General features: G+C 49.1%; 1 pseudogene; it reads left to right on the top strand.

The window, feature by feature from the left end:
• Positions 1–19,893: 19,893 nt before the first annotated feature.
• LOC149356188 (uncharacterized) lies at positions 19,894–52,544 on the top strand (annotated as a pseudogene).
• The last annotated feature ends 19,545 nt before the right edge of the window (positions 52,545–72,089 follow it).

Below are 72,089 nucleotides of genomic sequence, written 5' to 3'. Positions count from 1 at the left end.
GCAGATCCCATCTGATGGTGCGAAGACTTCATCAGCGCTGACTTCAAGCACAGGACAAGATTTTGACCTCGGATGGCAGGCCCAGCAAACAGCTGCAAACACAGCTGCTTCGGCTCTCTGGCTGCTGATTTCATTATTTGCTGCTTGCTTTTTGCAACACTACGCTAGTCGCCGAGCCATTTCGCGGAGCCGAGGAAAGGCCATACTGCGCATGCGCGAGCAGCAGTGACGTCGCACAGCGCAAAGTTGGCGCACTGCCACCTTCGCTGCGCGGGTGACTCAGAGGTGCCGCCGCCACGCTCGCCAGTTGCGCATGCGCAGAGCGGCGCATAGCTAGCGTGCCAGGACCGCTGCCGCTGCCGAGCGCTCTGCATCGCCTCTCTCTCCTCTCCGACGCGCAGTAGCGGTGCCAGCTATAGCGTGCCGGGGCCGCCGGCACGCCATGTGTGCGTAGTGACCTCACTTGCTCCTCGCGCATGCGCAGTATGGTCGTGCAAGAGTACGCGAAACGGCGAGACTGTGGGCAATGTAGCTCACGCAACATATATGGCTGGTGTTGCTTTCACAATCTTCCAGGTTTAACCAGAGCTAAACGACAGCCAATTTTTTTTCTGTTGCTTGTTTAGCCAATAGCTAAATGGTAATGATGGGGGTAATACCACGTTTCCACAAGCAGCCACTAGGCGGCTGCTACGATGCACGGGCGTAGACACCAGCGGGAGTCGGTCGGGACTCGATGAACCGCTGCGAGAAGAGGTCCGGGACATAGGATCTTGAATGCACCTCCACCAGTATTGCGTAGCCGTTGGGGCTCGTAACCGAAATGCTTTAATGAGGGGCTGGACGGCACCGGAGGACAAGCCAAGAGCACCCAGAGGAGGCCGGAACCGATCTTCTTCTTCTTTCACTCGCCGGTGCAGGCGACTGGCGAAGAGCAGCCGCCTAGTGGCTGCTTGTGGAAACGTGGCAATACAGTCGCGGACAGCTTTCTATGGCGCTGCAGTCAAAGCTGGAGGACGGAAGCGCAAGTATCATTCCTCAATAGAACATAGTCCTAAAGACGATGGTGACGAAGCCAACACACTTGCGCAAATGAATTCCACTCCTCTGTCGCGCTCAAGTAGAGAAGGACCCTGTGAGTAGCCCGTCGCAATTATGATTATGGGGCAGGGGAGAAAGCGGTGGTCAAAGCACCTGTCGTCGACCAAGGCTTTGTTACAGACGGAAAAGGAGGCAGGGGGAAACAACAACAGTTTACTTGCCGGACTACTTGGCGCAGTGACACTACCATAGTGACATGGAACGAGAACAAAGGCCTGTCTTCTTCCCTTTCCTACCTATTTTAGCCTCAGTGCCCGAAAAAGTTGCAAGGGGGATTTAAAATGTCGGAGGCCGCTTACGCTTCATCATTAAGAGTAGAGTGCGGCAGTGTAATCGGGTCCAGTTCGCGAGCTGCTATCGCTCTGCTAATCGGTAGGCGCTATCGGATGCAGTCACTATTGGCCCGCCGCTAACGGCCGCGGGCACTCATCGGCCCGCGTCCGCAGACGAACGGGATCCCAGCGCCCTTCGACGGACTTCGCTACGGATGGACGAGACCCAGGGTCAAAGCAGCATCGCATCACCACGTGGCGGCACACTCGTAGCGGGTTTATGCCTCTTTCCCACATTAGTGACGCCCGAATGATACCTTGCGCATTGATACATCACACATACATACGCATGAAACCGCTTGAGTACAATGAGCCATCTCAGAAATTGAATTAATTTGGTTGAGTTACCTAATCAATAATTAGCACACTCGCAATTAACTATGCATGCATCAGTGCACGTCATTACGACGACAACGCATTCACCAACCAGGTACACCTCCATCCCGCTTAAACCAACGAGCGTTTGTGGCCTATGGGTAGCGTGCCCGTCTCGGAATCTAAGGTCGTGGGTTCCAATTCCCCACGATTTACTTTTCACCGCAATTGATTACCTCGGCATATAATAATGTCCTAAAGGCATCTGCGACTAAAGCAAGCAGGCTAGCAACAATTTATACCCTCGACCGCGCCGGTTCTTCGTGTTGACGGCGATGCATATATATACAGAAGCAGGAGTGTGATCGCACGGAGGTGTTTGAATTACCCGAGCGAGGTCATTTGTTTATGACGTCACAAACCGGCAGGTTATGTTTAAATACTCGGCCACACCGCCGGAAAACGCCGACCACGGCTTTTCCGCGACACAGGGCCACTAAAGCGTTAATACGCACCTGCGCGCAGAGCAGGAGCGGGTAGCCGACGCCCAGGAACGCGACGGAGGCGGAGCAGAGCGCGTCAGCCGACCACTGCTTCGCGCTGTCATGGCGCCGAGGGCTGAAATCCCTGCGCAGAGGTAACTAGCAGTGCGGATGCCTGCACAGAGGATTTCCCACACTCCGAAGCCATTGGACACTTTGCTCTTACCCAATGTAGCGAGCAGTGTGGAGAGCGATCCGGAGCTTCCAGTGGGTCATCCTTCTGGGACGTACTTCCCAGCACGTACGTCTTGCATTAGTGTTGCAGCACTGTGCGAGCACGTACGTCCCAGAAGGATGACCCACTGGAAGCTTGTTCCTTGAAATAAGAAAAAGTTAGGTATTTTTTTTTTCATTTCTTCTGCTGCCTGTTACTTCACAACAGGTCAGGGACGCGTAAAAAGATGACGAATGTACTAAAATTCTCTTAAGACAATATAAACCGACCAAAAGCACCAAAATTCATAATTTTGCGCACCGAGTGCAGTGAAAGATTGAGAGAGAGAAAAACAAAGCATAGATTTTTTGGGTAGGCCCTGATTCCAGGAGCCTATTGGCTTTTTCCGCCGCTTTTGCCCGGTTCACCAGCGAAATCTGATCTTCCGAATGGGATCTGGTCAGCGCCGCCTCAGAGTCTTCAGCTTGGTTATTGATTCGTGGAATAGCTTTTATTTTCTGGCATGCCCATACCATATGGTATAAGTTAACCCCTTCACTGCAGAAGGCGCAAGAAAGTATTGAGCATTTTAAAAACGAAAGCATTAGTTGTGAACTTCATCATATCTTGTTCAACCCTTAAATTAGAGATTTCGAATATACGGAAAAAGATGTTACAGCATGAAGCAGATTCAAAAAGCTGTTAGGAATTACACACAGTCCAAGAAACAGAATTTTTAACCAATGCACGAAGTGCTTCAAAACTAGGAGTGTATACATTTAAAGTTTTAAAGAACACTCAAAGCACGTTCAACTTGGTCTGTACCGACTGATTAAAGAGTCCTGATGAGAAAGATGGTGTTTTCAATGAAAAATCAGGCTTTGAAAGCTAGAAAAGGCAAAGTAATGAAATACAGGTATTCCTGCCACAGTTTTCGACGGTACACTGTGATCACGTCAGGGCAGTAACTTTAGCAAGGTTCTCTGAGCTTTGCCTACACAATCATTCACTTCTAAGCACTGATCACGGAGTCTTTTTGGCGCTGAGGCGACGAGTTTGAATCGGAAGGCGGGTTAAAAATTACATTTTACTTTCAGATGTCCCAGCAGAAACTTTTTCCAGATTAAAAAAAAAAACGCTCAACCAGAGACAGCTGTGCAGATTTTACCAAGAACTAAAAATTGAATTCATTTGTCTTTACAGTTCCTTAAGGGAGACAAAGAAACAGCCGTTTCAATTTATTAAACGAAAGAAAAAATGGCAATTCAGTCTGCTAACTCGTCCAATTCCTGAAATGTGGTAGATAAAACTATGTATTAAAAGCTGTGGTATATCCGTGCAAGCGTCGTATACAAATTGAAACAGGTGCTGCATATATTAAACATTGCTGGCGAGAGATTCTTCCGACCACCGCCTGGAGAGGTGCTTGGTCTTATACCTCAAAAACTGCCTGTACAAGGCAGTCCTCCAAATAAAGCCCTTCTCTCTCTCTGCCATCAAGAATAAACGTATTGTCCCCAACGGAAAATTCGCATAGCAGTTTCTTCACTCCAGCGGACATGTCCAAGTCGACGTACAGAAGCAAAGTGGGTGCAGGCCAAAAGCCCGCTACACACGCGGCCCTAAAACCATGGGTTCAGAACGATCCCATGAGAAAACGATACGGCGAAGTAATATACATTTCAATAAGACCCTATGTCACACACGCTTGTGGGCTGGTTAGTTGCGGTTGTGAATGGTTACGCTTGGGTATGGGCTGGATTCGTATCACGGGTTTGACTGTTCCCCGCAGCGGATCTCTGAGAAACACAGGTCTACACTGGCGCTGCAGGAAGTTGCTTCACGCTCTAATTCCGCAATTTTTCTTGTCTAAGACTCACTCACGGGATAGATCGCGTTTTTAGGGCAAATAAAATATTCAGGACACATTTTTTTCCACGCCTGAAATTTCTACAACTACAAAGCAAGTGAGGTAAATACGTATGTGATAACAATGAAATGCGCGATCTTGCAAATCTGCATTTTGAGGACGCCACGTTATGGTTCACAGCAGCTAAGTGCTTCGAGCACCCTTTGAGGTGTATACAGTCAACGTCTTCTAACCGATGGCCAACATCAGAGAAGAGGGAATGGAAACACTTCCAGGCATCAAGAAGATTGCGACTTGAATATTTGCGCTGTGCTCACCCGACACAGCAGCTGATGTGATGAGGGAGACTCGTGAGGAAAGAAATGACACGACCACAAGCTTGGCATTAAAAGCCAAATCAAAAGCGGTCTTATTAGGCAAACTAACCATATAACAGTGATGTCGATATGAAGTTCGACAGTGATAAAATGCGTCTTGTAGACATGATGAGCACGCCTAGGCGACGTGCATGCCATTCCGGCGCACCACAGCCGCTCCGTCCCCGAAAAGCTGGAAAGAATCAAGGATTGAAGACAAATATGAAGCAAAAGCACAGCGATTTCGGCCTCGGAGTAGTACTATTAAAATAAAAACAAGATAGCTCAGTTTAACTTGGTAAGCAATACAGCAAAATCAACACTCAGCGCGACTGGCAACGCACTTTTGAGGCCTGACTTGACCTTGAATACTACGCAGGGTATAATAAACGAAGGTGCCTTCGTACGTATCGCCTTATACATTCATTGAGACTGCTCTGAGAGCACGTTCAAATGAAACCCATTTTCGTGTCAGGTGGAATTCTTAAGCCGTTTCATTATCACACCTTAAAAAGAACTATGTTGAATGGGTTGTCAAATACCCTTAAAGTCTATAGCTTTCTTCCTGCCGCTCGTATCTCTTGATATCGCCTGCGGAATACTGTAGATAGCAAAAACATCAAAATTGGTTTCGGTATGTCCCTCAATCTCTCATGTTCCGGATAAGGCATTGGAGAAGAGTAATATCACTTCAAGCACAGTAGGCCTGCCTCAACGTCAGGCACTCGGCCGATCCAAACGCAAGCAACACCAAATAATAATTTAAGCCCAGAATGCTCAAGCTCAGCAGTTTGGGAGATGCGCCGAGCCTCCACTGGAGGCGCTAAGGCCGCCGCATCGTCGGATGGTTGATAACACAGAAGAGCACAGATTGCTCCTACGGCACTGCGCTTCTCCTCGGCTTCTTTTTTATCTCTTGAATCAATGGCCACGAGCTGAAAGCCTCGCCACGGTTACTGATACAACAGAAACGCATGTTCGTTGTCCACGAACTGCAGCTATCTTTATTCTGAGGGTTCCAAACCAACCTCGAAAGAAATGCCGGCTTGACGCCGCCGCATTATTCGCATTCGCATCATTTGTTACCTGCCCTGAAACCTGCGTGAGTGTTCGTGGTACACCCCACACGACGCGGCCAAGGCAGCACTTACAGAGCACCCGATGTTCGCGACAGCCATACACCTATAGGACAAAACGATCGCAGTCTGCATCGCAAGCAGTTTCATCCCCCCATTGTCACTGCACCACTCAGAGGCGGCTACTGAATGCGCTTCCATCCGCTGAGTTCATGCCTCCTTCAGGCCCGACCCTGCTGTCTCCGCTGCGAGAAAAATTCTGTGCGATGTTGAGTGATATTCGGCAAGGGCTAATAATTTATATTTTCAAGTAACAAGAGTCAATTCTAAAAGCCACAGTTATACTGATTTTCGAATACAAGAACGCAGACCACTGTCCTCATTTTCAAAGACGAGAGAGCAGACTATTCAGTGGTTTAAACTCGCCAGAGACCACATTATGTTTTTGAGATGCGTAAACTGCGGACAGCCGCCCACTCCCTTCACACTGTCTCGTTGAGGCGAGCTTTCGAAATGTTTGTTGTTCTTCCTCCGTGTTCTGAGTCACAAGCACCTCTCTGTACTTTAAATTCAGCAAAGGGAAAAAATGTATACCAGATAAGGAGCTCACGCGTTTTCGAAGTCCGGAAGCGGAGGAAATTGAGGAATATCCGGAGTCCACCTCTTCTCCCTGTTCTCTTGACAACATCGAATGCGAGACAAGAATTCGTTCAGTGAACGAGTATTTTTTTTATTTGGATCGGATGTTAGAAGAATGGTCAAGTCACAGTGTTTTGCGAATTGGCCATCTTCTCGAGCTGACCGCAGCACACAGAACGATAATGCGGTGTGTGCTGCCACCTTCGCTAAAATGTGTTAAGCTTGCAAATAAATGCACCTGCCATTCAGGAAACTAAATTCATTTAAGAATCTCAATATTGCGTCCTTTTACAAAGCTTATTTTCGCAGAGCTTCCAATTCCTTCCATGATTCTCCGACCAGAAAAGGCCCGTCGCCCACTGCATTATTTCACTATCGAAGAAGAATTAAGGCAAAATGAGTGCGTTCTTCCACCTCTGTGAACCTGACGAAATTCATTACAGCGACATCTCCCACACGAAGAGCTCTGCCACGGTGCGAGTATTAGTTTTATTTTCCTAATGAAGGAGAGGGTGGAAAAAGCTATGCCGCTTTTTGGCTGCGGCCATGGTAGGTAGTACCTAACGTCTGAATGAATGTACTCTCGGCTGGTGTATGGAGGAGCTGTGCGACGGAGGTGGGTGTGAGGATGAAAAAGCCGCCGGAAAGGGCTCCCATATTTCGCACGTTATTCTGGGTTCTCTGCCGCGTGTAAGAATTGCTCACGTTTTCATGACAGCGCAATGCAATGATTGAGCGAGTTCATGTGCTCTCCTCGGGAGCTCTTTCGGAGCCGTGTTAATCACCAGCCGACGGCCACTACGCTTTCTGAGCCCCACGCCACAACAATGGCAGCGTCCGCTCCTTTTGCGTACGAAGCGCAATCCTGACACTCGCGGTAACAACTGCAACAGCCGCGCCCTCCATACGAGAACGAGAAACATTTGTGAGATTAGAGTGACAAAATACAGGCGGTGGCCGCTGGCAGACACAGCAGTCTTGGCTGTAGGCGGAAGACAATTGCCCCTTTTCACGACGAATACTGCGATAATTATGCGGCTACAAGTTGAAGACACTCTCGGTGTACCAGCACATAACCATGAACATTTAGTGCTCTCTCCGCGATGATTTCTCAGCGACACTCACAGAAGTTGTTTTTGAACAAGTCACCCGAGAGACTCAATGCCCAGTGATTTGTACCTTTTCGGTACAGTTTCACAGCTGAGAAATATTACTAACGTGGCATTGCTCACAAAAGAGAGGATGTTTCGCCATTGGTGACGAAACGGCTGGTGCCCCCACGACTTGCAATTACCTGAAGATTGCTGATGTTAACCTCCTCCGTCATTCATGGCCAGTTGCTGCTGCGCATTGACGGTGATGCCTGGGGCGGCCTCTTTGGGAGCGCCACGCGATGGTGGCTGGCGACGGATGGGAACCCATCCTGAGCCCCGACAATCTGCAGCGCGAAGTCTGTCTGCGCCCTTCCACGGGGCGCCGCTTGGGAAGAGGCTGGCGCCAAGACAGCGGCTGTCGAGACACGAGACCCGGGCGCAGGACGGTTGACGGACAGCAGCAGTCCAGGGGCTGCAGCCGCAGCTGCAGCGGAACCGGAGGCAATGACGAGCTGCAGAAAATAAGCCATCAGTGTCTTTACGAAGCAGCATGGAGGCGGACATTCTTATCGGGACAGGCGAAGTGCCATAAAGGCGGCACATAGTTCAAGCGCAAGACACGGTTTATAAGGCATTGCTGTTTTCAATGCAGCAAAAACATCGTTGCCCTGATCGCAGTCTTCAGTATCGGAAGGAGTGATGATGTAGCGCGTGGCTGAACCCGAGGCAGCCGTCAAGACGTCGTTTAGATTGGCACAGTATTCTGATACAGTATTGTGCACGGTGTTGTGGTACACTATTGTGATATGTCATTCTGAGAAAAAAATTTTTCCTGCCTAATTATCAAAATCCTCTCCCACGTTACGCCACAATATTTAGGGATTCTGAATTGATTTTCGTCGGCCTTCGGTTCCTTTCAAGCTTTACTAATCCTAGCTTACATTCACAGATGACCATTATCCATTCTGGCCACTGCTTTGCGCAATGTTTGCTACAATACCGGTGACTGGCAATATTTAACAAATCCACGTTTTCTCGTCTCTGTTTGTGAAGAGTTATACACATCGTTTACAGCAAAATTGGACGTCTCGCAGCCCTGTGCGACATGAAACTTCTTGGGAGCGCCCATACATGAGAACCAGCTGGAAGTATACCCCGGTGGTATATTTGCGCCTCAAATGACGAAGGTAAAGTGTTGATGAGAAATTATAGAGTGCCTGCCACATGAACTCTATCGTATTCGTATTGTCATGCATTCAATGTGTCATCACTAACTCGTCACGACAGGCACACTTCTGCTCCCCTTGGGCTGCCTATTGCAAACTGGTGATCCTTTACAAAACTAGTTAAAATTAATTCAGTTCATGTCATTCCTAATCCAAAATTACAGTTCTGCCACTCAGGCCATGAAAAATTCTTAGCAGCCTACAGTTTGACTCTGCCAATGGTAAATCAGAAGGGTTTGATTATTACGCGTGGACCTTTGTGCCTAATGGTTCCCTCGTTCTTCACATGCAGGCAGGCACTCCTTAACAGTAAGATCCTTGCTCCCTGTCAGACAGTCTTAAGTAGTATTGAATTTTCATCGCTAATATGGACAACTAGATTAACTGCGGAGCCTCTTTTGATAATTAAAAAACCTTATTTATGTGCGCTTCGTCCACAATTATATAACCTTGGGACATCAAAAACGCACTAAAAGACACGGTTCGGAGAGGCATTGGCATAAGGAAAGCAAACTCGTAAGCCTTATTCGGCGATTACGCACATAATCTGGTAACCTGGGGATAACATGACATGAACGGCGGACGAAGCAATGCGATTAAATCATTTAATCCCTAAACGGTGCCACCAATGCCAGCAATTAAATTTCCTTCTCTGGTAGCGCTAATGACCCCGTGCTACCGCAAGGCGAAGCAACATGCGCAATCTGGGACGCTTCTATAAATAACATCAACCCCACTGACGATTCTGAATAATTCTGAATGTTCGGCGCTTGTTTTCACGTATGTGAAGAAAGAGTGCTTCTTCCCGCTGCATATGATAATAGCTTATTTTCGTAGCGCATAAAACCTTCTACAGCCCTGCTATGGGGACTGCGCTTCATGAAACTTCTTTCAAAAACTCTCCAGGCGCCTAGTTCCGGTAACGCTCTTTTGGCGTCATAAGTTGCTATGTACACGTTTTAATTACGCACTGACGGCGGGAAAAATTCTAGAACGATTCGGGGTGGGGCACGTCTTACTGGCGCCTAGAAGACTTCTGTTACGGCTAGGAACTCATATGCTTCGCCTTATTTGAGAAACTGTATTGGAAGGCAGCGATGTACTATCCGAAGATGGCAAAGTTCTGTTCTATAATGGGGTTGGGGAGAGTGGTTTCTTATTTTGTAATCATTTCCGTTTTTTTCCCCTATACTTACAACTATAGTGGTGCTCGTTCTTTCTAGCTCCTAATTTTTACAGGAAGAATTCAGGAAGTAGCCCTATGTCAGTGGCCACTACAACTCATTGATATTTTTAGATTCCTGTTCGCATTCATACATAAACACCCTTGCTATGCAGCTGGCTGCAATTGAAGCTTGGCAAGAGGAAGCTTCTTCAAGCAGACATTGACGCCCTACGTAGATGCATGATGGAAAAAACGCGAATCATATTGGAAGCAAAAGGACCAACATCAAGACGAAATTTTACTCTACTAACATTTAGAATCACATTTTTTTTTGTGCCAGCAGTTTTGTAGTTGCAATCTCGGAGGCATAACGTTGTGGTTGTCGGTTATTTTGGAATAATATCGGCATTTTCTCGTATGCACGAGACATAGAGATACTGTCACAACGGTAGCAATGTCCTATAGAAGGAATACCTCTTGTACAATCTAACGATCGAAGCAAGTTCGTTAGGCCCGTGTTGAATGGTAAAGAAAAAATTTAAGTGAATTACGAAATAAAAAAATCGCACGGGAGCTTACTCCAGCGCAGAGGTTCACCGCAGGGCTTCGATGATCAACACCGGTGGTGTTGTCGCTGGGCTCGTCGTTCCCGTGATGTTCGGCGTCGTGTAGCTGCGGGTCGAGCACTCCCGCCACTGCGGCAACGTCGGCGGACTCAACCTGCGCTGTTCGCAAAACGAAATTGAGTCTGGGACGTTTCGTCTCTAGTCGGGGTGAAAAAATGACTTCACATGCATAACAGCGTTTGCCAGGCGGGCTTCCAATTGCGACGCATCGTCACCCTTCTATATGCAACTCCTGCAACAGCATGTGAACGCCCCAGTGTCGGATTCCGCTGTGCAGAACGACCAACGAAGGATATCGCGATAAGCTGAGCAGGAAGCCTCTCGGGCAGCTACACCGAAGAAATCGGAGTGTTCCATGACAATATGGCTACAGCTGCACGAGGTGCGGCCATAGGCCCCACTGTGTGGTCACTGCTGGCATCCAGCTCCAGCGGTATTGCGATCCTGTCCAAGCTCCAGCATCCTTTAGTACCAGGCGATTCTTGCAATGTGCCATAATCCTTTCCTCCGCGCACACATATATGGGAATTTGTCGTGTCGCTCACCTCGGAGCACTACGCCAGGCTCCTATATCTCGGCCGTGATTAGGTATCAGCTTTAATACTTATTCTAATATAAATATTGTAGGTTTGTACATCTGAAGCCCCATGCATTGTATGTGCCTTTTCTTGCTACATTTCCTGTAGTAACTCCGTTTAGCTTGCAGCACCTATGCATACAAATAACTCTAGGAAGGAACTAAATTATTTCAATCGGGAAGGCGTGCTCGTTCGAAAGATAGATCCGAAAGGAAGCATGCTTGGTGCCGAATTCTGTGAATGCTGATCTGATTGTTTTCTTACCGGACGAGTGCAAATCAGTTTTTTCAAGACTTATCGATAACCTAAACAAGATTGGTGCAATGTTGAGGGAGAGCATAGAACATCCTCGTGGTACCTTTGTAATTATAAATTATCGACGTGACATGGAAATACGGTGAACTGAATGCCACTAAACGAATGCTTCTCTATTTCTGCGAGATCCTCGCCTAGCACGGTGTTAGCGTTTTGCAAAGCCATCAGCGCTTGGTTATTGATTTCGCAAAGCACAGCGTGTGCAGCACGTGTTGCGCGCCCTCAATGTTACGTAACCACAAGACGCAGGGCTTCTTCCTCAACTGCGTTACATTCAGCATCGTGAACCCAATCTGTTTTCCGCTCGAGCAGTAACATCCTCTGTTCATGGTGGACATATGCAGCATTCCGGGAAGAACATTTTGAATATCGGAACACTGTGAAGTATTGTTATGCAAATACTGAAGGTAATGGTTCATTCTTTCGATGCGTAGCCAGATCTTTTAAAATTTCTCCATCGCTCGAATTGAGCAGTTGACTCCCGTATAAATCCAATGGAGAAATTGTTGTCGGTAGCAAGGATGTTAATATAAAAAAATTCAAGCCTGCCGATAGAAGATCGGCGGCTATATTGATTGTTTTAGTGAAATCTTACAATATATGCAAGAAATTATGTTCATAAACTCTTTCCCGTAGAAAAATGGTTGTGTCCAGAATTGCTAGGCTTTTTGCGGCGGCAATACTCCGAAACTATCCCGGCATAAAGCAATGCTGAGCGTGTAAACCACGCCGTGGTCACAAAGAGCCCAACCAGGGGCTTCCTAAGAGGCCCTACAAATCACGGCATGGGTAAAACTTCTCACCTTGAAAACGACGCCTTCGGTATCGCAGGAACGTCGTCTCGGCTTCGTCTGGGCCACCCAGCGACGCGGCTCGTGACGGGTCCTCGCGGAAGCCAAGGAGGGTGGAACTCATTCGTGGAATGCACAGTAAAAGGCAGACCAGCTGGAGCGGGGTGGGCGTCTTCACCGGATCTGGTCGTCGCCCTGAAGGCACGAACGCAGAGCTTTTCAGGGCGCAGCTGCTGGCTGGTCTTGACATCCTGAACAAGTCCTCATGGCTAAGCGCAGATATTTCTGCCCATGTCAGTGTAGCGCCGTGTCCTTTTTCTCTCGAGCGCAGCACACGTAGCACGCAGTGGCTCTACGTCCTTCTCTTTTCTTTATACGAAGCTTGTTTGATTGCATCCTTGATTTGAGGCCGGACTCGTCGGCGAAGCAGAACAATTCCTCATTATCGCCGACGAGCGTTCTCTTTTGAGGTATTTGTAATTTTGTAAATAAATAAATAAATAAATATCACATCCAGTTGCAGCACCGACGGTTCTCATCCTCGCCGTCTTCAGCGCGGACTTTCAAAGAAAACGACATTTCTCAGAAGCAATGGTAATTACGATGAATTCAATTTTGTTCTTTTATTCGAGAGGTGTGCCATGAGGCATACATTGAGAAAGGGGGATGTAATGCAGGAGATAGAAAGTTAAAAGAAAGTAGGGAAGACCTGTTTCGCTGAGGTTGTCGGAGTTCTCCGGAGAACTGACTGTCCATTGTCCATGTCACATAATCGCACTCGCTGTTCCACCGCAGGCCCACCTCCCTGAGGAGCCGTTTTCTAATAGGAACCGTCGCTGGGCACGTCCACAACAATTGCCGCACATCACGAATGCCCGGTGCAGCGCCACAGTGAGGGCGCCTGTCGGATGCTGGCAGATCTTTTTTGACGCCCCATATGACAGATGGATGGAGTCAGAGCCGCCCCTGCCCGAATCCGGGGCACGGAAACACTACGCCTTCCGAGTAAGACTGCGAGGGAGAGGACGCGAACACGGAGGAATAAAGCCCGTGTTCACTGGCGCAGAACTTGTGAATGGTAGACATGGGACAGGAACGGATCTGGGAGAAGAGGGGAAGGTTGCGGGTGGTCTGATGTGTCAAGGTGTGTCATAACATCCACTTGAATTTTATGTGGATCATGTGTATGGCCGCGAATCCAGTATATGCGCACATGACATGGGTACTATGCGCAGAGCAGATGAATTGATAGAGTAATCTGGAATGTGTGTCCAACAGCCTTAAGCTATCTAAGGGCGGCCAGCGAGTCGGTGTAAAGATGAACTCCATTGAATATGTGAACGAGCGAAAGGGAAGCAATGGCATTGTAAATGGCTTGAAGTTCCAATGCCAGGGGGCGCACGTATCCGCTGTATAAGTCGCGCGAGTGTTGAGATGTGGATGGGAGGGACTGTAGACAGCAATAGCTCCCCGCTCTGCAGTATGTGATGCGTCGGTGTACAATATGCACCCTTCAGGCAGATAGGCCGGTGATACTGACGGGGAAGCAGTGGGGCGATTGTCTGTGGGCTGAGAGCACGACCACGGAGGGAGTGTCTTTAAACGATGAAGTTATAGAGACTGTTTGCGAGCTATGTTTGTCACCCGTCGGTCGATGTGTTCACTTAGTGTAGTAATTTGGGCGTACTCCTGAAGCTTGGATATAGACGGGGGTGGTATATATGGTATAGCGAGCATAGCCTCACGATTCATAGCTTCAAGGGAGTTCCACTGTCTGCAGGTGAAGCGTTGAAATTGTGCCTGATATATTATCCGTGGCTGGAGGATAGAGCGCACAAGCTGGCGGTCCGTGTCAGCACGCGCGCCGAAGGAGCGCATATAGCTATGCGACGAATCAGACAGAGTGGCGTCAGCCGGCTTAGGCGTGGCTGTCAGCCACGGGGTGCCAGTCCCAGATATATGAAGGAAAAGGCCAAGAATACAAACAATTTCTACTTGAAGAATCAGAGAATTATCTATCGAAAAATTCAAAGAGGGCGCTTTCCGTTAGCCGGCTTTATTTGCAATGCGAATGAAACATGACTAATTAGGCGAAAGGGTTAGACACAGAGGTGGGAGGTGAGATTTCAAGACATCCAGCGCGTGATGGAGGACCGTGCTTCTTGTCAAGTTGTTGCAGCGCATGCACTAGCTGTCCACTTTTGAAGTAATCAGTGTGTGTAGTGAGTTTAATAAATATTATCACGTGCCGCCGCGGTGGCTCAGTGGCTATGGTGCTCGGCTGCTGACCCGAAAGACGTGGGTTCGATCCCGGCCGCGGCGGCTAGAATTTCTTTGGAGGAGAAATTCTAGAGGCCCGTGTGCTGTGCGATGTCAGTGCACGTTAAAGAACCCCAGGTGGTCCAAATTTCCGGAGCCCTCCACTACGGCGTCTCTCATAGCCTCAGTCGCTTTGGGACGTTAAACCCCATAAACCAACCAAACCAACCAAATATTATCACGTCCAATAATGTCGATTCAAATAACAACCGTGCAATGAATACCGTATGAAAAAATAAGCGTTTTAGTGTTGGGTTAAGGTCTTCGTCTCCCGCTCAACGGTCTGTGGTTCGGTTGATGATGATAATGATGATGTCCTCAGGCTTAATGGCACATACTCACTGCGGGGGATTGGCCAGAGTGCATGCTGATTTCACGTACTTCTTCGTCGTTATCTGCTGCCTTCTTTTTTTCTGTGCTGCTATTCATTTTACAAAGCTAGAAAAAGCGACCATTCAATCCTTTTTCTTGGCGTCGTGCAGTTAGGGTTAGGCTAATCATGTACTGCCACCGTAAACGCAGTTGTGCCGCATTCCCCACCATCCACGAAATAGTGGTCCCTGGTTGCTGATGGTGATGATGATTATGATGGTTGCTGCTCGGATTCCTGGTACTACGGTACCTAAATGCGGTGTGATAAAGGTATCTTCGAGAGCATTTTTACGGTAAGCGGCGGCGCATGAGCGCTCAGGCTACAGGTACTGAGGCAACACTAACGAGGTACACCGTAAGCTAAAGGTATCTAATATCACCAAGAACGCCGCGGAAGCCCCATGTAGCATGCGTGTGCATGGCTGCGCCATGTTAAGTGGCGAAGTCGAGATCACATGACGAAGAAGGCAGCGCGTCAAGTGCGCGTATCTCATGATTAAGAATACGGGCGCCCTTTTTTAATGGCAAAGAGTCAACCGACTTTAAGTGGTGTGTTATAGACAAACGTCATGTTTGTAAAAAAAAGGCAGCGCCGCGGTCGGCAGCGACGCGGGGCGTAAGGCAAAAACGCAGCATGCCTATACTGCGCCAAGCGACGTTGCCACGTTGCCTTCGAAATCATCTCGCGCATGCAAATATTGCAAAGCGTGCGCGTTGCCTTTTTTTTTAAAAGCATTCCTTTTGGTACCCGGACAGTGATTGCGCAATTTTTCAACCAGTTCGCTAGACGGAATTACCAGGCGGTGCGGTGCATAGGCTTCCTTTCCCGCTGGCAGTTGGCAGCAAGCAAAATTGCGGGCACGGCGGGTGACTACGTTGACTAATTAAAATAAACCGAGAAAGCGCGAGGCAGAGAGAAACTATCGTCTGCAGTTCTATACCCGTGCGTGCTACAAGCAGGACGACACCATGCATGACGTAATCGAAGCAGCTTTCCACATGATGAACCTTGTGATGTGGGTTCTCTTTTCTCCGAGCCACTTCACTGCGGAGAACGTGAAATTATAATAAACACTTAAGTCGTAGCAACTGTCAAGTTACTTTTATTCAGGCAAATGCGATCTCTCTGTTCTTGGGAGCTTTGTTAAGCACGCAGCCAACTTAAACGATTTATTCTGCTTGATAAAACAGACGATTGTGGCATTTATGAGTCCAAGTCTCTCTGCACAGGTAACGTCCGAACAAATTCCCCTATTTATTCTCTTAATATCGCTTCCTTTCTTCTACCTTGCGCCTCAGACTACCATAGCATAATTTATTGGCATGCCGCCAATTATGTTAAAAAAAAAAAAAAACTGGCAAGAGTGGCACACCGAATGCGGAGGGTCCCGCGTTTAGGCTAGACAAATAAAGTCACTGCTGCCGCCAGCGCCGCCGCATCGCGGTGACGTCACGGCTTGAGGTTTGTCTATACTACTTCCGCAGCATTTCCCGCGTCTGTTTTGGCCTCAGTTCGTTTTGCGCACATAATTCCACGTTTGATATCTACAGCCACAATGCCGATTCACATATCTTAAAAACTGTATTCCCCGGTGATATATTGGAGACTACCGGTACCGTGATATAATATAGCCACGCGCCTAACGCGCCGCGCGGCCTCCGCGCGGAGCCGAAAACGACGACGAAGCGGCGGTGGGCTCTCGAGGCGCGCTGGCTCTTTTCTGTGTCCTGGGACCTGGCTCTCTAATTAAAAGAAGGCTCCCAGTCTTGGGTTCCTCCCGACGCCTACCTTCGCGGCTCCTCTGGTCATGACAATATTGTGCCTTAATACCGAAATTTGAAAACATAAGAAGGTATTCTTTCAAATACATACCATAGACATTCTGTCCATCATGTCATGCAATCCACATTCACAGACAGCATTTTCGTATCCATCACACATTAATAAAATATAATCTGTACGGATTAACAAAAAGCACGCGGAATCGCTTTGCCTATGAATGATGCAATACTTTACGCATTTTTCGCCGTTCGTCGCAGCCTTGACTGCAAATAACACTCGTTTTCTTTTTTTAACTGACAGCGCCCTGCATGAGCTGTCACGAACATTAATGCAGCGATATCGAAAATTCCATCCTAAGGCACTTATCCCCCTTTGATGGGGGTAATCGAGAGACACATGCAACGCTTCAGTTGTTACAGCAGTAACAACGAATACTTGCTGGCCAGAGAGGACGAAGAAGCGCAACAATTTCTTGTGCGCCGAGCCACGATGGCAGCAGTCAAGTGCGGCATCCTGGACCAAGGATCGACCACGGCGCCCAGTGACCCGTAAGGGTCAAGAACACTTTAAATTCATCTGGAATAAAGCTTTTTTTCGTCGGTCCATTCTCTTCTACGAAAGACGAGTGTTCGATCCCGGCCGCGGTGTTCTCACTTCGATGGAGGCGAAATGCTAGACTCGTGCGACGTCAGTGCACGTTAAAGAGCACCCCGGTGGTCTAAATTATCCTGAGTTCTTCACAGCGGCGTCCCTCATAGCCAGATTCGCTTTGGGACGTTAAATCCCAGAAACCATAATCATTCTCTACTTGCATCTCGCCCAAGAAACGTGGCAACGTTCAAGCAGCGCGATTGTCTACCACCTCAGAATGGACGACTTCCACCGCAACACAGACGACGACCGGCAGTTCACGAGGTTTGTGGTGGAAGTACTCACATTTCGTGGGGTCTCGGCCTGGAATGGGCGGATCGCCATGGCGGTAGGCGCCTCTCTTGATGTAATCATCACGGTAGTGTGGCTGAAGACACTGCCCAAGAGCACCTCAGGCCCTCTTCCCAAGTGACCCGAGATTTCACCGTCGTTTCAAAAGAGCCAGGTGGCCATACTTAGTCTCATTACGTCCTGCCTTAGATACGTGTGTTTTAGAGGACAGCTCTTAAGCGCCTATTCGTGGGTTGAGCTGCGTCGCCGTCGCCGGTGCAACCGAGCGAACGAGAATACTACCGTTTATTTATTTATTATTTGTTTATTAGTATTTCGAAGGCCAAAACGGGGGCATTACATGAAGGTTGAGCTAACATATTTAATTAGATCAGTGATGAATAATATGAAGGATTCCAGGCCACGAGGGACAAAAGCTTCAGCGGGCAGGTTGTTCCAATCTCTTGCGGTCTGGACGAGGAATGATTTCAGATGCGCAGAAGTGGATGCTCAAGGTGTATGAACAGCTTTCGGATTACTGTTGGGAAGTGTAAGGCGGTGTGTAGGGGTGATAACGGAATTACTCAAAGGGTAATGATAGAACCTGTGGAAAAGCCAGTCTGGTTATTATCCGACGGGAAAACGAGTTGAATTAGCAGTCATAGCTGCGAAGAATGCCCAAAAATGCGTGGAGTATATCATCATTCGCAAAAAAACTTATTCCGGGTGCCTTTGGTAATCTGTACAGATTGTATTTTAATAATGTGTGAAAGATACGACAATGCGGTCTGTGAATGTGGATTGCACGGCATGATGGGCATAATGTCTATGATATGTATTTAAAAGACGATTACCTCACTATACAGCCTACTCATATTTTCAATTTTCGGTGTTAGGGCACAATATTATATTACGGTACTGTAGGTCCCTAATATATCGCAGGGGAACACTGTTTTTAAGATATCTGAATCGGCTTTGTGGCTATAGACACCAAACGTGGAATTATATGCGCCAAACAATCCGATAACAAAACATACGCGCCACATGCGGCAGAAGTAGCATAGACAAAGCTCAAAGCCGTGAGGTCAGCGTAATGTGGCGGCACTGGCGGCAGCAGTCACTTTCACTGTGTATCCAAAACGCGGGACCGTCGGCATTCTGTGGGCCACTTTTGCATTTTTTTACATTATTCGCGGCATGCCGATAAATTATAGTGTGGTTGGCTGAGGCGCAAGGCAGAAGAAAGGAAGCGGCATAAGTTTCCACAAGTTTATTGCGCAAAGGTGTACTGGTTTATGTGGTTTAACGTCCCAAAGCGACTAAGGCTATGAGAGACGCCGTAGTGGAGGGCTCCGGAAGTTTCGACCACCTGGGGTTCTTTAACGTGGACTGACATCGCACAGTACACGGGCCTCTGGAATTTCGCCTTCGAGAAATTCAGCCGCCGCGGCCGGGATCGAACCCGCGTCTTTCGGGTCAGCAGCCGAGCACCATAACCACTGAGCCACCGCGGCGGCTTTTATTGCGCGAAGGTAGAAGCGAAAGCGATAGCCAGCTGCCGTGCAGCGGGACACTGCGGCGACGGATCGGAATTGCATTTCTGCATCGAAATCTGATCGGTTGGTTGTGCGTCTTAATCTTCGGTCGCGTGACAAAGAGTGCAAGAATGATGCCTGGAACTCGCTGTCGTGCTCTCAGCATAAGTAATTTAGACGCGATATTAAGGCGAAAGCCTTTAATGCGTCATCGTTGTCGACAGAAGGTTGTCGACAGAAGGGTTTCAGCAGATGTTTGTCAGCAGAGCTGTCACGACTTTATAGACAGACCAGGAAAAAAATCTTTGTGAACGATGTGGTTCGAACCACCATCCTTCCGTTCCACAACCGAGCGCGCTAATGGCTCCGCTACTGTAGTTCTTGTCTAGGAAGCTGGAAAGTGTTTGCAGAAAGGCGTAGAATCGGATGGATGCCTCCCACACGCCCTCCAGTGCCTCCAGCATTTAAGATTCACAAACAATTTCGTACTTAATTAACACCTTAACCATACATCAGTGACACAAGCTGAACACAAGGTCCAGCCAAGGGAACAAGGTACTCCAGAGCGCCGATCCTGAGGCGTCCTTCATCCTGCATCTCGGGACGAGGCAGCGGCAACAGAGAGGCAACGGATCCCACTAGCGACACCAGCACGGGTGAGCGGGATTCCTTGCGTACCTCTGAGGTGGTTATGGCTCATGTGTAAACGGGCGTATGGTGTTGACAAGGAGCATGATGGCGAGCTCAGATCGCAGACAGGAAAATGCGAGTGCATTAAAGGGGATGGCTACAGAGGGCTATGATCAGCCAGGCGAACCGTCAGATGGCGATGATCAGTTAGGCGAAACGTCGCAGCAGGACGCAGCGACATCAGAGCCGATAGCAGAAGCGCTACAAAAGGTAGCTGCAACGCCGGGCTCCGATGCATTGGCAATCCGCCGCATGGAACTGGATTTCGAGCTTGCGCTCGCAAAGCATAAGCTCGAAGTCGAATCTCGAGAGCGCATCGAATTGCAGAAGCTTGGGATAGCGATGACAGGTGGCCGGCAGACCCCCTTGATATCGGAATCAGGGGAACAACGGCGAACGGGCCTCGACCCAGTCTCCCAATGCGCCAAAGTCCTAAAGGGACTCAAGTTGCCGGGCGACGCGGACGTACCGCTTTGGTTTGACGAGGTGGAAAGAGTTTTCACGACGTACGATGTGCCGGAAAACAGCCGCGTACACTTGATCATGCCGACGCTGACCGAGCGTGTGCGGTATTTGCTTCGCGGTCTTAAGGACGACGAGTGCAGCGACTACGAGTCAGTGAAGGCGGCCGTATTAAGCGAGCTGAAGCTGACCCCCGTCGAGTACTTGGATCGGTTCGAACGCGCCGCAAAGCGTAAGGAGGAAACTTGGGCCCAATTCGCCTCTCGCGTGAAGACATACTTTCACTATTACCTTCGTTCGAGGGAGGCAGACACTAAGGAAGATGTGGTGGCTCTCGTCGTAGCCGATCGCATGAAAGCTAGCCTAAGCACCGAGGGTCTGGAGTATGTGCGCCTCCGCGAGGGGGAAAAGTGGGCGAAACCGGATGAGTTATCGCAGATGCTTCAGACTTTCGAGCAAGCGAAAGGAAAGGGGCGCGCGGTGCGACCAACGACCGCACACGCGGAGAAAGAAAGGTCCCCATGCCCACCTTCAAGCAGTGACATCAAACGGCAGGCACAGTGTTATGTGTGCCGCGCAGGGGGTCACCGCGCTAAAGACTGCCCCCGCGCTGCGCAGAACGCACAGAGAAATGATAAGCGCGCCCGGGCTCAGAAAGTAGCCGTCGCCAGCGCGGACGCTCCCGAAACCGCTGGGTCGGCCTACTCCCACAGGACTCTGGTTGCAGAAATTAAATCCCCGAGATCGCCAGAAGAAGTGCGCAAATCGAAGCTGCAGCAGGTAGGGATCGAATGCGGCGGAGTACCGACAACGGCGATTATAGACACCGGTAGTGAAATAACGGTAGTCCGAGAAAGCCTTGTGCCAGACGCGTCTCATGAGCCTTCCGGGAAGATAAAGCTTGTCTCAGCTTTCGGGGAAACAGTAGAAGCGAAGCTAGTTACGCTCGCGATCAGTATGAGGCGGCGCCCCACGCTTGTAGCTCGTCCAGAGGCAGTACGTGTCGTGTGCGCAATTACGGGCAAGCTCGCGGAGGGAGTGGACTGCTTGCTCTCGCGAGAAGACTGGGAGCTGCTAGCACAGTGCGAACACAGCAACGAAGCGGTCTCCCGGAGCGACGCACACGTTACAGCTGGCCCTACTACAGCATCTTTCACCGTTGTCAGGGAGACTTTAGAGCCGGTCTCAACGACAGGCGCGGCCCACGCGAACGATTCGCAGGCAGGCGAACCGGAGAACAAAGAGTTGGCCGTCACATCAGGCGAGCAACATGAAGAAGGTAGTGACGGGTGCCCCGCCGAAGTCCGGCGCTCAACGCGTGACGATGAAGACGAGGCCCCAGAGCAGCGCGAGAGCTTCCGTTCGGCACAGCTGTCAGATGAAAGCCTTAAGAAAGCTTGGGCTGATGCGAAAATAGGAAAAGGGGGCATGTTCATCGCGGATGGTCTGCTATATCACTGGGATTCTGTCGCAGGAACCAAAGTCAAGCAGCTTGCGCTACCCGTGACGAGACGCGAAGAGGTTCTCTCTCTAGCCCACGAATCTCTTTGGGGAGGGCATTTGGGACCAAAAAAGACGAGGGCAAGAATCAAGTACAGTTTTTTTTTGGCCCGGTTTAGAGGCAGATGAGGCGCAACTCTGCAAGACGTGTCACGCTTGTCAGGTACGGTCAGATAGGCGGCTCAGAGACAGAGTGCCTATCACGCCCCTCACTAGGCCCGACCATCCATTTCAGGTAGTGAACGTCGACATCATCGGGCCAATCGATACGCCCTCAGGTCGGGGTGATAGGTACGCTCTTTGTCTGGTTGATTTGTGCACGCGGTGGCCCGAAGTGGTCTGTCTGCGTTCACTCACCGCAAGAGCAACATGCGACGCCCTGCTGGCAATTTTTAGCCGCACCGGTATCCCGGAAGTGGTATGCTCAGACCAGGGAACTAACTTCACGGCGCAGCTAACTCGGGAGATGTTGGCGAAGTTAGGATGCGCGCCGCGCTTTTCAACTTCAAAACACCCGGAGAGCAACGGGACTGTAGAGCGATGGAATCGTGTCTTGAAAAACATGCTATTCCATGTAATACAGAAAGATCCTAAAAACTGGGATAGACTCGTGCCGCTCGTCCTCTGGGCGTACAGGGAAGTGCCCCATGACACTACAGGCGTTGCCCCATTCCGACTCCTTTACGGCAGGAACCCTACGGGACCATTGGCCATTTTGCAGCGCACTTGGACGGGCGAGCAACCGCTCCCAAACACGCTAAGGAAGGAACCCGCGAAATACCTCAGACAGCTACGGGAGCAGCTGGAGATTGCCGCGGAGGTAGCGGGGCTGACGGCAAGCGCACGCCAAGGAAGCTACGCGCAGGCATACAATAGGCAGGCACGAAACAAGGTCTTTAATGTCGGAGATCAAGTCCTCCTTTTCGACACCGACCGCGAGAGCAAACTGGCTCCGAAATGGCTGGGTCCCTACGTCATAACCGCGCGTGAAAGGCAGAATTCCTACCGACTCGAAACCGGAGCGCGAACCTCGCCACTGGTACATGCTAAGAGGCTTCGGCCTTACTACGCGCGGGTTAGCCACGTTGGCGTCGTTTTCGACGAGGACACAGATTTTGGAGTAAGTCGAACCCGGATATATCGAACCCGCATATTTCGAATTATTGGCTATATCGAACACACAGATTACCCCCTTGAAAATACTATGTAAAAGTATAGGACAGTTGCGTTGTATATCGAATTCCATTTTCGCCGGACATTGGATATATCGAACGCCGCGCCGCGCCCCTGGAAGGCGCGCTTTCCCCAAAGACATTCCTGTCCGGTCCTCAGCCGCCTCAGCAGAAAACATTTCCGCAGTCAGTCAGCAGGCGCAGGGCCCTTTTTTTTTTTTTTGTTCCCCGTTTTTGCGCCCCACCGGCGCGAGCTTTCCCGCTCCTCCTGTACCGCCGGCATGTGCTCCGTCAAGGTCATTGGAGCTCAGCGAAGAGAGAGCGCGGCATGGAGACGCGCGCCGACGGTTCTAAGCCACGCTTCTTGGGGAAAGAGAGAGAGAGAAAACGGTCGCTCGTGGGCACTTCGTGGGTCTGGGGAAAAGAGAGAGCTCAGAAAAAAAAAAAAAACGAAGCCCAGAGCGCCGATCTTTCTCCCTGCTCTTTCTTTTCCCTCCGTCGTTCCTTCGCAGCCTCGTTGACTGCCGCTCGCATAGGCTTCGCTCTTATCGCTCCATCTGCGCCTCGCGTGTTTTGTTTTTTTTTTGTGTGTGCCTGTGTTTCAACGCGCGACGTGAAGCAGGCCTTGAAGTGGCCGGAGATGAATGTCCGGAAGATTTAGATGACGATGAGCGCTTGGCGACGCGTTTCGCGACTTGTCCAATTTTCTCGACGCCCTTCCGTCCGAAGTGGGACTTTAACGCTGACAGCGAACTTCAAGCGGTAACTGGCGTTCAAGACGCCGACTCCAGCGATGACGAGGGCAACTGTGTTGTCGAAGAAACGCGTCCGTGCGCAGCCACTGAACTGCCGTCAGCGTTAGCCTGATTCGGCGCTGTCGCGGCGAAATGGAAGGCACTGTGCTCTCGCACCTGGACAGTCTCGAGAAGATCGAGGCCAGTGTTTTGAACTTCGTTTCCCAGGGGAAAAAGCAGCCCAAAATTAGTGATTTTTTTTTGCGCGAAATAAAGCGCTTTCACATTGCGTGCCCATACTATGTGATTCGCGGCTGTTCCAAACGGTAAGCCACAATTTGTTATGATCGGGAGTGCAGTTTTAGCCTATATCTGTATATCGAATTTTCGCTATATCGAACTATTTTCCAATCCCCTTCGAATTCGATATATCCGGGTTCGACTTAATTGAATGCACACCACGCAATGCGTCCGCGCGGTCAGGTGCATTCTCGATCGAGTGGGAGAAACTGGCACATTTGGACTCTCAGCAGCGCGCCGACATCGCGAAACTGTTCGGCGGTCACTCGGACCTATTCAACGAGACACCGGGAGCCGCAGAAGTGGGATTGCACAGGATCGAGCTGCACGATGGGTATCAGCCAAAACGCGCCTTCCCATATCGCGTACCCGCGCTCCTTAGGGACGAGGTCGGCCGCCAGGTAAACGAGTTGTTAGACTTGGGTCTAATATATCCAGTAGAAAGTGAGCATGCTCATCCGGTGGTGTGCGTTGGCAAAAAGGACGGCTCAGTGCGTATGTGTATCGACTACCGTGCGCTGAACGCGGCTACACGTACTGACGCCTTCCCGATGACACCCCCGCAGGAGTTAATTATGAGGGTCGGCAGCGCGAAGTTCATTACTCTCGTAGATTTGAGACGCGGTTATTGGCAGGTACCAGTGGCCCTCGAGAGTCAGCATTTGACTGCCTTCGTAACCCACGAAGGGCAGTACGCTTGGCGCGTCATGCCATTTGGGTTAAAAAATGCCGCTGCAACATTCCAGCGAATGATGAATACGCTGCTGTCGAGACACCAGAGCTACGCGGCGGCATATCTCGATGATATCGCCATTTTCTCCGCTTCGTGGCAGCAGCACCTGAAGCATTTAAGCATCGTGATCGGCTTACTACGCGAAGCTAAACTGAAGGTAAGCCCCGAGAAGTGCCAGATCGCACAAGCTCAGATCAAGTACTTGGGTCACGTCGTGGGTCGCGGTACACACGGACCGGACCCCGATAAGCTAGCCGCTGTTCGCGACCTTGCGCCGCCTACTACGAAAAAGCAGCTTCGAAGCCTGCTTGGGCTATGCGGGTACTACCGCGAATACGTAGAGAACTACGCTGAGGTCGCTGCACCGCTCACATCCTTGACGAAGCGAGGCGTGCCAAACGCGATTCCTTGGACTCGGGAAGCGCAGGAAGCTTTTACTCAGCTTAAAACGTCGCTTTGCGAAGCTGCAGCGCTAAATACCCCTAATATGCTCAAGCCATACTGGCTGTTCACGGATGCGTCCGCGATCGCGGCCGGAGCTGGTGGTGGTGGTAGTGGTTTATTTAAAAATAAAAAGTGAAGCCGGCCGCGGCAATTGCTATTAAGCACCCGAGCTGCAGCCGGCGGAAACGAAAGGGAAAGGAAGAGGATAGTGAGGAGAAGTATAGAGGGGAGCGACAGCGAGAAAGGACAGGGTAGAGCTTTGTACACTATTTACAAAATACAAGAGTAATCAAGTTCGCGCCGCTCGCGCGCTAATGTCCAAGCATTGCGGCCGGAGCTTGCCTGGCCCAGATGGGAGACTCGGGGAGAGAGGAGCCGGTCGCCTTCGCCAGCCACCGGCTCACTACAACCCAAACCCGCTGGTCAACAATCGAGCGCGAGGCATTTGCCATCATTTGGGCGCTCAAGAAATTCGACCATTGGTTGTTCGGAGCACAGGTTAACGTGGTCTCCGACCACAATCCCTTATCCTATCTAACGACGAGCACGCCTCATGGGGCAAAACTGGCAAGGTGGGCGCTGGCCTTGCAGCGCTACAATGTCGTTGTGACACACAGGAAAGGCACCTGTAACGGCAACGCCGACGCGTTGTCTCGCGTCCCTAGCACGAGCTGGGGTAAGGAGCAATGAGCCATGGCCCCTCGGGCTACGTGAATGTTCCCGTTCACCCGCTGCAATTTGTGATGTGATCGGTGATCTGTGGCCAGAACTCTGTGCAAGGATGCTTGCATGCCCCTGACTCTCGTACTGTGACGGATATCGTGTATGCTCTGTGTATAGTCCATGAGTGTTTTTGTGCGGTATCGGCGAGATGTATCTTTGTGACCCGAGAGCCGTTTTTCAGCATGTCAACTTCTTTCTATGCATATTGTGTTTGTAGACAGCCGCGATCTTTTGTTGATCTTGTCTAAACGAGCGGACTCCCAAGCTCGTTTATCCTCTCAGGGGGGACGTGTAAGATCGCGCCTCGTACACGACCTCGCTGACTCTCCCCTTTGTACTTCCCGCGTGGCTCGCGCAGTGCAGCAACAAATGCGGAAGCAATTACCAGCATGGGGAGGACGCCACTTTGGAACGCAGCCGTGACGCCTCGGGCAGAGGGCGCGCGTGCGGCGTGGCCTTGCCGTCCCGAAACGGGTGGTCTCCCTCCCACCGCGACTGATCAAAGGACTGATCCGCTGACTGATAGCGTTGTAGCCATGCGGGGAGGTAGACAAAGGTCTTCCGGTTGGACGCAGCACGAGAGGGTGGCCGCCTTGAGGCAGTTACGCACGTGCATGCACTTAAGATGAAAAGTGCGTTCTTCTTGGGGGAAGGCGAGGGTGTTGCGTGGAGAGCGTTTTACGAATGTTTTCTTGATTTGTTTGTTTTATTTATTCGAGCCCTGGTTTCGAGGCTATGCCCAACCCACAGGGCCGTGGCTACTGCGGAATTAAGTAGCGATTGGTTGATCAAAGACTGGGGCGGGTCAAGAGAAATGACCGCCCCAGCGCCTTTGTTTATGTATGTAATAAAAACGAAGGAAAAGCCAGGAATGGCAGTCCTAAACAGGGTCCGTGCTTCGCACGTACGGAAAACTTCTAGGCTCTATATAACCGAGACCGCCGGTCGATGAGTAAGATTTTCCGAAGTTGTATCTCTGTGTGAGATAAGTGCCCTCTAAGTTACAGTACTTGAACGTCTGTGTGACTTCACGCTTCTGCAACTGAGTTTGCCTTGTATATACTCTGTAAATATAATTTCCCTTTCGTACCTTCTGCTTCTGGACTCCTGTGCTTCAAAACACCACCGAACAACTCACGTTTGGAGGAGGCTGAACTCCCCCGAAGAAAAGCAAACGAACCTGAAGAAAGAAAGAGAATTTACTGGTTGGTTGTGCGTCTTAATCTTCGGTCGCGTGACAAAGAGTGCAAGAATGATGCCTGGAACTCGCTGTCGTGCTCTCAGCATAAGAAATTTAGACGCGATATTAAGGCGAAAGCCTTTAATGCGTCATCGTTGTCGACAGAAGGGTTTCAGCAGATGTTTGTCAGCAGAGCTGTCACGACTTTATAGACAGACCAGGAAAAAAATCTTTGTGAACGATGGGGTTCGAACCACCATCCTTCCCTTCCACAACCGAGCGCGCTAATGGCTCCGCTACTGTAGTTCTTGTCTAGGAAGCTGGAAAGTGTTTGCAGAAAGGCGTAGAATCGGATGGATGCCTCCCACACGCCCTCCAGTGCCTCCAGCATTTAAGATTTACGAACAATTTCGTACTTAATTAACACCTTAACCATACATCAGTGACACAAGCTGCAAAACCGCTCAAAAAAGGCTTTCGCCTCACCGATCTTTAGGTCAAGAAAGTGCCCCCCCCCCCCCCCCCCCCGGAATTTTTTTCCGCGTGCCTACGATCGTAAGTTCAACGTCGTGGGCCGGCTGCATACCGATGCCAGTTACCCGGATAGCGTGCCGAGCACCTCTTTGTGCTAAAGGAGACAAAACAGCAGCTGCCAGTCGTATTCAGCGTGCAGAGCGACGTTTCAAGCAGCACCTTGCTCGGGTAGTCCTACTTACGATGCGTAGTTTTTTATTTTTTAACACTTTAGAGAGCTTCGACAAGTATGTCGTCTCAACACCGGTCCTACAAAGCGATTAAACGACACTAGGATCTCGACAAAGTAACTCAGTATTACTTTCCAGATTATCTTAGTTTTCCCGTTGTAGCCCTATCACAACCTTGCGAACACAGCAAATACCGCATCAAAAGCGACTCTGATCGAGCAGATGGCGCGCACTTCCATGCTAATTGTAAAATTAGGAGCAGCATTTCTTCAGCATTCTTTGCCAGACGTCCTAAACAAAATTGCCTTTTTCTAGAAAAAAAAGTGTTCGGCATTTTCTGGTGCATCGTATAGACGGCCATTCACAGAAGAGACTAAATTTCTTTTTTCTGTGGAGACACGTTTCAAAAAGCAGAGCATTGGTCCGCAATTTAAAGAAGAACGTTTTATTGCACTGGCGAAGAGTGCATTTTATGCACTTGCGCTAACACATCATGAACTTTTGGAGTGGGGACACAGTGGAGGTGCAAAGAGCATTGGTATCGGCTCCTTGTATAGATTTTTCGTAAAACAGAGTATAAGTACTCATCGAAAAGAGAAGAGCCAAAAAACCGCACCTGAGAATAAACCTCCTGCATAACGGCAAGTAAAGACCGGCTTTCAGTAAAACTGGAAGCTGAACAATGCAATATGTTGGGCGAGTTCGTTGTTGTCTTCCCTAAATAAAGCGGAATTCGCGGAACAGAGTAATCACACATCGGATTATTCGTTTGCAGATCGTGCATCTTTGAAGGTGTGGACTTTTTAGCAAAATACACACAGGCAGGGCGGAAGTTCGCTGTTATTTGGCTGAAAGAAAACTGAGTATAAGGCTGTGTTGTGAATCTTCATCTTTTTTCCGTCAAATGCGCTGTAGTTATGGAACTGGAAAATTGAAAGGCACCACTAAGCTGGGAAGCAGGCTCAGAAGGTCATTTTGCAAGAATGCTCTAACAATGGGATGGGTATTGCGACAAAAAGGAAGAATCGAGCAACTAAGTGCCTCACATGGAGGTGCACGAAACCCAGTCTACCAGCAGAAAGAGGCCATGAAGAGGTTATCGCGCCACATAGGCCTGAAATTAGAGGACCATATAAATGTTCCGAATGTTCGGTGAAAGCTTTGGATGTAGCTTTTAGCACTCGGGATTATATGCAGTTCAAAATATTTTTTTGCCGGGAATAAATGACTGGCCTGGGACCGACCAAGAAGTAAAAAAGTGGCATCAGCTAAAACGTCAGGGCAGGATCTGTCACATATTTTGTTTGTTGTTGCAATGGCAGGCTGTATGTTTAAGCAATATTTTGTTCAACTTTTAGCTGAACTAGTGATCACTGTTATTTCCAATTTCAGCGCATGTGCCGTCCTTCCAGTGCACAGACGTGCCAATGTTCTATAAAAGTGTGAGCTAAGCGTGATGTCACTTTCATGATTCCCTGCGTGTCTCTGAAGGTATAGCGTTGTGATGTGCACACCACACTGGTGATAGATTTTTGGAACGCGGCGTGTCGGCAGTGGTGCGTCGGACCGCGGAGCGCCGTGCGTGCCAGTCCCGCGTTGCGCGTGGGCGCGTGCGAGTGGTGTGCGCGAGGCAGGCACGAGGAGCGTAGAGCTACGTGTCAGCAATCCGAGGTGTTGAGGAAGACACCGTGGCACAAGTTTTGTCATTCAAGCGTGGAAGTAGCAGCTGTCGGACGTTGGATCCGAGCTGCCAATGACTTCCCTTGGATCATCGACGCAAGATCATTAAGCCTCATTCAAGCGTGGAGGTGGCAGCCGTCAGACTTCGGGTCTGTGCTGCCGTGGACCTCCCTTGAATCAACGACGCAGGCCTACTGCGATCGCCACTTTGCTGCCACGGTTTCCTGGGATAGGCTGCACAAGCCTACGGTGTTTGCGGAACGCCGTCGAGAGGACCTGGCTACAGTTTTCCTGCTGCAGCTGCTCAATTCTTGGAGGCGGCTGACAGGAGTTCGTCAGCGTCTCCCGTATCCAGCTCCGTTCCTCATCTCCTGGCTCTCTACCACCGCCTCCCTGAACGCAACGCCAGCGACGCATCGCAACTCGCCAACCAGCGTCTGTGCTACCTTCAAGGCATTCCCGCACCACCTGGGACGCTGTGTAGCCGGTGAACTACGTCCTTTTTATATGTTGTGTTTTACGCGTGCCTAGTGTGTGTTTTCCTTAGTGTTTTCGTTCCTTTCATTGACTCCTTTCCTTTAAAATATAAACACGGCTTCGTTTTGTTTTGTTTGATTTCTTTGTTCCTTTCTTCGAACCTGCACGCGAAAGCGTTCCCCTTTACCAGTCGGGGACGCGTCCACCCGATTCGCGACAAGCGTTCGGCTGAGCAGCGGCAGGTCGTTCAGTTCGCTAACAGCTGGGCCACTTAATTTCGATGGAGGGGAAATTCAAAGCCACCCGCACACTGAGAACTGGTTCCACGCTACGATATCCGCAGTTATCGTAGGTAAAGGGAAGCCGTCCCCTGATGTGCGCCTGGCACTGCCCAAAGCTTCAACAACACGAAAAATCCAATCAATCAACATGGCAGAAAGGGCGGAGAGCTGGGATAGTTGGCTGTTTATAAGCAGCAGTTTCTTTCATTCCGCGGTACCCGTCTGAAGCGCTAGTTTTTTTTTTCTGTACATATAGCATAAACACTACGTCTGAAGGTTTTGGAACGGACGATGTGCATCGAGCAATTCGCGTCACACTGAACACCTGGCGATGGCGTATCCTGTTTAGCTGCAGCAGAACAGCCACTAGCTGGCTACTTTGCAGATAATCCTTGTAGTACTGGAGATCCGCACGGAATGGACGCCACGCTGCGGTGGTGCCGCCAGCTACTCCAGCAAGGGTCGGCGTGTTTGTAACAGTCGCTTGCTTCGTGGCCTGTGTTGTTCGCCTGCATATGCAGACGTTTTCAGAGTTTTTCTGCAAAAAAATATATCCTAGGAACGCAGTTACAGAAAGGTTTGCGCGATACACAGACAAAAGAGCCGCTACGTGTCATTGCGTGAGCTTCCCGGAGCCAGCAGGAGGGAGAATGGGTGCAATAGGTTTCCACGCTGCAGTCCAATGTTTGCAGGGCAGTAACAGCACAGATCGTACCAGTCAGGCAGCTATCCTATGTCTCCAACAAAACCATTTTCCTTGACGAGAAGGTCTATGCAAGTCACTGTAAAAAGTTCTCTTGAAAGAAAAGCAATTTTCTGGCAGCTGCGTTAGTAGAAAATGTCTGTAATGTTGTGTTTTCTTTTTGAAGTTTTCTATTTTTTAACGTATGTTTTTCGTTTTTTGACTTGCAGAAATTGTTTATTAAAAGTTTGTTTCCTCTTTTCTTCTTTTTCTGTTTTCACAGACTTTCTGTGTTTGGCTTACGTATGATTTCCGATTCACTGTTTTTTGTAGTATTTTCTTTTTGTCCATTAAACGCCCATTATGACACCAGGGGGTTTGCGCCAAATCATGTTTATTTGAAGAAAAGACCCCAGGGAACGTTGAAAATTTCAAGCTTTGAAGTGGGATCATTAGTGCAGGCGCTCCTGTAGCTAGGCCGTGCTGATCCTTGCGGGATAATCCTTTGTTACGCTGCCCAAAATCCATAACTTCGATGGCTCTGCTGAAAGGAAAGAACAGGCTTAAGATTAGCACACTAAACTATCTAGATCATTTAGGTGATCTAACAAATCCATAACAAACATAATTCTACAGCAAAGACAAATGGTCCAAAGGCCCAAAGCCACACTTATATCGTAGGCGGCTCTCTTAACAATGCATGAATCTGACACTCTAGTCGTTTGCAACCACTTTCTGAGGTACAAAGATTAGGTACCAAATAGAGGCGTTTATAAATTTACGTAAAGAAGCAATTATTAAGGCCCATCTCGGTAACTAGAGCTCCACAGATTAGGCATTAGTGCTATGCTGTGCACGGGTTGGCAGGAGAGAACTGTGGGCAATCTAAAAAACTCTTTTCGCGAAAGCATGGCCGGTCGGCCACGAGCTGGTCATAAGCACGACGGGGTTCCCTCAAGCTACAAAAACTGATTCCCATTCCACAAATGACAGTAGACTTCGATCGACGCCTTTGGAGTGTATTGCCGCCCTGCATTGTTCAGTAGGCAGCGCACGCCAGCGACGCCACTTGCCTCCGTCCTTAGAGCGGCCCAAGGCACGCGGACAGCTATATATATCACAGCCGCGCACTTTAATGTTACCTTTCACACTGCACCTCTACACCCATTACAAGAGTGCGTATACTTTGATCGGCCTTATATGGCAGCCTCAAGCAGGCTGGGGCCTTTCTAGATTGCGTCGTCATCGAGTGCGTGCATGAACACCGCAAGATATATTTGCAAAGTTAATGACCACAATTATTACCGTGGAAGCGTGCACTGGGTGCTGTTCAGTGTCCGGCTACGACAAATTCAGTAGGGTAGGATCGCGCGTTGCCTATACAACCGCGTTGTCTACAGACCGCGAATAAGATTCCCAGTCTAGCGCTAATCGTAGTCTACATGCTCCACTGGATTTGAGGAATGAAAAGACGCATAACCAGCTCGCTAGGCCGGTGGACACCTCAGCCGCGCCGTGAGAGAGAAACACAACGCTGACTAAAAGCTTCTTTTCCAGTTAGCATTCGCCTTTTTTCCTATGGCACGGTTGAGATGCCGACCTGAAAAGTAATCCAGTTATGCGCCTTTCCCGCCCTCACATTCAACGTAGTATCTAGGCCACTTCTAGCAACGTGATCAACCTGTGAATGACGCTGGACTGGGATCTTTATTGCATAATTGCCTTCCAGCAAGCGGACCCAGGACTGTGGCGGGAAGGACTGAAATGAGCAGCCCTTGATGCCGAACAACGCTCTGAATCAGGCATGTGTCTTTGGTCGTGCACAGCGCTTCCTGGTACCGTCCTCCACTTCACCCTCAAGCAACGCTATTTCAGTCCCGACCGTGACAGGGGATGTATCAGCTTTCCTGTTTTTTTTTTTGTTACTGGGCCGTACAGGTGTCCACCGACAAAATGAGGCAGTTATGCGCCTTTCCTGCAATCAAATCCAGGGAAGGGTATTGAGTTGGGACAAGGTTAGAATGGGAACTGGACAGTTTTAATTGGTTCGTGCAAGCGGACCCTCGAGTCAGGGAAGATTGCAGGGAACGCGGTCGAATCCAGGCCGCAAGCCGAAGATGGCCGAGTAAGCGCGCGAACGTAAGACTCTCAACCTCACAGTTGCCAGCGAAACCTCAAAACTAGCCTGCAGCCTAAATTGCATACGTGAGGCCCTCAACAAATCGCGTCAGCATAAAGACGCGGCCAGTGTGAATAGGCTCCCCTGAGTAGGCGTCCGGCGGTGATCCCCTACATACACAACGTGTCGCACCGGCTTAAAAAAGTGGCCGAGAAGTGCGGGGTATCCGTCCTGTTTTCAGTGCCTAATAAGTTCTCATAATGTGTCGAGCGGTCAACGAGGTGAATGACCATTCTGGGTGCACAACGAAGCATGCCACGCGTTTCACAACATGCGTCACAGGGGTGGTCTACGAGATTCCGCTCTCGTGCAAGAAGTCGTACATTGACCATACAGGCAGGTGCCTGAACGATAGGTTGAGGGAACACCGTCGTGCTGTGCAAGCTGTAGCAACAGATGGGCACCTAGCGGAACACTGCAAGTCATGTAAAAAATGTAAAGCAAATGAGCCGCAGTTCAACGCCACACGCACGTGCGGTAAAGGAAAAAAGAGGCTTGACAAAGAAATTACAGAGGCTTATTGCATTAGAACGAAAGCTGTGAAAAATGTATCAGCACTCCTTCCCTCACCTTATCACGCAATGAGACTGCTTACCTTGATGCCTGTTCACGCTTAACACAATTGTGATAAAGCCGATTCATTGCTTGGTTTATAATCTGTTTCCGCCCTCTATGCATCTGTATATAAGTGTTTTTATGCGAAGCATACTAAAATAGCCCAACCCAGCTCCTCGAGCGCGGCGGTGTCGTTACCATTGACCTTTCTTGACCTCCATGTCACACCACATGATACGTGACGTCACAGCAGATGAAAAACGGGGGCCCAACTCGCGCCGTCGCGCGAGGCGGCGTGACCAAGGATGACCACGTGGTGCGTGACGTCACAGCAGATGAGAAACGGGGGCCCAGCTCGCGCCGTCGCGCGAGGCGTCGCGACCAAGGAGGACCACGTGATGCGTGACGTAACGACATAGGAGAAACGGGGCCCCAGCTCGCGCCGTCGCTCGAGGCGTCGCGACCAATGTGTTTCTTGCTTCTGCCGCTAGGTGCGCTGTAGTGAACACGTGATGCTGGAGCCGCTGTATCAGAATCCAGAGCCGCTCCCGGGCGCGCCCATTTTCCGCCGACTGGTGCGCCGCGGTGCGGGCGTTTCTTTGGGGACTGCGGGGCTGCGGCAGCTCCGCGGCCGCGCCTGCATATAGCCGCGCTTCGGGCGCTAAAAAAACATTGCCAAGCATACTTCCGCAGCGTGGCTGTGTTGCAGGAAGCATTCACGTTATCAAAGGGAGCACATTGAAGCGTTTTAATGACATTTAGTTTGACATTCACGTGAATTGTGCTGACGCTTAGAACGCGCTCGTGCTTATATCGCTACCGTCTTGGTGCTCCACTGCAAAAAAAAAAAAAACTTTTTGTTCAATATCAAGTATTAGGTGTGCGGCTAGCATGCAGTTCCATTTCCCATGCACTCTTAATCCTTCGGCCATAAAGTATCACCCACAAATGGGGCTTTCTTGTCGCATGCGTGGTGCGCCAGTTTATCAACAAATTACCGCTGTGAGCAGCTGAGTCGCAGCGCCAACAAAAAACAAAATTTGTCATGGTTTATGCAACCTGGTGCATAAAAACCTACTTTTGCTCAAATTATCAAAGCTTGAATAGATATTGGCAGCGAATCCAGCTTTCACGAATTCTGAGGTCCGGAGGAGCGTTCATTTTATTCGGTAGCTCTCGCCGCGTGTGACAGCCATGCGTAGGCGTTTGGCTAAGTGTGAATGAAGTATTGAAATCGCACATATTTTTCTATGATTAAGGTAGATAGCAAAAGCAGAAAGACACTACGGTAAACCCTTTATCCCCCCTTAATCCCTCTGACATGCGTGCGGAAACTTTTTCAACTTTTTCAGGTTCCTTTTTTCCCCGCACCATTGTGGACTGGAATGCCCTCCCCGCCGATGTTGCCGCCATCACGTGCCCATCTTCATTCTTATCCGCTGTAACCACTTGTATCATAGTGCAATGACTTGTATTTATTATTGTTGAATATATTAACCCACCCCTTATGTAATACCCCCTGAAGGGGGTCTTTAAGGTGAATAAAGTGAAGAAGAAGTGAAGGAAAGAGCAACTGAAATCGGTAGCGGTCGTGCTTACAATCCTGTGCATGCAATGTGTTTAATGGGAACTAGAGCAAGCTCAGCGCAAGGAGGTAATCGAAAACACGCGCTTCTTCTGCAGCTCGCCTATCCAGTTACTACACCACTCAATCAAATCAATAAATCCACATTCCTGTGCCTAAAATTATCATAGATGGTAGCGCACGTAAAAGACGGCAACAAACGACACGCCAGCGCAGAAATCAGCTTAGAAGTGCCGGTTTCCAGTCCGTACGCTACCTGGCCGCCTACTCCGCAGGAAAAATCCTTGCTGTTTGCAATACTATTCCAGAATTTCTCTGAACAGCGTCGCTGCTGCGGTGCCAGCGTTTAGAATCCTGAGCCAGCAGAATATCATCATTGAAAAACCTAGCGCGAAAAACGAGACACAGAAAAGGTGAAGACAGGACACGAGCGCTAATCATCAGTATCAATATCATCATGGTGGGCACAAACAACGAGACAGACGCGCACTGCCTCGCCGCACTTACATCAATATGAATGGAAAAAAAACTCGGAGATGTCACGTTAACGACTAACTGCGCGCAAGATAACCGCAGTACTGTCTGGTAGAGGGAAAATGTGAGTAGTGACTCACAGCACACACCCTCATACGTTATGATTAAGCGCTACATCGACAGAATCGAACACGTAAACATGCATTCTACGCGCGGCGCCGGCGCGACCCGCAGTCCATCGGGCCGCGCGCGCCGATAGATGGCGACTGGTGTCGAGAGTAGGGGCGCGCCAGCAGCCTGCGTGTGAGGGTAAAAGAATCTGGTCTATACTAAAGTCACTGGAACTCTGAAAGTACCGCAGCTGTTTTCTCTTCGCCGCCGCGCCGCCTATTGGCCAGTTTTGATCACGTGATTAGGCGCCTCCATAGATGGTCCACTCGCTCTAGGAGGCGACGGGGCGCAGTGCTTCCGAGGTGGTTGGACGGCGTGTTTTATGAAGTAGCACGTTCAGTATAGCGTCTGTGTGCGTGTGTGTGTGTCTGTGTGCGTGTGCGTGCGTGCCTGTGCCTCTATCTGAGCGTATGTCTGTGTGCGTGTCTCTGTGCGCGCGCCTGTCTCTGTGTACGCGCATATGTGCTGCGCGCGCGTGTCTGTGCGTGCGTGTCTGTGTGCGTACGTGTGTCTGTGCATGCGTGTCTGTCAATGCGTGCGTATCTGTGTGCGCGCGTGTGTCTGTGTATGCGTGTGTCTGCGTGCGATCTGTGTGCGCGCGTGTCTGCACCGCGTGTGTCTGCGTGCGTATCTGTGTGCGCGCGTGTCTTTGTGCACCGCGTGTGTCTGTGTATGCGTGTCTCTGTCAGTGCGTGTGTCTGCGTGCGTATTTATGTGCGCGCGTGTCTTTGTGCACCGCGTGTGTCTGTGTATGCGTGTGTCTGCGTGCGTATCTGTGTGCGTGCGTGTCTTTGTGCACCGCGTGTGTCTGTGTATGCGTGTCTGTCGGTGCGTGTGTCTGCGTGTGTATCTGTGTGCGCGCGTGTCTGTGCACCGCGTGTGTCTGTGTATGCGTGTCTCTGTCGGTGCCTGTGTCTGCGTGTGTATCTGTGTGCGCGCGTGTCTTTGTGCACCGCGTGTGTCTGTGTATGCGTGTCTCTGTCGGTGCGTGTGTCTGCGTGCGTATCTGTGTGCGCGTGTGCCTTTGAGCACCGCATATGTCTGTGTGCGTCGTGTGTTTGTGTGAGTGTGACCGCATTAAATGTCTTCGAAGACGACAAAAAATCTTTACGAGATTTTTTTTCCCTGCTGGTCATCAATATTGGCTAATGAGGATTAAATAAATAATAATAAATTGCAGAGTTTAACGTCCCGAAGAGACACGATAGCTGTGAAGGGTGCCGAAGTGGAGCGCAGTGGGAGAATTTATGCCACCTGGAGTTATTTAACGCGTACTTGCATCGCACTGCGCACCGGAGTTTTTGTATTTCGCCTCCATCGAAATACAGCCACAGCGCGCCCGCATGCTATCAGGCCGCACAGTTAGAGCGTTGGCCCCGTCGTCGACATTGGGGTCGCCCAACTACCTCCCACAAGCCTCCGACCGGCGACTGACCACACGGAAGGAAGAACAGGAGGCAGGAAACAGCAAGCGCACAGGGAACGTTTCATACGCATCAGACTTCCAAGTGAACCGATTTACTAAACGTTTTGCTATATTCCGCTCGTATGTACGCAGCCTGCCGGCTTTAAAGTTTTCCGGGCCCCGAAAACATGCATTTGCGAGCCTCTCACGGAAGCAAAATAGGACAAGCCTGCTTCTTACGTTGTTAGCTCACACCCGTGGGCTAAAGAATACGAGAGGCTGCGCAGCTGTCATGCGACGCTTTCAAGGTTTTCGAAACGCTCACCTCATCTAAGGTCTCAATCATGAATACTTTCATTGATTAATTTTCGCGCAAAACCGATGAGCAAGGCGGCCGCAAGCGAGACATTCTTCGCCTAGCAGACGACGTGCTCGCCGCGCTGGACCACCTCTGGCAACAACACCCCAATGTTGCCCGCGCGCCGCCCGCTGGTTGCGGTACTTTCAGAGTTCCAGTGACTTTAGTCTATACAAGGGGGTGCGCCTGCCTCTGCTAGGCGTACACGGGATAGAGATGCCTCCTGGAGACAGGGCTGCTCGTTGGAATGAGAAGCAAATGTTGCGGCGTGCTACAGAGACTGACGAAGAGCGTGAAGAACCTCTAGCCAAGCGGCGTGCTCGATATACAACTCGGCGACAATATGCTTCGCATCTGACTAGGCTTAACCTAAGCTAAGCCTCAGCCATTTTTTTTCCCGAGTAAAGAACTAGTTGATGTCAAGCGTTTGTCCTGTGTGCTTCTTCTTCTAGGTCCCTGTCTTTTAATTGTGATTTGTTAAGTTCAACACGACCCAGACCTCTCGGCCGCTAATGCCAGTCATCTTGCGCTGATTAATGCTTTAAGCAGGTAAGCATAGTGGACTAGGTCGGCTAAATTTTTTCGTGTTAAATTTGGGAGAACATGCATTTGTCCACTAACATGTGAAAAGAAGGCACGCTCGTATGACGCCTCGCCTCGTAAGTTTTTCAAACCTGCAGCAGGAAGGCCCGTCAAAGTGACTCCACCCGTCCAGCAGGCCACAACCTGAGCGCCAATGTGAAAGTGTCGCGTTTGAGAGTAAAAACCCTCCGCGCTGCCAGCGTGCAGCGTTGTTTAATTGCACTGCTCCTCATTACGTTCGTATCTTTGGATCTCAAGGCAAAAAGTGGAAATAACGGCAACGCATCCTTCAAATTGGTACGTATTTCACTGCTGTTGTTGCATAACCATGCCAAAATATCACACGCAATAGTACCAGCTGCATATTAGCCTGCAGCGTTAACATAAGGCGAAGACGAAAAGGTGAATGCACACGAACGCCTATGCAGTTCAGCATGCTTTACAAGTGTGACCTTACGGTAAATTTCGTTCTCGTCGAGTGACCACTGACGGGATTTTTTTTTACGCGTAGCTCCGACGCCGTTCCTTGATAGATAATAAAATATAAGTGACAACTGTTGCCATTGCTTCTCCGGTAATTTGGCTGTTTACAAGCTGCTAGGCCTAAAAACATATAAACTACGTTGTCGTTGTAAGAAATCATACCAGGAGGCGCTGTTCCGGAGTTTTGGGTCAGCTGTATAATTTTTCTGTGCTTTCTCTGCTCGCCTCCTTGAACAAACAGGCTTATAGTGCGCTAACCATTCTACAATTATTGTGGAAAAAGCTTACTGTCCCGTGCTGACACGCTACAACATACGATTAATAGATCTGTTTGTTTTTATGCGGTTTAACATCTTAAAGTGACTCAGGATATGAGGGACGCCGTAGAGGAGGGCTCCGGATAATTCCGACCGCCTAGGGTTCTTTAACACGCACTGACGTCGCACTGTACGCGGGGCTGGAGCATTTCGCCTCAATCGAAATGCGACCGACGCGGTCGGGATCGAACCCGCGTCTTTCGGCCAGCAGCCGAGCATCTTAACCATTGAGACCTGCGGCGGCTACTTGTCGTTATTAGATGGCGTCATAGTACTTTATGTATTTTGTACGGTGCGAGTTAAAGCTCGTCGGTAATTCGTACTGCAGTGCGTCGTGAGGCTCGGTTCCGCATCGTCCTGATACAATGAGTCGGTGCAGTGACTTTTTCTAATTGGGCCTGCCGTAAGGACTTTGACTGCTGAAGCGGAAATGGCGGTGCGCTGTACTGAAAATTCCCAGTACTGCATAAAGGCAGGGTGGCACCTAGAATCACCAGGGCGGCACACAGAATCCCCTGCGAGGGCACTGGACTGAATTTAAAAACTGCTTCATCAAAGTCGCCATCCGAATATGGACGAGAAGAATTTAGGACGCCACTTTTTATTCTTAGCTGCTTAAAGATGGGTAGCTCTAAGGGAATGCCAAGAGCATTTTAATGACGACTGCAGGCCACTTTTGGATTCCCTATATGTTTTTAAAGCCGATTTTCAGTACTCAAAACAGTACTTCCAACTTTCCGGCTCAGCGTCTTCCCTACTTTTCCTCTCCTGCGGTAACCATTCATGTAATCTTCCCAACGTTTGAGTAGGACATCGATAATAAAATTTTTACGTAACTCACTTGAAGCTATGCGTCAGTGTATGGAGAGCGCGATGCACGGTATCTTTTCTGCGGTGAGTGCTTCGCTTCCTTCCGGTCGTATTTCTGCATTTATATCTAAGGGCTAATGTGTACGCCTTATAGCCATTTTTAGCCGCGTTTATTTGGTCGGGTTTAGCTGCCGCCCTCCTCTAACTGGTTCGCATCGTCTGAGAGGGTCCGGCTGAATGTTTTAGTGACGTTGAAAGATAAAAAAGCCTGTTTTAATTCTGTGACCAAAAGCGAGAATTTCAGAGGCGCCGGAAAGGTAAAGCAGTTTTTCGGAGAAAAAATTCCAGGTGTTCTGGTTACAGGAGCGGGAAGAGCACAAGAGAGAGCAAGGACACGACGTAAGGACGCAAAAGACAGGAACTTCACAATGCCCACATTTGTCGCCGATTGTCCCAGTTACGTGTTTGCGAGAACCCCTAAAATTATTGCGTGCTATCTCACAGCCGCAGATGTAGGCTATTAAGAAATCGCTGGCCGATGAAACGGGCAACATTCTCTCTATCGCAAAATTTGTTAAGCATAGAAAGAGCGATGACCGTTCTCTCTGGAGTATACCTAAGCTTAGGCTCCCATTAAAAACAGGTGAAAATGTCAGAAAATCAGTGCCTTGAGAGACGTACTCTTTGAGATGATACCCGCAGCGACTCATTGCCGAGACTGCGTTACCTGTGTTAACTGGAATCCCATGATTGTCACCCACAATCTCAAATCGGTTTCCGCCCACATATTAGAATGGAGGACTGTATTGCTACTTTGGCTGCTGACATGCTTCACCACTCTCCGCAAAGTCATCTTGTTGTACCCGTGATATCTACAGGCATGACAAAGGCATGTGATAACATTCTTCACTCTGCCATTCTTGCCTCCCTTCAAACTCTTGGTCTCCCTCAGCGGTGGCTCCTATCCATTGAGGCCTTTTTAACAAATCGAACCTTCAGTGTACGTGCCCACGGGATGCCATTGGGTAACTTCACTTCCAATAGAGGACTGCAACAGGGCTCCGTTCTCGCCCCCGCATTACCTAGTGTGCCCTTTATTTCTCTTCTTCGGCCCTCGAGACCATTCTTTCTATCCGTGTGCTAACGCACACCGATCGTATAGCCTTCTGGTACTATCACCCAGATGCGTCTGTCCAGCAGTCGGCCCTCCAGCAAGCGCTGGATGTCTTGAATCTCGCCTCCCACCTTTGGGTCTAAACCTCTCGTCTACTAAATGATGTTTCATTCGCACTGTAAATAAAGCCGGCTTACGAAAAGCCCCCTTTAAATTTAACGATAGATATTTTTGTGATTCCTGAGATAGACACTGTTTGTATACTTGTCGTTCTCCTTCATACATCAGGGACTGGCACTCCGTGGCTGACAGCCACCCGTCCATCGCCTTACGGTACCCTTGGTTTGACTCGTCGCATACCTATGCGCTCTGGTGGCCCGCCAGCGTGTGCGCTCTATCCTCACGGCACGGATAATAAATCAGGCACGATTTCAACTTCCTACCCGCAAACAGTGGAACTCCTTTGAAACTACAGTCGTGAGGCTATGCTCGCCATAACATATATCTGCCGTCTAACACACACAACAATGTTTGAGGAGTACGCCCAAATTAATGCACTCAGTGAACTAATCGACAAGCGGGTGGCAAACAGGGCTCGCAAACAGTATCTACAACTTCGTTTAAAGCCACTTCCTTCTTAAAGTACTTCCTTTTAAAGAACTTCCATCGCGGTCGGACTGTCAGCTCACATAGAATCGCCCCACTGTTTCCCCATCAGTATCAGCGGCGTATCTGCCTGAACGGTGCATATTGTACACCGACGCATCACATACTGCAGAGCGGGAAGTTACTGCTGTGTACAGTCCCTCCCATCCACATCTCAACACTCGCGCGGCTTATACAGCGGGTACGTGCTCCCCCTGGCATTGGAACTTCAAGCCCTTTTCAATGCGATTGCTCCCCTTTCGCTCGTTCACATATTCAATGCAGTTCATGTTTACACCGACTCGCTGGCCGCCCTTACATAGCTTATGGCTGTTTGACGCACGTACCAGATTATTCAATCAATTAATGTCCTCTGCGCATAGTACCCATGTCTTGTGCGCGTACACTGGATTCGCGGCCATGCACAAGATCCGCATAAAATTCAAGTGGACGTTATGACACACCCTGACTCATCATACGACCCGCAACCTTTCCCTCTTCCCCCAGATCCGTTCCTGTCCCATGTTTACGATTCTCAAGTTCTGGGCCAGCGAACATCGGCTTTATTCCTCCGTGCTCGTCTCCTCTCCCTCACAGTCTTACTCGGAAGGCGGAGTGTTTCCGTGCCCCGGATTTGGTCAGGGGCGGCTCTGACTTCATCCATCCGTCGTTGGGGGGTGCCAGCAACCGACAGGCCCCCTCCCTGTGGCGCTGCACCGGACATTTGTGATGTGCCGCATTTGTTGTGGACGTACCCAGCGACGGCTCCTATTAGAAAACGGCTCCTTTGGGAGGTGGGCCTGAGGTGGAACAGCGAGTACGATTATGTGCACGGACAATGGACAGTCAGTTCTCCGGAGAACTCCGACTACCTCAGCGAAACTGGTCGTCACTCCTTCGTTTAACTTTCTACCTCCTGCATTCCGTATCCCTTTCTCAACCTATGCCTCATGGTTCACTTCTTGAATGAAAAAAACTGGAATTCATTGAATTTAACTGCGCTTATGAGAAATGTCGCTTTCTTTGAAAGTCCGCGTTGAAGACAACGAAGAAGAGAACCATCGATGCTGCAAATGGATGTGATCTGTTACAGCGAACACTTTCAAAAATTCCTGAAAATATTGGTTCTATACACCAAAACAAAATAGGTGTAGGATCACATTTTCTACCCTGGTGGTCACAATAAGCTGCAAAAGCCCTCTAATAATCCATGTAATTAACAAAAACCCACAAATTACCTTTTTAATTATCGTAGCTGTGTGGTTAGTCCCAAGTGCGAGTTTGGTGCCGTGAGCAAGACAATGTCATATCAGTTTTTGAAACAAAGAAAAAGTCAATTTCTAGAGCCCTGCGGCGGGAAGAAATCCGACGCTTATTCCCGCACGCGCACGCGACCGAAACTGAGCGCGCGAGGAGAGCCGGAAGTATTTCGTAAGCGAAGCGTCCGCTGGTGACGTGTCGTAATGAATGCAGCGCCCAATTCGAAAGGCGTGTGCTAACTTTCCCCGCTAGAAAACCTCGGCGCTCAGCTTAGACTGCGGCCGGCGTTATGGACTACTTCGTCGCTCGGAGTAAGAAGAATTATAGTCACCGTCTGCTACGTGGCCGTTGCTTTTGGGAACACTGATTAGGAATCCTGGTGCTCTGCTGTCTGGCTAAGTCCAGAAAAAGTTTTTTATATATATTTTTTAATTTTTGTGACTAGCTACGTGAAAGCAATAAAGGTACTCGACACTGCGCAGATTGCCGTTGTACGTTAAATAGTGCCAATACTCTGTCCATTATTTCTGTGAAGTGTTTCTTTCTTTTATGCGGTATCGCTTTGACTGCTGAAATAAATGAGAATGACTTCGTAGAAGAAAATATTCTAACTGAAAACATTGCAATTTTAGCACTAAGGTGCTCCTTACCAGCTGCCTCAATACGGTTGCGTGTGCTTTATCAGACACGTACTGTGCTGTAAGAAGTGCTAGTACTTATACCGGAAACCTTGTCCCCAGATGTTTAGCACTGTCTAGTTGTATAACAAACAGGATTTAACGAAATGTGTACCTTTTATGGATTTAGTTAGCTGCAGCACCACTTGGACACTCCAGGAAAGAACTTGTGTATGGGATGAAAAAAAGTCTTTTTCACCTCACGCTTTAAAAACCCTTTCAGTCCATTGCGAAGCACAGTAGAATGCGGCCTTTGATAGAATTCACAGCAGAAATGAGCTTCTCGCGGGGAAGTTTTTCAACTGATAGCTTGATACTCTCCTTGAGGTCTTCCAAATTCGCTGGCTCCGTATTGAAATCTTCGTTCTTAACGTATCCTCAGAGGAAGGTATCCAGTGGTGACAAATCGGGCGATCTTGGAGGCCAAGCTCTTGTCCCCCTCCCCCGCAGCCCAATTCATTGGTTTAGAAAGGTGCTCTCCAGGAATTGCACCGAGGAACTAAAAAAATGGAGCGGGACTCCATGGTGCTGAACCCAAATTTTTTTAAACTCGGCCAATGGTAGCTCTGAGACAAATTCAGAGACGGCCCCTTTTAGGACGCAGTCTGTGTACTTTTTCCCAGTGAGGTTTCCGTCGATCACTCAAGACATTTGCTGAAAATCTAACTTGGTGCTTGTGCTGGCGTAGCCAAAGTGGATTCTTGTCGCACCAATAATGCGCATTGTGCAAGATGTCCCTGGAATCCCTGCGAAATTGGGCCTCGTCTTTGCAAAGCACTTTGTGCAGGAATTCCGGGTTTTCAACACACTTAATTAGGCACCAGTTGCAAAAATCGAGCGTTTCTGAAAGTCATTCAGTGCCAGTTCTTGGTGAGGACACACACGATAAGAGTGGTAGCCCTTTTTTTGTAGTGACCACCATACTGACGCCGTGCTGGCTGCGTACGCGTTAGCGATTTGCCTGACACTTGCTTCGGGCCTGACAGAAACGTACGCGAGGCCATCATAGTCAAAATCTCCGGTTGCGCTCCCTGGTCTCTTCCTTTTCTGAACATGAACAGATCCAGGACACTTAAATCTATTAAATATCGATATCAACGTGGGACGAGTCGGCACATAACGACCCGGATGTTCGGCAGCATACAGTCTGGATGCCAGATACGCGTCCATTTGCGCGCTCACATAAACATAAGCGATCACAATGTCCACCTTCGCGGCATCGGCAATGGAGTTTTGCGGTTACGCTGCATGGTGCGGCCACTCCCACAATTCACACAATGCGGCGCGACGTTTTAATCCTAGGCGGCACTTCCACACATTCAAGTAATTTGAAACACTGGCACTGTAATGTCCTCGTCACACGCGCACCTCCAAGACAAGTACCTGAAATGCGGTTGTGGTTTGTGGGGTTTAACGTCCCAAAGCGACTCAGGCTATGAGGGACGCCGTAGTGAAGGGCTCCGGAAATTTCGACCACCTGGAGTTCTTTAACGAGCACTGACATCGCACAGTACACGGACCTCTAGAATTTCACCTCAATCGAAATTCGACCGCCGCGGCCGGGATCGAACCCGCGTCTTTCGGGTCAGCAGCCGAGCACCATAACCACTGAGCCACCGTGGCGGCACCTGGAATGCGAACGAGTGCGCTCTATTGAGAAACTGAAGCTAACGCACGCTACGACAACCGCAAGAACAACTGCCCGATAGCACACAGCCACTGCCGCGCAAGCTCTCGTTGCCACGCTGACAAGGGTTTTCTTTTTAGTGCGTGGCTCCTCAAGCGCAGCGATTAGAAGCAAACAACTAATGAGTAAATGAATTCAAGATGACACAAAAAAAAGAGCCCGTCAGGCAGCCATGCCAGCAGTGGCGCACGCACACACACAAACACAAATTCCTGCAGATGCGCAAATCAGGGGTTCGATAATCGATGTTCCCGTAACTGACGATGACTATAATTTTCCTTACTCGGAGCGACGGAGCAGTCGATAACGTCGGCCGCGTTCAAAGCTGAGCGCCGAGGTTCTCTGCCGAAGAAAGTTAGCGCACGTGTTTCGAATTCGGCGCTGCATTTATTACGACATGTAACCAGAGGACGCTTCGCTTGCGCCATTCTTCCGGCGCTCCTCGCGCGCTCAGTTTCGGTCGCGAGCGGAAAAAAGCGTCAGATTTTTTCGCGCTACTGCGCTCTAGAAATTGAATTTTTTCTTGCTTCAAAAACTGATACGACATCGCCTTGATCACGGCATCAAACTTCCAATTGCGACCAACCACCGAGCTACCATAATTATACAGTTCATTAGCATTTTTTATAAATACCTGAACAATTAGAGGAGTGTTTCAGCATATTGTGTTCACCGGGGAACAGAGTGTGATCCTACACTTGACTTTTTCTATATTGAACCAGATATTTTCAGAAATTTTCGAAAGTAATCGTTGAAGCACCAGGAATATGGATAGATGAAAATGAAAATACTTCGAAACCAAAAGCTTTTCCGCGGTCATGCTGAATTGTTCGATGTGGCTCAAGTGAGTTCGGCCTCAAATAAGCACCGCCATAAAACAAGCTTTGGATAAAGAAAAGACGACGTCGTAGAGCCACCGCGTGGTACGAGTGCTGCGCGTGAGAGAAAAAGAACACGGCTCTGCACTGACGAGGCAGAAATGTCTGCGCTCAGACGTGAGGACTTTTTCAGGTTGTCAGGACAAGTGAGCAGCCGCCCACCGAAGAGGTGTGGAGTCGCGCCTTCAGGGCGAGGACCAGATCCGGTGAGGATGTCCGCCCCGCTCCAGCTGGACTGCCTCCTCCTGTGCGCTCCACGACCGCGATCCGCCGTCCCTGGCTTCCGTGAGGACCCGCCACGAGCGGCGTCGCTGGGTGGCGCAAACGCAGTCGCGACGATGTTCCAGCGATACCGAAGGCGTCGTTGTCAAGGTGGGAAGTCTTACCCTAGCCGCGCATTCAGATTTAGAATGGAACTGTAGTTCAATCGTCAGCTGTTATGAGCACGTTTAGTATTAGCTATGTCAGCTGCCGCTTCACTATTTTCTTGTGTCGGAGTCGCCCGCCCCTTTCTTGCGTATGTGAAGCGTAGCAACGCATGCTATTGCCCGCATTTTGAGAGCTGGTCTGATCTCCTGTAAAGCACGGTCAGTTATGCTGGAAGGCCACTGCCGGCAGGTCAGACAGGCATCTCATGTGACAGGTGTGTTCGATCATGCTTTTTCTGTTCAACCGCCCAGGGAAAGCAACCACAACATCTGCCCTGCAGCTTGCGGCCGCAGAAAAGACCGTTCCTGGAATGGCATCGGCGCAATGTGCAATCGACGCATGCTTCGCCGGCTGCGCCACGTTCGATGGTGAGCATAGGCCACCTTCCTTTACCAGTATTTGACGCTTCGGTCATTTCTAGACGCAACAAACGTCAGCACGACTCACAGCCTTCCAGCTATAAGCACCGATTTGAGAGTTACACTCGAGTCTAGACTCAGAAAGCATTTAATAAAAGTGTCCCCTCACGGGAATAAAACGCGGCTCGTACGCTCTTTCCACCGGCGCTGCGTTTTCGGGTCACCACTTCGTTCTACACAATATCCGCAATTAGTAGGGCCTCTTAGGAAGCCCCTGGCCGAGCTGTTTGTGATCATGGCGTGGTTTAAACGCTCACCACTTATGCCAGGATCGTTTCAGAGTACTGCGTGACAGACGCCGCCTCAACATGCGTAGCTAATCTGGACACCTGCATTAATCAAGGGGAAAGAGATTACAAAGAAAATTTCTTCATATATATAGTAAGATTTCACTATAACAATCAATACACCTGCAGATATTTCGTTGGTAGGCTTGCATTTTATTTTTTGCTATTAACGTCCTTGCTACCGTCAAACGTGTTCCCCATTGTACATGTATTTCTACGGGGGACTTAACTGCTCGATGGGAGCGCTAGGGAAATTGTAAAAGAAAGATTTTGCTACGCATCGAAAGAATGGCCCATTACCTTCAGTGTTTGCATAACGGTACCTTACAATATTCTGATATTCAAAATTTTTTTTCAAGAATGCTGCACATGTCCACCATAAAGATCCAGTGTTTTTTTGCCCGTTAGGAAAACAGATTAGATTTACGACGGTGAATGGGACGAGGTCGAGGAAGCAGCCCTGCGTCGTGTGATTACGCAGCACAGAGGGCAGCGTGCTGCGCGAAATCAATGCCCATGCGGTGATAGCTTACCAACACGCTAAGAACACTGCGATAGGCAAGAATATCGCACAAATGGGGAATCGATCGGTTATTCAGACTAATGTTACCGCCATCCTCTATGACCTCTAATGTATAATTACAGAGATGCCATGAGGATGTTGCCTTCTTTCGCACAACATCGCACTAATCCTGTTGTGGTTTCCGATAAATCTTGGAAAACTGATTTGCACTCGACCGGTAAGAAAACAATCAGATGAGCACTGACAGAATTCGAGACTAAGGAAGTTTCCTTCCCAATCTACCTTTCGAACGAGCACGCCTTCGCGATTTAAATTTTTCAGTTCTCTCTCAGAGTTACTTCTATGCATAGGTGCTGCAAGCTAAACAGAGTTACTCCAGGAATGGCAGCAGTAAAGGTACATACAAAGCATACGGCTTGAATTGCATAAATCTGAAAAGTTGGTATAAGAATAAGTATTAAAGCTAATAGCTAGTCAAGCCGAGAGATAGGAGCCTGCTGTAATGATGCGAGGTGAGCGGGAGGATAAATTGTCAATATATTTTGCGCGGAGGGCAGTATAATGGCCCATTGCGACAATCGCCTGGTACTCAAGGATGCTAGAGCTTTGACAGGATCAAATTCAGCTTGAGCTGGATGCCAGCAGTGGCGACACTGTGGAGCCCATGGCCGCACCTTGTGCAGCTGTAGCCATATTGTCAAGGAACACTTAGATTTCTTCGATGTCGCTGCCATAGAGGCTTCCTGTTCAGCTTATAACGATGTCGTTTGTTGGTCGTTCTGCACACCGGAATCTGACAGTGGGGCGTTGACATGCTGTGGAACGAGTTGCATATAGAAGGTTGACGATGCGCAAGAAATGGAAGTCTCCCTGGAAAGCACTGTAATTCGAGTGAGGTCATTTCTTCACCCCGACGAGAGGCGAAACGTCCCAGACTCAATTCCCCTTTGCGCACAGCGCAGGTTGAGTCCGCCGACGTTGCCCCAGTGGCGGCAGTGCTCGACCTGCCGCTACACGACGGCGAACATGACGGGAACGACGAGTACAGCGACAACGCTACCGGTGCTGATCATCGAAGCCCTGTGGCAGACCTGTGTGCTGGAGTAAGCTCCCGTGCGCTTTTTCCTTTTATTGTGTAATTCACTTAAATTCTAACTTCACATTTCAATACGGGCGTCAGTAACCTGCTTCGTTGGATCGCACAATAGGTTCCCTTCCAAAGGATATTGCTACCGTTGTGACAGTGTCTCTACGCCTCGTGCATACGTGAGAGTACCGATAATTTTCAAAATAGCCGACAATCAGCACGTAATGCCCCCAGATTGCAACTACAAAACTGCTTGCAGAAAAAAACAAATTTCGGTTTCAAACATTAGAAAGTCAGTGTCGCCTTGATGTTGATCGTTTTGCTTCCAATACGATTTACATTTTTCTCATCATGCATCTACGTAGGGCATCAATGCCTGCTTGAATAATATTGAATTACAGCCAGCCCACATTGCAAGGCAGTCATATTTGACCAAACTCTATTTCCGGCGCCTGAAGAGCTTTTGAAAGAAGTATCATGAAGCTTGTCCCCATAGTACTGCTATGAATGGTTTTGTAAGAGAAGAAGCTATTATTGTATACAGTGGGAAGAAGCATTCTTTCTTTACATGCGCGAAAGCAAGCGCAGAAAATTCAGAATTATTCAGAATCATCGGTACGGTTGATGTCGCAAGGAAGCTGATCAAAAGGTTTGAAATGGAGGTTCTACATACCAATGTACGATCACCAGCAACAATGCATGGACAACAATATAGAACGAGATATATTTGTCTACAGGAAGCACTTCATAAAAAAATGTTAGACATTTCAGGCTGTCTCCCTTCAGGACGGTTGTTCCGCTTCAAAAGAAGAAAGCTTCATTTCGAAGAAATGAACAAGGTAGCCAGAATTATCTTGGAGCGCGCACTACAAGGGAGCAAAGTAGCTAGTCAAAAAAGAACACTGGAAGAATCGCCAGCCACCAGAAACAGGTGCCTTATTATGAAATGCACAGAAGTACAGATGCAAGCCTCATGCACCAAACATTAAAAAGACCGGCCTAGCAGAAACTTCAAGTCGTGTGATGCACAGATAGAAAGCAGCATCTTGGAAGCTGCGCACTCGCCCTTCACCACTTATAATGTTTAAAAAGCGCACAGAGCAGAGAGTGGCATTGTTCATAATTTCCCCCTCAGTTCTTGAAAGGTTAAAAGAGGGCAAACAAGCCGACATGTGAAAGTTTTATTGCGAAATCAATACTACTCGCACTTTCAAAGCTTCCCGTGACCCGGCCGCAGTTGCGTTTGACCTTCAGCGGAGTGAATATGGGCGACCATTCAGATAGCCCGGCTGCAGTTACGCCGTGCCGCGCACCTGTGGCGCTACTGCCGCTGTGACGTCATACCAGCTGTAGATTATGGGCGACCAACTCGCTCCTTCAGAGAGCCCGGCTACAGTTACGCTGTGTGTTTGCCCCGCTACGCACCTGTGGCGCTACTGCCGCTGTGACGTCATACCAGCTGTAGATTATGGGCGACCAACTCACTGCGTTTAATTACCTATGACGTCATGCCATGCCTAGTGACGTCATGGCGTGACGTCATACAAGGGCGTGAGATGGGCAACCAAATCGAGTCGCCGCACAGCGGCGGCCGGTAGCCACGCGTGACCTGGAGACGCGGCGCACTGCGTTCCTTCTTTAGACCCCGCCGCGGTGGCTCAGTGGTTACGGCGCTCGACTGCTGACCCGAAAGACGCGGGTTCGATCCCGGCTGCGGCGGCTGAATTTCGGTGCAGGCGAAATTCTAGAGGCGATGTCAGTGCACGTTAAAGAACCCCAGGTGGTCGAAATTTCCGGAGCCCTTCACTACGGCGTCTCTCATAGCCTGAGTTGCTTTGGGACGTTAAACCCCAATAAAGCAAACCAAACCAAACCTTCTTTAGACGCGGCGCGCCGCGTTCCTTCCGTTAGAGACGTTGCGCTCGCTTTCACAACCTACCACGCTTAACCAAAGCCAAGCCCGCGCGAATTTTTTGTGCACGATTTAGAAAGTAACATAGGCAAGAAAAGAGTCGGCCATCTTTTCATACATCGCACACCGCAGTACACATCGCAGCGAGATACTTACTGAGGAAACACATCACGAACACCGGAAAACGCAGAGTTTAATTATAGACTCGTCTCAGAATGTGCATGCTGCTTCGCCTTGTGGTAGCACGGGATCTTTAGCGCTACCGGAGAAAGAACTGCAATTCCTGGCATTGGTGGCATCGTTTAGCTGATAAAACTTTTCCCAGGTTAACAGGATATGTGCGTAGTCATCCAATAAAGCCTAGAAGTTTGTTTTGCTTATGCGAACGCCTCTCCATGCCGTGTCTTTTAGTGCGTTGTTAATGGCTCAAGATTATCTAATTGTGGACGAAGCGCAATTAAGTAAGAATTTTTTAAATATTGAACAGGAGATCCGCAGCGAATGTAGTTGTCCACTTTAGCGATGAGAATTCAATACTGGTTGAAGATGTCTGGCAGGGAGCAAGGGTCTTACTGTTGTTAAACGGTACCTGTCTGCATGTCACGAACGAGGAACCATTACGTAGAAATGTTAACGCGTAATGATCAAACCATCTAATTTACCGATTCTAGCGTCAAAATGTGGACGATTGAATTGCTGAGAATTTTTCAATGCCTTAATGGAAGAACTGTACTTTTGGATTACGAATAACTCGAAAAAACTGAATTAATTTTTCCTAGTCTTGTGAAGGATCAACAGTAATGGCAGATTGTTGGCATGACAATACGAATATGTTAAGTTTGCGTGGCAGGCACTCTAAGTACTCAATTACACTTTGCCTGCATCATTTGAGAAGCAGATATGCTATCGGAATATATTTCCAGCTTGTGCTGTTATATCGGCCAGGAATTTGGGCGCTCCCAAGGAAGCAAAACGTTCAGTTGGGCGAGTTGGTAGATATTCATGATGTGAACAGCGCGAACTACAAGGGACAAGAAAAGAAGGGACACAGGACGAGCGCTGCGCTCGTCCTGTGTCCCTTCTTTTCTTGTCCCTTGTAGTTCGCGCTGTTCACATCATGAATAGCCCCCAAGGAAGCTTCATGCTTGACTATGGCCAGCGAGACGTGCGATTTGGCTGTAAATCATGGGTGTAACTCTATGAAAGAGACACCGGAAAGAATGAATTTGCGAAGCAGCTTGAGTGACTTGTATTGTCGCAAACATTGCACGAAGCTGTGACCAGAACTGATAACGGTGATCTGCGAATACAGGCGAGGATTAGTGTAGCGTAAAGGGAACCGAAGGCTGACAAAAATCACAATTATGGAATCCCTAAATATTGTAGCATAACATGGGAGAGACTTTTGATAATCATAATTGAGCGGGAATTATTCTTGATGTCAGAATAACGTTATTTTTCATATCAGAATACTGTGCCAAACTAAACGAGGTTTTTACGGCTGCTTCGGGCTCATCCACTCGCTACAACAGCACTCTTTACAGCACTGAAGACTGCGATTAGGGCAACAAAGTTTCTGCTGCACTGAAAACCCGAGTTACTTATAAAACGTGTCGTGCGCTTGAACCATGTGATGTTTTTACGCCACTTCGCCTCTCCCCACAAGAATGTCCGCCTCGATGTCGCATCTTGCTTCCTAAAGGCACTGATGGTTTATTTTCTGCAGCTCGTCGTTCCCTCCGGATCCGCTGCAGCTGCGGCTGCAGCCCCTGGACTGCTGCTGTCGGACAACCGCCCTGCGCTCGGGCCTCGTGTCTCGACAGCCGTTGTCTTGACGCCAGCCGCTGCCCAAGCTGCGCCCCGTGGAAGGGCGCAGACAGAAGGTCGTGGTTTTCCATACGCAATGTTTGGTTGTGCTAATGTCCGCGAGTTCCTAAACAAAATTTCTGACACCGTGAGCGCTCGGCGTGACTTCAGCGGGGAAGAAATTGTATCTGCGAAAGTGAGCCGCGATGTTCAGCACATTAATCGAATGGTCCAGCAGCAAAAGCCAAGTGCGGCCAAGCACAAAGTGAAGCAGACAAAAGTATATACACCATCACCGAGGGGAAGGTCATCAAGAGGACGGCCAACTGGAAGAGGACGAAGCAGTTACGACGTGGGTACAAGGCAGCCACCCACGACACAGGTTGCACCGCAGCTTTCCAGTGCACCTCGACATACGCCAGCTTCTCCTGTCTTGCTCCAAGAGTGTGTGGCTCATCATCATATATCTTGGCATTACTGCCTAGCCCATCATTACTGCCTAGCCCGTCATTACTGCCAGGCCCAGCACAGCTGCCATCGCCTGCGTCGACACCTTCATACGGTGAAGGTCCTTATGTTCAAAGGTCCAGATTTTACTACTATCTGTTCACAGAAGCCTCTGCTGAAGCTGCTTTGCTCGGCAGTTTGACTCAAGGCATCAAGCGTGAGGTGTCTCAGGAGGAGCATATGTCTTCCTCAGGCTCATCAAACCTTGCAGCCAGTGCCAACCACTTCCCTGCAGGAACAGCCAAATACCGATTTTATTTGCCAGCCTGCGTCTGCAAAGAAACGTGAATATTGTGCACCTCACAATAGCCTTGTAGACCGGTGGAAAGAAGAAAGCAGTATGTCCCTGCCTACCAATCCCACAACTTCATTTCCTGTATAGCTTTTGCCGCCTTGCACTACCAAGCTGGTGTGAGGCCTTTTTTGCTAAGCCATTCAATTATAAATACCAATTTTGTGTGCCAGCCATTGGCTGGCCAGCCTGCGTCTGCAAAGAAACGTGAATATTGTGCACCTCACAACAGCCTTGTAGACCGGTGGAAAGGAGAAAGCAGTATGTCATTGCCTACCAATCACACAACTTCATTTCCTGTATAGCTTTTGCCGCCTTGCACTACCAAGCTGGTGTGAGGCCTTTTTTGCTAAGCCATTCAATTATAAATACCAATTTTGTGTGCCAGCCTTTGGCTGGCCAGCCTGCGTCAGCAAAGAAACGTGAATATTGTGCACCTCACAACAGCCTTGTAGACCGGTGGAAAGGAGAACGCAGTATGTCATTGCCTACCAATCACACAACTTCATTTCCTGCATAGCTTTGGCTGCCTTGCACTACCAAGCTGGTGTGAGGCCTTTTTTGCTAAGCCATTCAATTATAAATACCAATTTTGTGTGCCAGCCTTTGGATGGCCAGCCTGCGTCTGCAAAGAAACGTGAATATTGTGCACCTCACAACAGCCTTGTAGACCGGTGGAAAGGAGAACGCAGTATGTCATTGCCTACCAATCACACAACTTCATTTCCTGCATAGCTTTGGCTGCCTTGCACTACCAAGCTGGTGTGAGGCCTTTTTTGCTAAGCCATTCAATTATAAATACCAATTTTGTGTGCCAGCCTTTGGATGGCCAGCCTACGTCTGCAAAGAAACGTGAATATTGTGCACCTCACCACAGCCTTGTAGACCGGTGGAAAGAAGAAAGAAGTGTGCCCCTGCCTACCAATCACACGTTTCCTGTATAGCTTTTGCCGCCTTGCACTACCAAGCTGGTGTGAGGCCTTTTTTGCTAAGCCATTCAATTATAAATACCAATTTTGTGTGCCAGCCTTTGGCTGGCCAGCCTGCGTCAGCAAAGAAACGTGAATATTGTGCACCTCACAACAGCCTTGTAGACCGGTGGAAAGGAGAACACAGTATGTCATTGCCTACCAATCACACAACTTCATTTCCTGTATAGCTTTTGCCGCCTTGCACTACCAAGCTGGTGTGGGGCCTTTTTTGCTAAGCCATTCAATTATAAATACCAATTTTGTGTGCCAGCCTTTGGATGGCCAGCCTGCGTCAGCAAAGAAACGTGAATATTGTGCACCTCACAACAGCCTTGTAGACCGGTGGAAAGGAGAACGCAGTATGTCATTGCCTACCAATCACACAACTTCATTTCCTGTATAGCTTTTGCCGCCTTGCACTACCAAGCTGGTGTGAGGCCTTTTTTGCTAAGCCATTCAATTATAAATACCAATTTTGTGTGCCAGCCTTTGGCTGGCCAGCCTGCGTCAGCAAAGAAACGTGAATATTGTGCACCTCACAACAGCCTTGTAGACCGGTGGAAAGGAGAAAGCAGTATGTCCCTACCTACCAATCCCATAACTTCATTTCCTGTATATCTTTTGCCACCTTGCACTACCAAGCTGGTGTGGGGCCTTTTTTGCTAAGCCATTCAGTTATGTTTAAGCCTGCAGAGAAAGCTGCGGTGTTTGGCTGTGATTCTTCTGCAAAAAAAAAGGGTCACAAGTTGGGCTTCTACTACACGGGGCGGATTTAGGGTTGCTTGACGGCGGAACTTATCTCTGATACGTCACGCCAAATGTTTGGTCTAAGACCCTCCAGGCTCATTGGCAACTTCCGCTGAATCACGGAGCAGGTTATGCTGAGCAATCTTCAGGTAATTGCAAGTTGTAGGGGAGAAACATCCTGTGATTTGTGCGCCCCGCCACTTTAGCAATATTCTCTGGCTGTGAAACTGCATCGAAAAGGTGGAAATGACGGGGCATTTAGTCTCTCGGGTGGCATGCCCAACAACTACTTCTGTCAGTGTCGCTGCGAAACAATCACGAAAGTAGCACTACATTCTTCGTGTTGTACTGGTGCAACTAGGCAGTCTTCAACTTGTCGCAGCATAATTATCGCAGTATTCGTCGTGAAAAGTTAGTAATTGTCTTCCGCATACGGCCAAGACTGCTGTGTCTGCCCGCGGCCGCCGCCTATATTTGTGTCAGTATAATCACAGAAATGTGAGTGAACAGAGTGAGTTTCTCATGGGGCAGGCGCGGCTGCTGGGGTCGTTAGCGCGAGCGTCAGGGGTGTGCGTCGTAAGCAAGAGGCGCGCTCGCTGCCATAGTTCTGGTGTGGGGCTCGGAAAGCGCAACGGGCGTTGGATGGTGGTCGAAAGGGCTCTGAATGTACTCCCGAGAGGAGCACATCAAATCAATCACTGCATTGTGTTGCCATGAAAACCTTGGCAAAATAATATATTCTTACATGCAGCAGAGAACCCATAATTAAGCTCAATATTGGCGAGCCCTTTCCGGCGGCTTTTTCATCCTCGCACGCTCCTCCGTCGCACCGCTGCTCCATACACCAGCCTAGAGCAGATTCTTTCAGGCGTCAGTCAGCTACCATGGCCGCGGCAAATAAGAGGCGTAGCCCCGGTGGTCAGCAAGCTCCGCTCCCGATGGTGGAGCGTGCAGAGCAGCTCCGACCTTTCAGCGTTTAAAAAGGGACGAAAGCAGAGGGAAAGGAGCGATGACGCTGGATTTCAAACTTCGACTAATGATAACGCAGCTTTTGCAAAGTGGCTAAAAAAAAATTCATAATGGAGGATATTTGCGTAGCGGCGTCCTTTAACATCCTAGGCATACCTAAACTGCAGCAGAGCCCTTTTCACAGCGCCTTTAAGGCTCGCCTCACTGCGCCTGTTGAAGGACCGGGTGCTTTCGTGTTCACATGGCTGGCTGGCCACACCACTGCTGTAGGATATTCCGCGGCAGTATCTGTCTTTGCCATGCGGAGATGGACACAGCCTTTGAAGTAACCCAATTGACGTGAATGTTCTTGAGCGACACCAACAAAGAGGTTGCTAGGATTAATGAGCGCAAACAACTCTCTACCAGTGGTGGCGAGGGCATCAGCTCAGCTGACACCGCAGTCGCAGTGAAACGACAATAAGCAGGCGCCGCTCATGAGCGGGAGTCGGAAGTGCCACACGGCGACGGGAAAGGCAGTTCTTCAGGAGTTAAAGGAGTAAAGGCACCTAATTTTGGTGGCATGTTTACGTCTCAACAATGACTCGGAAGACACTGCGATGGATGAATCACCACGGTTGTTTGGCTTGGGGCTGCCAAATAATTTATGATCGTATTTTCCTGTCGTGCTCTTTCTGTTTCTTTTTCAACAGTCGGACGATGGGTGTAACGTGAAAGTGTGGTTTTTTTATCACGTGAGGCATGAAAAAACGTCGATACAGCAACTTAATGTTTAAAATTCAGCACGGTGCTAAAGCCAGCCTTCCTCAACAGTTGGAATGAGAGCGAATGTGGGAGCTGCGACAACATAGCAGATTTTCATGCCTCACGAGACCTTTAACCACACTTTGACGTCACAGCCATCGTCTGGCTGTTGAAAGCAAAACCTAAATATCATAAGAAAGAAATTCGATTATAAATTACTTAGCGGGCGTAGGAGAATTCTACCTGGTGATCCATGTGAAATAATACATTACGCATAATTAGAAACAAAAAAGCACGGATTCAAAAGTTAGGTGTCTATACTCCATTAGGCACCTTCCAGAATTTCTGGACGCCACTGGGCTTTCAAATGCGCTTCGAGCCACAACATCCCATCCCCTTCTCTAAAGCCATCCTCAGATATGCACAGCAGCGCAGCCCCCATCAGGGAAAGCCCAAGCAATTTCTACCACCAACTCCTCCATTAGGACAATGAAACGAATGCACGCAGCGTGCCAGCGGTCTTTGTGCGGGAGATATCGTGGTAACGAATTTCGTCAGCTTCAGAGAGGTTCGAAGCGCGCACTCATTTTTTCTTAATTCTTCTTGGATAGTGAAGTAATGCAGTGGGCGACGGGTTGGTTCTGGTATGAAAATCAGTGAACGGTTATGAAGCTCCGCGGTATTAGCTGGTTAAAAAGACGCAACTCAGAGATTGGTAAATGAATTTGGTCTCCTGTAGGCAGCTGCATTGTTCTCCAAGCTCGCCACATTTTAGCGAACGCGGCAACAGACTTCGCGCTATGGTTCGGCCAGCCGTGGCCGGCTCCTGAAGATGGACAACTCGCAAAACACTGTAACTGACCATCCTTCCAGCCTCTGTTCGAAATAAAAGAAATTCTCGTTTACTGAATGAATATTTGTCCCGCATTCGATGTTGCAAAGAGAACGGGGATAGGAGGAAGACTCCGGATATTCCGCAATTTCCTCGGCTTTCGTACTTAGAAACGCGTGAGTGCCTTATTTGGAATACTTTTTTTTCCTTCGCAGACTATAAAGTACAGACATGTGCTAGTGGTTCAGAACCTGGAGGCAGAGCAACAAACCTTTCGAAAGCGCGCCTCAAGGAGACAGTTTGAAGTCAGTGCGCAGCCGTCCGCAGTTTACGCATAATAAAAACAGAATGAGACCAGTGGCAAGTTTGAACCACAGAATAGTCTGCTCTCTCGTCTTTGAAAATCAGGAGAGTAGTCTGATTTCTCTTCTTCGAAAATCAGTATGACTGCGGATTTTAGGATTGGCAGTTGTAACTAGAAAAAATAAATTATTACCCCAGGCCCTATATCACCCGTTCAAGAGGGGAACAGGCAGCGGAGATGGCAGGGCTGGGCCTGATGGAGGCATGAACTCAGCGGATGGAAGCGCATGCAGTAACAGCCTCTCAGTGGTGTTAGGGCAATGGGGGGGCATGAAACTGCTTGCGATGCAGACTGTGATCGTTTTGTCCTATAGGTATATGGCTGGCGCGAACATCGGGTGCTCTATAAGTGGTGTATTTGCCGCATTGTATGTGGTGTACCACGAACATTCGAGCAGATTTCAATGCATCTATCAAATGATGCGAATGCGAATAAAGCGGTGGCGTCGAGCCGGCGTTTAATTTAAGGTTGTTTTGGAACCCTCAAATCAAAGATGGCTGCAGTTCTTTCACAACGAACACTACTTTTTGTTGGTTCAGAAACCATGCCGAGGCTTTCAACACGTGACCATTGATTCAAGAGATAAAAAAGAAGCCGATGAGAAGCGCAATGCCGTAGGAGCAATCTGTGCTCTGTGTTATCAACCATCCGACGATGCGGCGACCTTAACGCTTCCAGTGGAGGCTTGGCGCATCGCCCAAAGGTCTGAGCTTCAACGTGCTTCGGTGAAGCTCCGGAGTTGATTAAGGCAACACGGCGGAGCACACAAGGATGCCAATCTTTCATGGGCTTTTGACGGGTCGGCGGTGAGAGTCTGGAGTGCGCGTTGATGAACGCAGAAATCCTTGCGCTTACGTCGGCTAAGTGTCTGACGAAGCAGGCTTACGGCTCTTGAAGCGATATTAGTCTTCTCCAGTGTCTTAATTATCTAAAACATGAGAGATTGACAGACATACGAAAACCGGTTTTGACGTCTTTCCTATCTACCATATTGCGCAGGCGATATGAAGAAATACGAGCGGCAGGAAAAAAAGCAGTAGCTTTTACCGGCACTCCATTACCCATTCAACATAATGCTTTTTAAGGTGTGATAGTGAAACGGCTTAAGAATTCCACCTGAGAGGAAAATAGGTTTGATTGGAGCGTACATTCATAATAATCTAATGAATGTATAAGTCGATACGTGCGAAAGCACTTTCAGTCATTATACCCTACGTAATATTCCTGATCAAGTCAGGCATAAAAAGTGCGCTGCTAGCCGCACTGAGTGTCAATTTTGCTGTATTTCCCACCTAATTTGAGCAATTTTGCTGTATTTCTGACCAAATTTGAGCAAAGTTTTTTCTTATGATAGTACCACTTCAAGGTGATTCTGGATCAGGTACAAGAGAATTTGGTTTGCTGTTGCTTCATATTTCTCTTCAATCCTTGATTTTTTGCAGCTGTTCGGGGATCGAGCGGCTGTGGCCCTCCGGAATTTCATCCACGTCGCCTAGGCGTCCGGATCACGTCTGCATGACGCATTTTATCACTGTCGAACTTGATATCGACATCATCATTATATGGTTAGTTCACCTAATAAGACGGCTTTTGATTGGGCGTTTAATGCAGAACTTGTGGTCGTGCCGTTTCTTTCCTCACGAGACTCCCTCATCACAACAGCTGGTGTGTGGTGTGAGCACAGCGCAAATATTACAGTCGCAGTCTTCTTGATGCCTGGAAGTGTTTGCATGCCCTCTTGTCTCATGTTGGCCATCGGTTAGAAGATTCTCACTGTATCACCGTCAAAGGGTGCACGAAGCCCTTAGCTGCGGTGAACCATAACCATGGCGTTAGGGTCGCATATGTTGCGGGCTGTTGACCTGCGCCTACATTGCTTCTGTACGTCGACTTCGACATTCCTGCTGGAGTAAAGAAGCTGATATGCGAATTTTCACTGGTGACAATACGTTTCTTCTTGATAGTCGATAGGGAGAAGGGCTTCATTTGAAGGACTGCCTTGTAGAGGCCGTTCCTGAGGCGTAAGTTCAAGCGCATCTCGCAGGTGGTGGTCGGAAGAATCTCTCGTCAGCACTCTACAGAGGATTTTCCGCCTAAGAATACACCGCAAAAGACTGCTCATGAGTCTGGTTAAGCATAGACAGCACCTGTTGCCATATTTACACGACGCTTCTGGAGATAATCCACAGCTTTTAATGCATAGTTTTATTTACCACATTTCAGGAATGGAACGAGTTCGCAGATTCAGTTGCCATTTTTTTTTCTTTAATTTTTTTTCTTTTTTTCTTTCTTTTTTTTTCTTTTTTTCTTTAATTGACGGTGACGCCTGGGGCGGCCTCTCTGGGAGCACACCATATCGGCTGCTGGCGACGGATCGGAACCCACCCTGAGCCCCGACGAGCTTCAGCCGGACGTCTGCCTGCTCTCTTCCACGGGGCGACGCTTGAGCAGCGGCTGGCGCCAGGAAAGCGGCTGTCGAGACACGAGCTCCGGGCTCAGGGTGGTTGCCGGACTACAGCAGTCCAGTGGCTGCAGCCGCATCTGCAGCGGATTCGGACGCAACGACGAGCTGCAGAAAATAAGCCATGCTCTTCCCGTTGCAGACGATAATAGGTTCTTCTCGTAGCCTCTAAAACCATTCATAGCGCTCCTATGGGGACTGAGCTTCATGATCCTCCTTTCGAAAGCTCGCTAGACGCCTGGGAATCGAGTTCGGGCAATGCTCTTCTGGCGTCATAAGTTGCTATGGCCACGTTTTAACCAGCCACTGACGGTGCGAAAAATTGCAGAACGACTCGCTGCGTAGCACGTCTCACTGCCGCCTTGGAGACTTCTATTGCTGCTGGGGTGTCATATGCACTCTACTTAGTTGAGAAACTGAGCGAGAAGACAGTGATGCGGTATTCTAAGATGGCACATGGTTCATGGGGGTTTAACGCCCCGAGGCTATGAGAGACGCCGTAGCAAAGGGCCCCGGAAATTCAAACCACGACGGGTTCTTTAACGTGAACTGACTTGGAAAATACATGGGCCTCTAGAATTTCACCTCCATCGAAATTTAAGCGCCGACGGAAAGTTCTGTTCTTGGAGCGGGTTGGGGAGAGCGGTTTTTTTGTTTTTGCAATCCCTTGCGTTTTTTTCCTCTTACTTAGAACTATAGTTGTGGTGGCTCATTCTTGCTCCGAGGTTTTACACATTTCAGGAAGCAGCCCTACTTTCCTTTATGTCAGTGTCCCCTAGAACTCAATAAAATGCACTTATTTTTGCTCGCATTCATATATAAACTCTCTTGCAATGCGGCTGGCTGCAATTTGAGCTAGGCAAGGGGAAACTTATTCAAGCAGGCATTGACGACGTACGCAGACGCATGATGGAGCAAACGCAAATCCTATTGGAAGCGAAAAAATTTGCGCCTCTCCCGTAACCGAGAGTAGAGTAAGCATGAAATATTTACGGGCCTAACAAAGGCTCCATTGCTCGGCTTAAGCAGCTGTGACGGTGGCGGCATTGAAATCCAGGACGATGCAGAAGCGTACGCGGGCACGACGAGACGCAGGCCTGACAAGAATGTACAGGGTGGTCCACTCTAAGTGCGAACACAGCTCCGAGAGGCCGCGCTCCGCGGAGCGCCAGCGGATCCGGCGCGTTCGCGCATCGAAGCAAAGCCGCGCAGGCGCACAGGGGCCCGGGGCAGGAGCTTCGTGTCGTCTGCTACAGCGCTGCGCCTGCGCGCACCTCAAGCGAGGTGCAAGCGAGGTGCGCGCCAGCGCGGTAGCAGACGACACGAAGCTCCTCCCCAGGGCCCCTGTGGGAGGGCTTAGAGAGTCTCGTTTAAACTCGTTAAATCTCGTACGGTGCCCGGATGTTCTCGTTTCAGGGCCCGGATGAGTAGACTTCAGTGCCCAGATGAGTGGAATTCAGTGCCCGGATGTTGGCTCTTGATCTCGGCGTGACGTCACCACACTGCCGACAACGGGAGCTAAAAGCATTTCATGCTTAAAAAGACCATCCTCAAGACGACATTTACATTTACTCTTAAATCATTGTGCCACCCAACGAAGCAAGCCATTTAGGCCCGCCCTGATGCGTAAAGTAAGAATTTAAGTGGATTACGCAATAAAAGAATAAAGCGCACGGCAGTTTACAGCAGCACAGAGGTACATCGCAGGGTTTCTATCATCAAGACCGGTGGCGCTGTTGCTGGTCTCGTCGTTTCCGTCATTTTTAACGTTGTGTAGCTGCAGGTCGAGCACTCCCGCTACTGGGGCAGTGCCGGCGGACTCACCCTGCGCTGTTCGCGAATGGAAACTGAGTCGTGGACGTTTTGCCTCTAGTCGGGTGAAAAAATCACTTCACTTGCATTACAGCGCTTTCCAGGCGGGCTTCCAGAAGGAATGTGATTTCTGCAAGAGTGAGTTAGGCACGCTCCAACATGTCATTGGAGTATGCAACTTCATCCCGGAAATCCCCCCACCTCTTACCTGCCCTACTACCCCACCCCATCCCTCATCCTCCCTTACCAAGCGATGGGAGACCTTGCTAACCAGCCCCGCCGTGGAAGACCAGCTCATCCTGATCTCCAGGGGCCAGGCGGCAAGGAATGCATAGGGGTCCCGTGAAGGGGGAACCACTCCCATCGACGGCGTCTAAACAGACGTCGTATTTAGCTCGAACAAATAAAGTTGTTTCTCTCTCTCTCCAATTGCGATGCATCCTGACCCTTCTGTATGGAACTCGACCAACAGCAACTGAACGCCCCAGTGTCCGATTCCGCTGTGCAGAACGACCAACGAAGGACATCGCGATAAATTGTGCAGGAAGCCTCTCGGACAGCTACATCGAAGAAATCTGACTGCCCCATGACATTATGGCTGAAGCTGCACGAGGCCCTCTGAGCATCCAAAGGCCGCACTGTGCCGTCACTGCTGGCATCCAGCTCCAGGGGCATTGTGATCCTGTCCAAGCTCCAGCATCCTTGAGTACCAGGCGATTCTTGCAGTGTCCCATAATGCTTCTCTCCGCGCACACATAAGTTATAATTTGCCGTGCCGCTCACCTCGGAGCATTACGCCAGGCTCCTATCTCTCGGCCGTGATTAGCTATCAGCTTTAATACTTATTCTAATATAAATATATTACGTTGAAGTCGCATAATGTATAATTGAAGCCGCATGCATTGCATGTGCCTTGTGTTGCTACCTTTCTTCGAGTAACTCCGTTTATCGTGCAGCACCTATGCATACAAATAACTCTAGGTGGGAATTAAATGATTTCAATCGCTAAGGCATGCTCGTTCGAAAGATAGCTTGGATAGGAAACATGCTTAGTCCCGAATTCTGTGAACGCTCATCATAGTGTTTTCTTACTGGACGAGTGCAAATCAGTTTTCCCAAGACTTATGGATAACGCAAACAAGATTGGTGCGATGTTGTGGGAGAGCATAGAACATCCTGGTACCCCTGTAATATAAATTACGAGGTCACATGGAAAGGCGGTGAACTTAATCTGACTAAACGAACGATTCCGTACTTCTATGAGATCCTCGCCTATCACGGTGTTGTTAACGTGTTGCAAAGCTATCACCGCATGGATGTTACTTTCGCACAGCACAGCGCATGCATCACGTGTTCCGCGCCCTCAGTGTTACGTAATCGCAAGACGCAGGGCTTCGTCCTCGACTACGTCACATTCAGCATCGTAAACCCAACCTGTTTGCCCATCGAGAAATAACATCCTACGTTTGTGGTGGACATGTGCAGCATTCCTTGAAATACATTTTTAATATCGAAATACTGTAAGGTATTGTTATGCAAACACTGAAGGTAATGGTCCATTCTTTCGATGCGTAGCAAAACCTTTCTTTTAAAATTTCTCTATCGCTCGCATTGAGCAGTCAAGACTCCCGTACAAATCCAATGGGGAACGTTTTTGACGGTTGCAAGGACGTTAATAGCAAAAAAAAAGCAAGCATGCCAACAGGAGATCTGCGGATATATTGATTGTTTTAGTGAAATCTTACAATATATGAAGGAATTATTTCGCAAACTCTTTCCCGTTCAAAAATAGTGGTGTCCAGAGTTGCTAGCCTTGTTGCGGCGGTGTATATCACACAATACTCCGAAACGATCCCGGCTGTGCATGTCAACCACACCATGATCACAAAGAGCTCCGCCAGAGGCTTCCGAAGAGGCCCTGCTAATTACGGATAATGCGTAAAAGGAAGTGATGTCCCGAAAACGCAGTGCCGGAGGGCAGTGTGTACGAGCCGCGTTTTATTCTCTTGAGTGGACCCTTTTATTGCATGCTTTATTCGTCTAGACTGCGCTGTAACTACCACGTCGGTGGTTATAGCCGGCAGGCTGTCAGTCATGCTCACGTTTGTCGCGTCTAGCAATCCCCGAAGCGTCAAACACTGGTACAGGAAGGTGGCCTCTGCTTACTATCAAACGTGAGCCTCTGCTCACCATCAAAGCCACCCAGCGACGCCGCTCGTGACGGGTCCTCACGGAAGCCAGATACGGCGGATCCCGGTCGTGGAGGGCACAGGAGGAAGCAATCCAGATGGAGCGGGGAAGGCGTCCTCACCGGATCTGGTCGTCGCCCTGAAGGCGCAACTCTAGACCTCTTTAGAAGGCGGCTGCTGGCTCGTCGTGGCATCCTGAACAAGTCCTCACGGCTAATCGCAGACATTTCTGCCCACGTCAGTGCAGAGCCGTGTTCTTTTTGTTGTTGTTGTTGCCTTGGTGGCACGGCACATACCCACGACGGGGGATTGGCCAGGGTTCAGTGAGGAGAGCCCAAAGAAGTTAAATTAGTGCCAAGCTAATGGACTAACTTTGGTTGCCAAACACGCGGTGGCTCTACGTCATTTTCTTTTCTTTACGCGAAGCTTGTTTTATGGCGTCATTGATTTGAGGCCGGACTCACGTCGGGGATACAGAACAATTCCTCATGACCGTGGAAGAGCGTTCTCTTTTGTAGCGTTTGTAATTTTATCTGTCCATGTATATCAAATCAAGTTGGAGCACCGTCGGTTCTCATCTTCGTCGTGTTCAGCGCGGACTTTCAAAGAAAACGACATTTCTGAGAAGCACAGTTAAATTCAATGAATTATAATTTTTTCTTTTATTCGAAAAGTGTGCCATGAGGCATAAGTTGACGAAGGGGGGATGGAATGCAGGAAATAGAAAGTTAAAAGAAAATAGTGAAAATCAGTTTCGCTGAGGTAGTCGGAGAAGTTGCCGGCGAACTGACTGTCCATTGTCCACGTCATAAATCACACTCGCTGTTCTACCGCAGGCCCACCTCCCTGAGGAGTCGTTTTCCAATAGGAACCGTCGCTGGGCACGTCCACAAGAAATGCCGCACATCACAAATGTCCGGTGCAGCGCCACAAGGAGGGCGCCTGCCGGTTGCTGCCAGATCTTTTTCACGCCCCCGACGACGGATGGATGTAGTCAGAGCCGCCCCTGCCCGAATCCGGCGCAAGGAAACTCGTTCTGCCGAGTAAGATTGCGAAGGAGAGGATGCGAACACTGAGGAATAAAGCCCGTGTTCGCTGGCGCAGAACTTGTGAATCGTAAACATGGAACAGGAACAGATCTGAGGGAAGAGGGGAAGGTTGCGGGTCGTATGATGTGTCAAGGTGTGTCATAACATCCACTTGAATTTTATGTGGATCGTGTGCATGGCCGCGAATCCAGTGTATGCGCACAGGACATGGGTACCATGCGCAGAGGATATTAATTGATTGAATAATCTGGAACGTGCGTCGAACAGCCTTATGCTATGTAAGGGCAGCCAGCGAGTCGGTGTAAAGATGAACTGCATTGAATGTGTGAACGAGCGAAACGGAAGCAATTGCATTTTAAATGGCGTGAAGTTCCAGTGCCAGGGGGTGCATGTATCCGCTGTATAAGCCGCGCGAGTGTTGAGATGTGGATGGGAGGGACTGTAGACAACATTAACTACCCGCTCTGCACTATGTGTTGCGTAGGTGCACAATTAGCACCCTTCAATATGCAGATACGCCGCTGATACTGACGGGGAAACAGTGACGCGATTGTCTGTGAGCTGAGAGTATATGACCACGAATGGAGTGTCTGTAACCTATGAAGTTGTAGGGACTGTTTGCGAGCTATGTTTGTCACCCGCTGGTCGATGAGTTCGCTGAGTGTACTTATTTGGGCGTACTCCTGAAGCGTGGATATAGACGGGGTAGGTATACAGGGTGTCCACGCTAACTTTTGCCAAGGGTTAAAAAATAAAATATTTGATGTAGGTCAGGGAAACCACTTACATACATATACCAACCGGTTTGCACATCATAGACGATTTTTTGTTTTGTAATTAATTAATTAACAATTAAGATAATTTTCCTAAATGCGTATATACTGACTTTAGACAGCAAATGTGAATAGCTAAGTTGGAGAGCACCTTCAGAAATCCCCATTCCGTTTATTTGCGGTAAAGAAAATCTCACCTGCATCTTTCTACTAGCTGTCTACTTTTGAAGTAATGTAAGTATATAGCGAGTTTAATAAATAAAACCACGTGTAATAACTGCGATTCAACTAAATACCGTGCAATAAATACCGTGGTGAAAAAAAAGACGTTTTAGCGTAGAAATAAGGTCTTCGTCTCCCGCTCTGTGGTCTGCGGTTCGGTTGCTGCTTTCACGTACTTCTTCGTCGTTATCTGCTGCCTTCTCTTTTTTTCCCCGCTGCTATTCATTTTACAAAGCTAGAAAAAGCGACTATTCGATCCTTTTCTTTGGCGCCGTGAAGTTAGGGTTAGGTTAATCATGTACTGCCACCATTCACGGAGTTGTGGCGCATCCCCCGCCATCCACGAAATAGCGGCCCCTGGTTGATGATGATAATGATGGTTGCTGCTCGGTTTCCTGGTACTACGGTACCTAATTGCGGTGTGATAAAGGTATCTTGGAGAGCATTTTTACGGTAAGCGGCGGCGCATGCGCGGTCAGGCTACAGGTACTACGGTAACAGTAACGCGGCACACCGTAAACTAAAGGTACCTAATACCACCAAAACGCGGCGGAAGGCTCATCTAGCAGGCGTGTGCATGGCTGTGCCGTGTTAAGTGGCGAAGTCGAGATCACATGACGAAGAAGACTGCGCGTCGAGTGTGCGTATCTCAAGATTAAGAATACGGGCGCCCTTTTTTAACGACAAAGAGTCAACCGACTTGAAGTGGTGTGTTATAGACAAACGTCATGTTTGTAAAAAAGAAAGGCAGCGCCGCGGTCGGCAGCGACGCGGGGCGTAAGGCAAAAACGCAGCATGCCTATACTGCGCCAAGCGACGTTGCCACGTTGCCTTCGTAACCACCTCGCGTATGCAAATATTTCAAAATGTGCGCGTTGTCTTCGGGTAAAAACATTCCTTTTGGGGCCCGGACAGTTGTTGCGCACTTTTTCAACCAGTTCGCTAGATGGAATTACCAGGCGGTGCGATGCATCGGCTTCCTTCCCCGCTGGCAGTTGGTAGCAAGCAAAATTGCGGGCACGGCGGGTGACTACGTTGGCTGATTAAAATAAACCGAGAAAGCGCGAGGTAGAGAGAAACTATCGTCTGTAGTTCTCAACCTATACCATAATATGCTAAAAGCAGGGCGACAGAATGCAAGAAGCGATCGGAGCAGCTCTACACATTGATGTGATGTGATGTGATGTGGGTTTTCTTTTCTCCTAGCCACTTCACTCCGGAGAACGTGGAAATATAGTGAACACTCAAGTCGTAGTAACTGTAAAGTTACTTTGAATAAGGTGTATGCGGTCTATCTGTTCCTTGGAACTTTGTTGAGCCCGCTGCCAACTTAAAAGCTTTGTTCTTCTTGATAAAACAGACGATTGTTGCATATGAGTTGAAGTCTCTCTACACCGGTAAGGTCCGAACAAATTCCCCTTTTTTAATCTCTTAACTTTCTTTGGGAGAGCTGCACATGCGCATAAATAGGCGGTTTCCTCCAACCTCAAACGAAATTTATGCAGACTCTGCAGAGCTAAAAAGTCGTCGCACTTTTTATTTTAATACTTGCATTAATGAGCGCGCCTTCTCCTCGATCAGAGTCGCTTTTGGCGCGGTATTTGCTGTGTTCACAAGGTTCTGATCAACCTGAAGTGGGGAAATTAAATTAATTTGAAAAATATCACTGCGTGACTTTGTCGACATCCTAGTGTCGTTTTATCACTTTCTATAGGACCGGTGTTCGAATAACACACTTGTAGAAGTTCGCGAAAGCGAGAAGAAACAAAAAATATTCAAAGGTCGCACATTGGTGACTTAAAGTGCGATAAGGCGAACGCCTTTCCCGCAACGCTCTCCAGAGTCCTTATGCGTAGGCAGGAAGGCGACGTAGCATAGTGGTTAGCACGCTCGGCGGGGGTACGGTTCTAGCCGTGCGCAAGCTATCAGGATATTTTCCTGGGTAATGAGTAGTTAGTCATGACTTGTGACTAGTAATGAGTAGTTATATGACTTTCACTTCAGATGCAACGGACAGATGGACAGATACATGGCCGCGGGTACGAGCCATTCACGGCTTTCGCCTTAAAACTACGCATCGTACGAACGACTACCTTACTAAGGTGCTGCTTCAAACGTCGCACTTAGCGGCGCGGTCGCTCTGCGCGCTGAAGACGACTAGCAGCCGCTCTTTTGTCCCTTTTTGCGCAGAGAGATGCTAAGCACATAGTCCGGGCAACTGGCATCGCTATGTAGCCGGCCCACTACGTTCAACTTACGATCGTAGGCACACGGAATATCGCGTGTAAATTTCTCATGCTGAGAGCACTGCAGCGAGTTCCAAGCATTATTCTTGCACTTTTCGCCGCGCGGCAGATTAAGAGATGCACAACCAAGCGATCAGATTTTGATGCAGAAATGCAATGCCGGTCCGTCGCCGCAATATCCCGCTCCACGGCTGCTGCCTATCGCTTTCGCTTCTATCTGACCGCAGTAAACTCGTGGAAACTTGTGCCGCTTACTTTCTTGTGCCTTGCGCCTCAGCCAACCACACTATAATTTAAGGGCAAGCCGCCAGTAATGGTTAAAAAAAAAACGCGCAACGTTGGCACACAGAATGCGGACGGTCTCGTGGTTTCCCTACAAAACGAAAGTCACTGCTGCCGCCGATGCCGCCGCATCCCGCTGACCTCACGGCTTGAGGTTTGTCTATGCTACTTCTGCCGCATGTCGCGCGTCTGTTTTGGCATCAGATCGTTTTGCGGATATAATTCCACGTTTGGTGTCTATAGCCACAATGACGATTCACATATCTTAAATACTGTGTTCCCTGCGATATATTGGAGACCTACAGTACCGTAATATGATATTGTGCCCTAAAACCGAAAATTGAAAATAGGTTTTGTAGTAAAGTAATCGTTGTTTAAATATATAGCATAGACATTATACCTACTATGCCGTTTAATCCACATTCACAGACCGCATTGTCGTATCTTTCACACATTATTAAAATATAATGGGTACATATTAACAAAAAGCGCCCGGGATAGCTTTGCCTACGAATGATGCAATACTTCACGCATTTTTCTGCATTCGTCGCAGCCGAGACTGAAAGTTGAATTAGGTTTTTTCAGTAAATGCAGTGATATCGAAAATTTCGACCTGGTGGTAATTATCCGCCTTTGAGGCGGATAATTTATCGACTCACATTCGAAGCTTCAGTTGTTACAGCAGTAACGAAGAACACTTTTGCACGTCATGCCCAAACGCATTCTCTTCTACGAAAGACGAGGGTTTGATCCCGGCCGCGGTGGTCGCAGTTGGATGGAGGCGAAGTGTTAGACTCGTGCGCTGTGCGGTGTCAGTGCGCGTTACAGAGCCCCCCTGTGGTCTAAATTATCCTGAGTTCTCCAAGCGGCATCCCTCATAGCCAGAGTTGCTTTGGGAGGTTAAAGCCCAGAAACTATAATCATTCTCTTCTTGCATATCGGCCAGGAGACGTGGCAACGTTCAAGCAGCGCGTTGTCCACCACCTCAGAATGGACGACTTCCACCGCAACACGGACGGCGACCGGCAGTTCACGCGGTTTGTGGTTGAATTACGCACGTTTCGTGGGATCTCGGCCAGTAATTGGCGGATCGCCACAGTGGTAGGTGCCACTCTTGGTGCAATCATCGCGGTAGTCTGGCTGAAGACAGTGCCCAAAAGCACCTCAGGCCCTCTTTCCAAGAGAGCCGTGATTCCACCGTCGTTTCAAAATAGCCAGGTGGCCATACCAAGTCTCATCACGTCCCGCCTTAGATGCATGTGTTTTAGAGGGCAGCTCTTCAGCGCGTGTTCGTGGGTTGTGCCGCGTCGCCGTCGCCGATGTAACCGAGCGAACGAAAATATCGCCGTTTATTTATTTATTATTTGTTTATTAGTATTTCGAAGGCCCAATAGGGGCATTACATGAAGGTTGAGCTAACATATCATTTAATTAGATGAGTGATCAATGATTTGAAGGATTCTAGGACAGGACGGGTAAAACCTTCAGCGGGCAGATTGCTCCATTCCCTTGACTTCTGGGCAAAGAATTATTTCAGATAGGGAGAAGTGAAGGCTCGAGGTGTATGAACAGCTTTCGGATGACTGATGTGAAGTGAAAGGCGGTGTGCAGGGGTGATAACAAAATGACTCAACGGGGAATGATAACCCCTGTGGGAAAGGCCGAGTCTCGTTATTTTCCGACTGGAAAACAAGTTGAATTTGCAGTCATGGCTGCGACGAATGCCCAAAAATGCGTAAAGTATTACATCGCTCGTAGGGAAAGCTGTTCTGTGTGATTTTTGTTATTATGTGCTGATTATATACTAATAATGTGTAAAAGATACGACAATTCGGTCTGTGAATGTGGATTGCATGGAATAGTCGGCATGATGTCTATGGTATGTATTTAATAGACGATTAGTTTAATGCTTTTGTTTTCAATTTTCGGTATTAGGGCACAATATCATATTACATACAGCCGCCGCGGTGGCTCAGTGGCTATGGTGCTCGGCTGCTGGCCCGAAAGACGTGGGTTCGATCCCGGCTGCGGCGGCTGAATTTCTTTGGAGGAGAAATTCGAGGCCCGTGTACTGTGCGATGTCAGTGCACGTTAAAGAACCCCAGGTGGTCGAAATTTCCGGAGCCCTCCACTACGGCGTCCCTCATAGCCTTAGTCGCTTTGGGACGTTAAACCCCATAAACCAACCAACCATATTACATACATCATATATCACAGACTAGCGAGTGTCCTGTATCCTGTGTCCTGTGTGTGTGTGTGTGTGTGTGTGTGTGTCCTGTGTGTGTGTGTGTGTGTGTGTGTGTGTGTGTGTGTGTGTGTGTGTGTGTGTGTGTGTGTGTGTGTGTGTGTGTGTGTGTGTGTGCGTGTGTGTGTGCGTGCGTGCGTGTGTGCGTGTGTGTGTGTGTGTGTGTGTGTGTGTTTACCGCTAAGAATATGATTCCTTCAAATCATATTACGGTATAGGAGGTCTCCAAATATCGAAGGAGAAAGATATGTTTTAACACAGTTTTAAGATATGTGATTCGGCACTGTGGCTGTAGATATCAAAAGTGGAATGATGTGCGCAAAATGATCCGATGCCAAAACAGACACGGAAAGTGCGGCGGCGGAAGTAGCACAGACAAACCTCAAAGACGTGACGTCAGCGTGATGTGGCGGCACTGGCGGCACTGGCGGCAACAGTCACTTTCATTGTGTATCCAAAACGGGGGACCGTCGGCATTCTGTGGGCCACTTTTGCATTTTTTTACATAATTGGCAGCATGCCTATAAATTATAGTGCGGATGGCTGAGGCGCAAGGCAGAAGAAATTCGGCATAAGTTTTCACAAGTTTATTGCGCTCAGGTAGAAGCGAAAGCAATAGGCAGCTGCCATTGAGCGGGACATTGCGGCGACGGACCGGCATTGCATTTCTGCATCGAAATCAGATCGCTTGGTTGTGCGACTCTTAATCTGCATCTTCTTCGGCTGTGCGGCGAAGAGTGCAAGAATAATGCACGGAACTCGCTGCCGTGCTCTGAGCATGAGAAATTTAGGCGCGATATTCCGTGTGCCTAGGATCGTAAGTTGAACGTAGTGGGCGCACTGGATACCGATGCAATTTACTCGGACTA

This window comes from Amblyomma mixtum, chromosome 3 (genome assembly GCF_055824585.1).
Source record: "Amblyomma mixtum isolate Tamu chromosome 3, ASM5582458v1, whole genome shotgun sequence".
In the NCBI taxonomy this organism is placed as follows: Eukaryota; Metazoa; Arthropoda; class Arachnida; order Ixodida; family Ixodidae; genus Amblyomma; species Amblyomma mixtum.
This window is presented reverse-complemented; position numbering and strand designations above follow the sequence as displayed.